This window comes from Ictalurus punctatus, chromosome 3 (genome assembly GCF_001660625.3).
Source record: "Ictalurus punctatus breed USDA103 chromosome 3, Coco_2.0, whole genome shotgun sequence".
Classification (NCBI taxonomy): domain Eukaryota; kingdom Metazoa; phylum Chordata; class Actinopteri; order Siluriformes; family Ictaluridae; genus Ictalurus; species Ictalurus punctatus.
The window spans coordinates 37,431,296-37,503,222 of NC_030418.2; the positions used below are offsets into that span (position 1 = coordinate 37,431,296).

A 71,927-nucleotide genomic window follows, 5' to 3' on the forward strand; every position below is an offset into this window, starting at 1 on the left:
GTTGACAACTACAGACCTGTTTCCCTACTACCTTTTCTTTCGAAAACTCTTGAAAGAGCCGTTTTTAATCAACTCTCAAATTTTCTCACACAGAACAACCTCCTGGACACCAAGCAGTCTGGCTTCAAGAGCAACCACTCCACGGAGACTGCTCTGCTTTCCGTCACTGAAGCCTTACGACTAGCAAGAGCAACCTCTAGATCGTCTGTCCTCATCCTACTAAACCTCTCTGCTGCTTTCAACACTGTGAAACATCAGATCCTCCTGTCATCTCTCTCCAGCCTGGGCATCACTGGAGCGGTTCTGCGCTGGGTGGAATCCTATCTCTCTGACAGATCCTTCAAGGTATCATGGAGGGGAGGTATTTCTGAAACTCAGCAACTCACAACTGGCATTCCACAGGGGTCAGTTCTGGGTCCACTCCTCTTTTCTATCTACACCACATCTCCAGGGCAGGTGATTGAGTCTCATGGCTTCTCATATCATTGCTATGCTGATGACACCCAGCTCCATTTGTCCTTCCAGCCTGACGATCCATCCGTCTCTGCACGCATCTCTGCTTGCCTTTCGGACATCTCAGTCTGGATGAAGGAAAACCATCTTAAACTTAACCTGGCAAAATCTGAGCTTCTCGTCATCCCAGACTGTCCCTCAATCAACCATAACCTCACTGTACAGCTCGGCTCACTCATACTCATGCCAACCAGGAGGGCCAGGAACCTTGGGGTGATTCTTGATGATGGCTTGACCTTTGCAGACCATATCTCAGCAACTGCAAGGTCCTGTAGGTTCATCCTTTACAACATCAAGAAAATCCGACCCTACATCACCAAACAGGCTACACAGATTCTAGTCCAGGCTCTTGTTATCTCTAAACTGGACTACTGCAACTCACTGCTTTCAGGCCTCCCAGCCAACTCCATCAAACCCCTTGAGATGATTCAGAATGCTGCAGCGCGCCTCGTCTTCAACCAGTCCAAGAGTCCTCTTCATCTCCCTCCACTGGCTTCCTGTAGCTGCCCGCATCAAGTTCAAGGCCTTGATGCTCACCTACAAGACCTTGTCAGGAATAGCACCCTCCTACCTCAACTCTCTCCTGAAGGCCTACGTTCCCTCTCCCAATCTGCGATCGATTAGCGACCGACGTTTAGCAGTTCCAACTCAGCGTGGCGCAAATTCCCTTTCCAAAACCTTCACACTAACTGTTCCTCAGTGGTGGAATGCACTTCCAATCTCAATCCGGACCGCAGAATCTCTCACCATCTTCAAAAAACAACTAAAGACCCACCTCTTCTATGAACACCTAAAAACTCATAAAAAATTTTTTTTTTTAAATGCACTTACACCTCTACTCTGCACTTTGCTTCTTCTGGAATTCAATTAATAGATCTCGTATGGTAGCACTTCTTGTATTGTTCTCTGCTTGATATCGCTTTGCTTGTATCGTTCTCATTTGTAAGTCGCTTTGGATAAAAGCGTCTGCTAAGTGAATAAATGTAAATGTAAATGATGCCCTACTTGCTCCCCAGTCTCACCCTGACAGACATCTCAGAACATTATTAATCTTTTTACATTTGTTCTTAATTTTATCAATATGCGGACCCCAGGTCAGCTTCTCATCAAAAAGCATTCCTAAAAATCACACAGCCTTGACCTGTTCAAGATCTAACTCATATAATTTAAGTGGTACTGTTTTATGACGTTTATAAAACCATATACCTTGTAATTTTGAAATTGATAGTTTAAATTCCCATTCATTTGCCCACTGTTCTACTTTCCCTATTGCATGTTGCATTTTCTTTCGTAAGTATTCTATAATTCGGCCCCTAACCCAGAGTGCCCCATCATCCGCATAATGTGACTTACCTATATTTTCTCCGACCTGATCAAATATGCAATTAATCATAATATTAAACAGTATTAGGCTACATACACTGCCTTGTGGGGTACCATTTTCCACGGCATACCTATTTCAGTACTCTGTACCTACTTTAACTTCTATTGATCTTCTGTTCAAGAAGTCTAATATCCAATTATATATCTTACCATTTATTCCTAATTCTTCAAGTTTGATTAGAAGTCCATCCTTCCAAAGCATATCATATGCCTTTTCAACATCAAAAAATACAGCAATTACACTTTCTTTGTTAGTCTGAGCTTTCCTAACTTCTGACTCTAGGCATAATACAAAATCCATTGTCCCCCTTCCTTTACAAAATCCTGACTGATACGGTGAAAGAAGACCTTTACTTTCTATATAGTGATCTAATCTATCTGTTACCATCCTGTCCATAGTTTCGTCTAGCTGTGACGTTAATGCTATGGGTCTATAGCTTGCTGGACCTGACTGGTCTTTGCCAGGTTTGAGTATTGGAACTATAACTGCCTGTTTCCATGTTAGTGGGATTTTTCCTGTATTCCATGCCATATTGAACAGTCTTAATTCTACATCAAGTGTGATGTCCCTCATGTGACCTAACATGCTATAGCATATACCATCTTTCCATGGTGCCATTTGCCGTGCATTTGATATGGCCCTTTTTAATTCAAATAGAGTAAATGGCAAGTCCAACTCTCCACCTGATGTAGTCCTTCTTTCTACTATCCCTGGATTTTGGGTAAGTGTCTGATCTCTACACTGTTTAGCTGTTGAGGATAGGTTTTCAGTACTGTGGATCTTCACAAAAGTTTTTACCAAAAGTTCTGCTTTTTCTGCATTGCTAATCGCATTTATATTATTGCTACTTAAAACTGGTATTTCTACACTGTGCCTTATTCCGCTCATTTTTACTAATTGTTCTCTATATGTCTGATAGCTGGGATTCTCTTCCAATTTTATTGCAGAATTGTCTCCAATATATACGTTTGGCTGATCTAATCGTTTCCCTAACTACTGCTTGTGCCCTTTTATACTTAATCAAAGTTACCAGTGTATGTTGAGCTTTGAGTTGCCTAAAAGCTTTATTTCTCTTTTTAATTACTATACTACAGCTTTCATTCCACCATGGCATGCTCTTTCTTTGTTTACTTCTTGTTTTTTTAGGAATTGTTTCTTCAGCTGTTTGTATAATTGCCATAGTCACTTTTCCGTTCATTTCTTCTACATCTGTAATATCCTTATTCACTAATTCCACACATTTTATTTCAGTCAGCATTTGGAACATCTGCCAATCAGCTTTATCTAACCTCCCCTATGGTGTTCTCACTTCGCTATCCTGGTGTATCTCTATTCCAATCCTGGTTATTATTGGATAGTGATCACTACCTACTGTCGACTGGTCTAAAATCTCCCATGTGCTGATTCCTGCTATTTCAGTCATTATTGTCAGATCAATAGCACTTTCTGTGTTATGTGAACTACTATGCCGTGTGCCCTTCCCATCATTAACACATACCAGGTTCTTATCATCTATAAATTCCTCTATTACTGATCCATTTATATCTGTGTTCTTACTCCCCCATATTGTGCTGTGTGCATTTAAATCCCCACGCCATACTATTTTCCCTTGTCAACCCACATACTGCATTCAGTGTATCAGTGCTCAGTCTGTTACAGGGATTATAATATAGTATAATCTAACTATAATATAGTTGACTATCATTATACTGTCTTTTCCTGTCCATATTTTGATGACCACAGATTCATGTTCTTTCCCTTTATTGATTAGGTTATATTTCACATCATTTCTTACAAAAGTTGCTACCCCTCCACGTGTACCCGTTTCCCTATCGTTTCTGATTGTAGTATATCCATAGATTACAAAGTCTAACTGTGGTTTTCACCATGTCTCTTGTACACATATTACATGAGGTTTATCTAACAGATCAGTCACAAACTTTTTGAATTCTTGTCCATTAGCTATAAGACTCATGGCATTCCACTGCAATAGTACTAGGATCATGAAGAGCTGCCAGCCCATGACTGAGAGTTAGAGATTCCTGCAGTTAACATTTCTTCCACTCCTTCACTGCTGAGTCCTTTAATACCAAGGGAATTTTCAGCTGATTTAACTGTTATTTTGATTTTTTCATTCTTTCTCTCGGTCTGTGCTGAGCAATTTATAACCTCAACCATAAACAACACAAATTCATTCTTGCTCATAATTAGCATATCTTACTTTACTGCAGTCTTTTCACAGCCCCTGCAAGGTCTATCTCTGTTTTCTGGTTTATAGTCCTTCCTTTCACCAGACATTTTCCTTACCTCTTCCGCATACGTTATTCCTTGCAATGTCTTCACTCATTGCACCTCCACTGCCTTCTTGATGGTTTCATTGCCACGGTAAGCTGTGCTGTGCTCTCCTCCGCAATTGCAGCATTTGAGCTTTACTCCTTCTCCACACTTCCCGTACTCATGTTCGCCTGCACACCTACCACATCTCTGTTTGCCCTTACATATTGCTGCTACATAGCCATATTTTTGGCATTTAAAGCATCTCAGTGGTGGAGGAATATATGGCCTGACCTCATAGCTCATATATCCTATGTACACCTTACTTGGCAGCCTAGAGTCATCAAACTTAATCATCACAGCCAAGCTGTCGCATTTCTCCCCATTTCTACTTGATTTAAGATGTTTTTCTTCTAGTACTTTTGTCCCTGAGATATTGTCTTTTATGTGTTCCTCTGTAACACCTGTAGGTATCCCTGAGATGACTCCTCAAACCCATTTTTTATATCCAATCAACGAACAGTGAACTCTTTTATCATCTATTTTATTCAGTTGCATGGCTTTCCCTTTCTACAACTAATCAGTAGATATCCACTTCTCAATATTTTAGCACTTTTGACCTCACCCAGTAGTTTGTCTATCGATTTGGTTAGCTGAACTGGATTCCACTCACCAAACATTCTCCCTTCTTGAGATAATTTTATGATTACTTTGTGCTCCTCTTCCTGTTTTGTTGCTAAGCTAACATTTTGCTCGCTATCTGTTTCCTCTGTGACGTTTTCTTTTCCTTTTTTTCCATTCTCTCGATCGTATTATGTTCCATACACTCCTATCTCTCCCGCCATCTTCTTCAAACCCCATCTTACTTCCTTCTGCCATCTCCTGCCCACCTGGTTACCAACACCAATAAAGCAAAATAACAAAACAAAGCCAAGCAAAATAAAACAGAGTAAAAACAAAGCAAAACAAGGAAACACAAAACAGCCTAAAGCAAAGCAAAATAAAACAGAACAAAACCAAGCAGCCCAAGGCAGCCCAAAGCAGAACAAGCAGAATAAAACAAAATAAAAGCAGCCCAAAGCAAGCAGAACCAAACAGCAACGTGGCTCCGCGAGTGAGGGGGAGGAGCTATACCGAAACGACCACATCTCACTCAGCCTGCCTTAAGGCATGCAAAATCAAGGACCCGTGATCCGATGATATAATACTCACGATGGCACATAAGAAAATCATATGCTGGCTTCTTTAATAGTTATGACAACAACAGCTGGCGCTCTGTCCCAGGCTAAGTTAAACTGTCCTGCTACACAGATGGGAGCCTTGATGGCACACCACCCATGCACACAGTCTCGGCAGCCCAACGTCACACTCTGTAGTCCGTAGCAATGAAAGGAAGTGGGAGGTTTTCGACCATGACGCCTTCCGTGACACAAAAAACAACAGCTTAAATACTGTGGTAGGGAGATAGCCCATTGGCCATGTAGTTAATAAGGGTGACGTTTTAATCACAGCACACACCACACTAAATAAGGATCAGGCGATGGAAGAGATCAGCGTGAGGGCAACATGTTTCAGGTCGATGAGGAAGTCAGAGAAACCCCATAGGTGAGAGTAGGAGGACAGAAAAAAACCCAGCTGAAATCTGAATAAAATGCATGTTTTAAACAGATTTTTTTTTGTGGGTGCCACATCTGTACAAAGACAGGCATAGTCAGTAAAAGGGCTTTTAGTGATAGTTCTAATTACAGTGTATGGGTATGTTTAAATTCTTCATCCACAGGAAAAGTGTGGAAACTCAGTATAGCGTTGAACTTTGAGGAGGTCTCACATAACGGGACACAGCAATTTTCAGGTGAACTACTCTCTTCCTGCCACTGATACTTTAACTTTCTGGAAGCCATTATTAATATATATTACAAATAATACTATTATAATAATAATAATAATAATAATAATAATAATAATAATAATAATAATAATAATATGGTTTAATAGTTGTAAAATGAACTACATTGTCCTATTTTGGTGAGCCACTGATATTGGACATTCTGTAGATTGCGATGAAAGTGTAAATAAATCACATAATTATATCATTAATGTTTCTCATATTTAATAGATAGCTAGACAGCTGGCTAGTCTATAGCTTGTGTGTATGTGTGTGTGTGTGTGTGTGTATATATATATATATATATATATATATATATATATATATATATATATATATATATATATATAGAGAGAGAGAGAGAGAGAGAGAGAGATAGATAGATAGATAGATAGATAGATAGAGTAAATGATCAAAAATATGTGGAGACCTGACCACAGTATATGAACTTGTTGGCATCCCTTTCCAAAACCATGTACATTAATATATGGAGTCGTCCCCCGAACTTTGCAGCTATAACAGCTTCCATTCTTCTGGGAAGGGTTTTTTTTTGGCTTTGTTTGTTTTGTTTTTTTTTTAAATAAAGATTTTGGAGTGCGTTTATAGGAATTTGTGAGATCAGGCAGTTATGTTGGATGAATTCATCCCCTAAGGTGCTCAGTTGGGTTGAGGTCATGGTTCTGTGGATTTCTTCCACACTAAACTCACCAAACCATGTCTTTTATGGCTCTCACTTTCTGCACAGGGACATAGTCATACTGGAACAGGAGAACAGGAAAGGGCATTCCCCAAACTGTTGTCATAAAGTTGGAAGTATACACTTGTCTAAAATGTCTTTGTATGCTGTAGTACGAACATTATACTTCATTGGAACTTAGGGGCCTGAACCCTGAAAAAACAGCTCTAAACTAGCACTTACTCGTGACCAGGGAAGATTTAGCAGGGCATCTCACAAACTGACTTGTGGCAAAGGTGGCATTCTATGACAGCGCCATGTTTAACGTCACATCTGATGAGAATTTGTACAAGAGAGCATGGTAAGAGACGAGATAGGCTGACATTTTAGTCTAAGGTGTTCCAAACTTATATGCTATTATGTTCAAGGAGTGCTTTATAGAATTCCTATTTAGTCAGTGATAATATTAAAATGATATCTATGCTCATATAAACTGAGAACATACCACTGCTTCGATTCAATTTGATTCAAAACAATTACATTTTAATTCTATTGTGCTTTTTTACAATGGTCATTGTCACACATCAGCTTTATAGATATCTGGATATAGGTGAGGATTTAGATTTATCCCTCATGAGCAGTAATATGGTGGTAAGGAGAAAATGTGGAACCAGCCTCAAAAGGGAACCCATCTTCTTTTGGGTGACAGTGAATAGTGAGAGTATTCATTATATAGAATATAGAAAGTCATTATACTGCTACAATTGTAGACTATAGTGTCAAGCAGTGCAGCATGTTCTAAAGATCGTCAGTATAAAAGCAGGGTCATTGTTGAACTCAGTAGAGTTTTTGGTCTATAATATGAAATTATCCAGGTGAAATTATCCACTGTGTAATAAAAGAGACTTGAGCAATGGTTGTTAACAAAAGCGATCATTAGGCTGCTCAAAAGAAAACAGCCAGAATCATCTTTAGGGTATCCATGAGGGGCGAACCTCAGCAGATGTAAGTGCTTCTTAGGTCAAGGTGGCTCCAAAATGAAGTAGAGTATAAATATTTACATTTACAGCATTTGGCAGATGCCTCTTCCAGAGTGACTTCCAATTATCTAATGTTTTTATACATCTGAGCAGTTGAGGGTGAAGCACCCAGCAGTGGTAGTTTGGAAGTGCTGAGATTTGAACTCACAACCAGTCCAATGTCTTATCCACTGATAAGGGTTAGCATTGCCCCTTGATGGTCCCAGCTGCTGCTGAGGATGGATAGATTACAGATCACCGTGGGTTTACCATGGGATGATACCAGGCAGGTACCTTAAAGGATAACATTGTGGTAGTGGGGGTGTGGTCGTGCATCAGCTGTGGATAAATAGGAGGTGGGTTGAACCAGCAGGTAATATGAAAAGGTGGGTAGTAATGGACTACATTTACTTGAGTTACTTTTGAAATAAAATGGACTTGTAAGACTAGAAATGTAGTTTTACTTCAGTACAACCGGTGGCGTTTCTCCGTTACTGTTAAATATTAATGGATATATGTAGTTCAGATAATTAGCTTATCACATATAATGGTAAATGGTCTGCACTTACATAGCGCTTTATAACCTTAGCGGTTCTTCAAAGCACTTTACACTGTTTCTCATTCACCCATTCACATGGGTGACTTACAGTTCTGCATGTAGTCTGAGATTTAAATAGTTTAAGTAATAGAAGTAGTTTTACTTGTACTTGAGTAAAATTATGACTACCCACCTCTCTTAATGTGATAATTCTCACCTGTGTCCACCTATTACCGCCAGTCTTAATATAGTTTCTTTGTGCTTTCAGTAACTGTTATAACTAGAGGGAAAGAGAGAGGTGCAGAGCTGGTAGTTCATGCAACACGTACTCATGCCCACAGAGCATGAACTAGAACCTTGAACTTGAACCAGGCAAAAGCTGGTGAAGGCGGAGCTAGATTGGTTTGCCCTTTTTAGTTGAGTTTTTTTGAAAGTGCACTGAAAAGCACATTAAAAATAAATGAGAGTAGAGCTCTTCTGAAATTCTGCCCAATTCTTCAGCTGCACCCAGAGAATAGTTCAGAGAATAGTTGACAATTTCAGTTAAAAGAGATACAAGAGAACATCCTATACAAGACACTTAAAGTTCAAACTATAATGATGATCATACTGAAGTTCCTTTTAAAATACTTAGTTAACACAAAGCTTCTTGGTGAACATGACACAGGACCTCTCCTGGACTCTCAACACCACCTGCCTGGCCAAGAAGCTCAAGCAGTGCCTCCACTTCCTGAGGGAGCTGAAGGGAACCCTCCCATCCTCACCTCCTACTACAGAGGGTTAAAAGAGAGCATCCTGACCAGCCGTCTCACCGTGTGGTACGGAAGCAGACCAGTCTCTGACCGCAAGACCCTACAGTGAATTGGGAGGACAGCTGGAAAGATCATCGGGGTCTGTCTACCCACCATCAACACTTCCTACAACAACCACTGCATTTGCAAAGCCACTAGTATTGTAGAGGAACCTTCTCACCCTTTAATTGGACTATTCACCCTCCTGCCATCTGGCAGAAGGTACAGGAGCATCCGTGCCACCACCGGCAGACTCTGCAACAGTTTCTTCACTGAGGCAGTGAGATTACTCAACACTCACCTGGACTATTCAAACACCTAACCCAGTAAGACTCAGTACCACTGTATACCTGCACTTTACACAGCTGTATCAGACGATTTTAATTTATTGACTTGATGTGTGGTACTCCTGTACAGGCGCAAGTGTGCTAATTTATTTTAGATAGCTTTGCTGTGTTGTTAATGCTTGTGAAACAGACTGCAAAGAATTTTGTGTTATATTCTAAATGCCCGGTCAGGAAAAAAAAATTAAAACTATAATTATTATTAATTAGAATTGGATTACATTTATTTCCAAGACATTCATTTAAAGAATAAATTAAAATTTAAATTGAAAGTATTATTCACTAGTGCATTCAATATTTCATTCACTTCAACCTAGAAAAGTTTCATATGATATCTGCTAATGAAGACTTTAGAAATGTATTGATTTTGTGGCATAGAAATAATCAATTAAAATGGAAAGTATGAATCAGTTAAATATATAAATTATATTATTTTCTTTAAATCAAACTAGATATTTTTTTTCATTTTTTTTAACATCTTTTGGGAGGAACTGTCTGCTTTCAGTCTGTTTTTAAAAGAGTCCATTTCGTGTTGTGTATTGGACATTGTAGGACCGCCTTCGACTGTAACGTCTCCTTAAACCAGCACAGCAGCCACACAGCAGACACTGAGAGAAACATAAAAAAGAGAAAAAGAAAAGAAGGTGAGATGCCAACTGCCATAAATCTGATGTTTGTTACCTCTTTTAAGTGAAACTAAAAATCTTTATTTGTAAAAGTATACTAAAGATACTAAAATTTAACATTTTGTTGGCACTTACGCAGAGTAGAATCCAGCATGGTATGAGAATAATAGCTATAATGCAGGGGATAATGATGGCCAGTGCCCATCCTGGAAGCTCTTTCTCAGTGAGGGTTGATAACAAACCAAACTCAGAAGTGAGATTAGAAGTGGGAACTGTGGTGTTAGGGGATGGGGAACTCAGACCACTAACTACGAGTATCTGAGAAAGAAATCCACTTGGTTTGAAATTGATATCACCTTCCGAAAAGACATATTCTGAATCAGCCACAATCATGGTAGAGTTACTCCTAAAAGGAATGAGACAAACTTAAATAAACTGTGTTTATATTTTAAAGTTCAGTTTTTTCACATATAAATTTGTTTTAGGAGACATTCGAGTCAGTACTCACATATAGTTTGCTCTTGGGAAGGTAAATGGTGTAGAATTTGGGGCATTCAGAATTCTGTTAAGCTAAATATAAATATAAATGTAAAGATTATATATATATATATATATATATATATATATATATATATATATATATATATATATATATATATTCATAATGTTTCAAATAAATTAGAAATGTTACATTTGATTTTATTTTATTATAAGACCTAGGAGAAAACCACAAGATTGTCCATACTTACCAGATGGTTGATGGTGCTTTGGATTACATCATATGTTTCATTCCGTAGTCCCGTGTTTACAGTAAAGCTTATATTGCTAATTTCAAATCCAAAGCTAATAATGTACGAGTTGATGCCGAATTCTAGAAAGAAAATATGAGGGTTATAAACTTTATATTTATAAATATTTTTTACAGAACTGCATAATCAGGAAAGAGACTCACTCTGGTAGGTGACATTCTGTATGCTGACAGGATTATACACTCTTACTGTTTCAGTATCTCGTGCCAACCTGACACTTGAGTCTAGCAGAGCATTGGCAGCTTTGAGAACATCAGCCTCACTTGGTACATTGGTCAAGTTCTTAAACACTAGACGGATATAAATCAACACAGTCCCCAGTCTGAAACAGGAGAGGAAGTAAGATATGGTTACTCCACTCTATGTGCAGATGAATGAGGAATAAATGTATACTACTAATAATTAAAAAGTCAACTAATTAGAATTTATGTCCAGATAAATTTGAATATATGGTCCATATCCATCAAACTTGCATATGGTCAGATCTGACTGTAAATCTGTGCATATGCAAATTCCACCAGCAGTCTCCTAATTCACCCATTCTTCTTATCTTATCTAATCTTGTACGATTAAACTCACATCTGCTTGTAGTGTGTGTAAATTTGCACTTAAATGATCAAAATCATAGTCAATAACTATAGTTTACTAGAATAGTGTAAATAACAACAATACAACTCTAAGCATAAAAAAAACTATAGCACAAGCAGGTACCTTGTATTAATATATATATAGGTAATGGAGTATAGTATTGATGTAAAGTGTACACATGTGAACCAGAGGTGAAGACGAATCACACACCTGGAATTTTCAAAAGACATCTGAAGATCATTGCATGTTTTTTCAAATGATTATATTTATTTCACATCAGCACTCGGACATACCATATTTGATTTAGTTTTCTTTATTCAATTATGTATTCGTTTATATATTTGTGTTCAATTTATATAGTTCATTTCACCTTTAACCTTTACAAGTACAGTATCATAACACAAAGTAACATAATTTTAGAAAAAAGGCTTGGGTACTTTTTTTAGTACAATTCAAAATGGATTTGTTTGCTGGAAATCTGTGTGATGTAAATAAGTGCCTAGGGTTAGTTTCTGAAAGTGTACATCATTCAGTGTGTTAAAATCTGCACTCGTTTCTGCACAACGTTGATGAATAAGGGCCAGTACTTGCTTTAATGGAAGATACTATTAATGACACAAGGACACATTCATTAATAGCTCACAGTGAAATTATTTTATGAACGAAAGCACTTACATAGATGGAGGTGAAGTGCTCTGCACAGTGGTGGTTGGTGACAAACCTGCAAAAAACAATATCTAACTAATATATATATATATATATATATATATATATATATATATATATATATATATATATATATATATATATATTGCAAGTAAAATATATATATATTTACTGCAATTAAAGGTCATATGTAAGATACACAGTTAGTTCAATGATATAGTTACAATGTTGTACCGTTTAAAATATTGAGCAAGTTGATTAGTTGTGTAATGTTTTCCTTTTGGAAATTGTACAGCATTTCCCCGACAATCTGATTAAATATGTTCCTGTAAATCAGACAATATAGCATTAGATGTGTGTAATTCAGTGTAATATTAGCAACACTGAGTTTAAAAAAGTTACTGGTACATACGTGAAGTTGGAGTTTTGAGGATGGAAAGTAGAATTCACTGGGCCAGCCAGGATTATGGTAAGCTAAAAAAAAACAAATGTATATGATGAAAAACACTGTGGAATTGAGTAGATTATTATTGCGCTGTTAATGGAGATGCAGACAGAATATTTTTATTTGTTTGTTTGTGTTAGGTTAAACTACAACTTCAACTCCATTTACCAGCATGCAGAGCGGCCTACAAACATGGCCGCCCAGTCGCCACTTCCCACAACACACCTACACTCCACGCTCACAGTCACCGGACTTTTAACGACGCACACCCGTTTTCAATCACACATACGTCACTGTGCACCTTTATAAGCCTTTTTTTGGTTTGTTTGTTTCAGCCTCACTGTGAATTAATAGCTCAGTTTCCTGTGTGTTCTGTCAGTACCAAGTGGTTTACACTGCTCTTGTTCTGCTCTTTGCCTTTCCCCATGTTTTATATTACTGTTTAGCTTCTGATTCCCTGTTTGCTGATTGCTCGACTTTGGGCTGTTATTCATACTGATTTTGCCTTACATTTGAATTTGTCTACCATCTTAATAAACTTTGTGCTCACCTGCACTTACATCCTGTTTTGAGTCTGTGTTGTAACAGTTTGTTTTAATGATCAGTAGTTGATTATTTTGTGTGTTCAACATTTACACAACACAATTGTTGATTTGGCCACTTCTACAGTTTCAGTTATCTCTCTGATAGGTCTGGTTTGTTTTTTCAATGTAATGCTACTAAATGCAAATATAATGCTTGGTATCAACTCCAGACCATTTATCTCCTTAATTTGCCATGAAATAACAAGGAAACAGGCCACATTACCAAGGAAACTGCTTATCAGTCCAATTACTTTTGAGCCTGTGACAATGGTCTGTACTTTCTAAATGGTTAATGCAATATTTCTGTTAAACCCAATTAAAGATGAAATTCTACACTCATTCTAGATTCATTACACATAAAGTGAAATATTTTAAGCCTTTTTTGTTTGTTTGTTTTAATCTGAATGATTAAGGCTTACAGCTAATAGAAATCAAAAATCCAGAATCTCAAAACATTAGAATAAAGAATTTATGATACAGAAATGTCGACCTGAGATGACTCTAATCAGATAATTAACTCAAAACACCTGCAAAGGTTTCCTGAGCCTTTAATCTCTCAGTCTGATTCAGTACACACAACCACCTGTAAGCCATAATCATCAAGATTAAAACAAAAAAAATTTGAAATGCTTGAAATGTTTCACTTAATGTGTAATGAATCTAGAATATATGAAAGTTCCACTATATATATCCAGGCTTGGGGAGTAAAGGCATAACAATCAGGGTACAAAAAAATGGTAACTAGTCATTGTAATCTGTTAAAGTTATGTCAGAAGAAAAAGTCATCAGAGTACAAGTACATTTTGTCAGGATTACAATTTTTTTCATTTAAAACCAAAGAAATTAATCTTTTGACATAACACAATATGGACAGCTGCTTGATTATAGTTCTGGTTCTCTCTTGCCAGTCGTGGGTCACCTGAGCAACCTCCTGGTGCATGCACAAATAAATTTTGTGCAAAGTTAATTTGGTAGAAATTAACACAAATTTTCCTCTGAAATGCTTTTGTTAGGGTAACCATACGTCCTCTTTTTTGGACCTTAAGATAAGCGTCCAGACGAGTTTTCTAATTTTGTTAAAATGTCTGTGATTCAACTTTAGTGTTATTATGATGTGCTTATGGTCTAATACATCATAAATGCATCATGTGTGCGCATGTTTGCATTGCTTTAACCCCTCTCTGTAAGTCCCGCCTTCTCGCACACCAATTGGTTGATTATAAAAGGCTCGCAGCAACTACTGGCCAAATTCCTGCCTCTCAGTTGTTGCCTACTCTCAGCGAATGCGTGAAGGTGAAACACTGTTCTGTACAGTGTCAAACAGTTGCCTGACAATATCAGCGAATGCCAACTGTCCTGAGTCGAAATGATGCCCATGACCAAATAAGGTCATTTTTAACTTCATGTTATCACACTGCTTCGTATTACATTCGTATTACACATTCAAATGTGTAAATGAAGGTTCATAAGTGGCATCTGATATTTTATTTTATTCTTGGATATTCAGAAGAAGGTAGGAAAAAATGTAAAACGTGGGCGGAGTGAAACCAATTTATTTATATATATTTATGATGCTAATAGTGTGTCTTTTTCAGAGTATTAAAGACTGCATTCATAGTAACGTTGTTTTGAATGCTATTAAGACCCCCTCACACACACACACCTCCACCCCACCGCTCTCCAAAAAAAAGTATCCTCTTTTTGGAAAACGAATATGGGCACCCTAACTTTTGTGATGTAATGTTATGCTGAGTTTACTACACAATTTAAGGCCCGATTTTCACTTGCCGAGAGTTTTGTCTTGATCGCTGACAAAAGCCTGAAATCACAGGCAAATCAGAACTCGCTCCTGTGAGTGACAAGCATGAATTATCAAAGACGCGATCTGAGAGAATTGCCGATGAGTCGCCAATGTCAGCGAGATATCTAGCATGTTAAATATCTGGACCTGTGTAATATGTTTTGACTGAATATAACTGCAGCATTGACCTACAGCCAATGAGAGCGCAAGAAACGGGGCACGGTCGAGGAAGTTTCAGTGGGAGGAGTCCTGATGTATCTCCAAGTCTCTCCGCAGAACAGAAAATCCTTGCTGCCTGCGTCTCCACAACCATTCTCTCCTCCATAGCCTTTTTTTCTTCTTTTTTGAGTTTTTGCTGCAAATCAGCGCACAAACTAAATGTATCGCAAGCTTTTTGCTATCCGCCATTTTCAGAACCTCGACCGGACAAGCACAAGAATTCGTGATCTTGTGTAATTCTCATATAACTTCTCGCGTGTACTCTGTTGTGAAACATAATTTGGAGTCCAGGCAGGGTCGTCGGGGATTCATCAATAGTGAAATGTTTTGTAATGTGTTCAACCCTGTCACCGATTGCGGTAATTTGAAAACCCTACGACTTCCGTGACAAGACAGAGAGTTGAGTAATATGAACGGTACCACAACCCGACGTCTTTTAAAGTCATCTAGTGTGTAGTAGCCATTACCCACATCAGAGACAGTGATCTTTCATTTATTTATTTATTTATTTATTTATTTATTTATTTTATAAAAACAAATCCAAACATTGAACATGTTTTTAAGCTCTAAATAACAACCTCCTGGACATCAAGCAGTCTGGCTTCAAGAGCAATCACTCCACGGAGACTGCTCTGCTTTCTGAAGCCTTACGACTAAAAAGAGCAACCTCTAGATCATCTGTCCTCATCCTACTTGACCTCTCTGCTGCTTTCGACACCATGAACCGTCAGATCCTGTCAACCCTCTCCAGCCTGGGCATAACCAGAACGGTTTTGCGCTGGGTGGAATCCTATCTCTCTGTCCGATCGTTCAAGGTATCATTGAGGGGAGGTATTTCTGAAACTCAGCAACTCACAACTGGTGTTCCACAGGGGTCAGTTCTGGGTCCACTCTTCTTTTCTATCTACACTACATCTCTAGGGCAGGTGATTGAGTCTCATAGCTTCTCATATCATTGCTATGCTGATGACACCCGGCTCTATTTGTCCTTCCAGCCTGACGACCCATCCGTCTCTGCACGAATCTCTGCTTGCCTGTCGGACATCTCGGTCTGGATGAGGGAACACCATCTTAAGCTCAACCTGGCAAAATCTAAGCCTCTCGTCATCCCAGCCTGTCCCTCAATCAGCCACAACCTCACTGTACAGCTCAGCTCCAGCACACTCAAGCCAACCAGGACGGCCAGGAACCTTGGGGTGATTCTTGATAACAGCTTGACCTTTACAGACCACTGCATGGTCCTGTAAGTTCATCCTGTATAACATCAAGAAAATCCGACCCTACCTCACCGAACAGGCTACACAGATACTAGTCCAGGCTCTTGTTATCTCAAAACTGGACTACTGCAACTCACTACTTTCGGGCCTCCCAGCCAGCTCCATCAAACCCCTTCAGACGATTCAGAAGTCTTCAACCAGCCCAAGAGAACCCATGTCACACCCTTCTTCATCCCCCTCCACTGGCTTCCTGTAGCTGCCCACATCAAATTCAAGGCAATGATGCTCACCTACAAGACCTTGTCTGGAACAGCACCCTCCTACCTCAACTCTCTCCTGAAGGCTTACGTTCATTCACGCAATCTGCGATCGATTAGCGACTGACGTTTAGCAGTTCCCACTCAGCGTGGCGCAAGGTCCCTTTCCAGAACCTTCACACTAACTCTTCCTCAGTGGTGGAATGAACTTCCAACCTCAATCCAGACCGCAGAATCTCTCACCATCTTCAAAAAACAGCTAAAGACCTACCTCTTCCGTGAACACCTAACCAACTCAAATAAATAAATAAATAAATAAATAAATAAATAAAAATTTGCACTTACACCTCTACTCTGTGCACTTTGCTTCTTCAGGAACTCAATTAATGGATCTTGTATGGTAGCACTACTTGTATTGTTCTCTGCTTGATATATCGCTTTGCTTGTATTTTTCTCATTTGTCAGTTGCTTTGGATAAAAGCGTCTGATAAGTGAATAAATGTAATATAAATGTAAATAAAAGTACTTTAGATCATTTTGTTTTACTCTTGACTTTATTTACATATGTTTATTTACATAGAAGAGAGGTTCCATCAGATTGGGAACGCTAATAATCAATATGGATTCTGGATGTACTAAGCTGACCCTGATACAGGAGAGCAGTGTTAAAAAACAGATGATACCCCACCACCAGCCATGACAACTGGAGCCACTGAACTGAGGATGAAAATTATAGCCAGACTAAGCAAAGTCAAGCCTGGGATGCAACTGACAAAATGCCATCACAAGAGATACTTGCAGATGGAAAAAGATCAGACATGATCGTGGCTTCATTTACTACATCAAAAACACTCCAATTTGATCAGGGGTGTGTGCAATTTCATAGCCTCTCTATATCTGTGCTTTCGCTAGGTTTATATTTTTGCCAGCTATATAGTCAGACTATATCAGTCTCTGATTCTACCCCATATCAGTCATTAATTCTGTGATAAAGATTTGTCAACATCACACTGATAACGACTCTGTCAGTCTGTGATTATGCCCTTTAAGAAAGATCTAGAATAACTCTGACAGAAATAATTGTTGTTTTTTTTTACCAGGAGAGTCCATGTCTCACAAATTGAGGTCTGGCATAACTGCAATAAAACAGGTGTCATGAACACTCACAGCATTACTGATAATGTTCTCCACTTGGGTGTAGGTGCCATTCCTTAGGTCGGGGTTCTCTGGAATGCTCATGTTACTGATGCTGAATGTGAAGATGACTGCATAGGATGTCTCTGAAACATCTGTGGAATCAAGAAAGTTGTCCATTAGAATATTTTAGATCTCATACGGATGGAACAATAACGTGAACAGTTGTTGCTGTAATTTGTGATATTTAAAGGAAACATACTCTCGTAGGTGAAGTTCAGCACAGTTAGTGAATCACTGAGGTCTTTGAATCGAGAACTCAACAGAGATGTGATGGCACTGAGGACCAAACTCTCACTGGGAATGGGAGTGAAGGAGTTGAAGGCCAGTCTGGCCTGAACCACAGCTGAACCAGATCTGAAGACAAAAATGTTAGAACTTTTTGTTTCAAACACGATTCATAACAATGAATGGATTCTCCATTTCTTTAACACATGTCTGAAATGACCATACTTTATTATTGGAGTTGCTGCTGAAGACAACAGTGGAACTGTTGTACTTGATCGAGGAACTGATGTATAATTACCTGCAAGAAAACAAGTTTTATTCAAAGGTAACGAAATAAAACATGTATTTATATGCTCAGTCAACAAAAACAGCAAACATTAAGCAAGGTTGTGTAGCACCGCTTACCGCTTTGTTTTTGGAGCTCACTGAGAAAGCTGATTGGTATATTACTATCTCCATATTGGAGAATGTACTCTATTACACCTTCAATCTGTTTTCCTGAACTTCTATTTGGAAAAGCAGAAAATTAGATGTTCTTCGTATCAAGAACTCTGTAGTAAGCATTACAGGATGTCTTCTCAAAACAGAAATCAATGCTGCTTTCAACTTACGTGAAGTTGGAGATTTTGGGTGCGAATGGTTCTGCGCCAGGTGCATTGAGAAGTGTGTTTAGCTGGAGAATGTAAACATTTTTAGGTTTGAATTACAAATGATGTGACAATTCAAGTTCTACATATTTAGATGTTCCAAATTTAGCGATTTTTGTACACTAAGTTTTCTGTGTTGACCAAAAGTGAAGAATTTCCCGAATTATTCCTGATGAAAATGCCTTCAAAATTTGATAAACTGACCTTAATGAAGGACTCTATTTTTAGTGAGATGTCATGGGAGTGTGTTGATCCAGTCTACAAGTGTTTCGTGTATTTAGAGAAGGCCTATGAGCATGCGCCTCAGCACTGGATGTAGGACGGACTACAGGAATATGGGGTGTCTGTGTCACTACTTTGTGATCCAATCTCTGAATGAGTGCAGTGAGAATCATGCCCGCTTTCTTGGTGTTAAGTCAAAATGGTTTGAGGTGGCTATTGGACTCCGTCAGGGGCATTTCTTTTTCCACTCAATTCAATTCAATTCAATTTTATTTGTATAGCGCTTTTTACAATAGACATTGTCTCAAAGCAGCTTTACAGAAATATCAACATGGTATACAGATATTAAAGGTGCGTATTTATCCCAACTGAGCAAGCCACTGAATGGCAACGGTGGCAAGGAAAAACTCCCTAAGATGTTTTAAGAGGAAGAAACCTTGAGAGGAACCCGACTCAGAAGGGAACCCATCCTCATCTGGGTAACAACAGTTAGTGTGAAAAAGTTCATGACTCCTATTTCTTCTTTTCATGGACAGCATATCAAGATGCAGCTGATGTTGGATTGGTGTCCAGTGTATGAGGCTAGAGGTACAGTAACATCCCTGTTATTTGCAGATGATTCTCTCGTGGCACCATGCAAGAAGGATCTCTAAAAATTCCTTGAAGATTTTGCCAAGTGTGAAGAAGCTGCGATGAAAATCTTCACGTCCAAGTCTGAGGCCATTGTTTTAGCCTTGAAAAAGGCGCGCAGCTCCCTGCAGGTAAGCGAAGAGACATTGCCCCCGGCAGAGTTCCGTTGCCCTGGGATATTATTCACAGGTCATGGACAAAGAGGGTGTGAGATTGACAAACAGATGGAGCCACCAGCAGCAGCAGGAGTGTTTACAGCACACTGTACTGTGGTGGTGAGGCAGGAGATCACTTTGCTCAGAGTACAACCACTGCTCCTCCAAATCGAGCATAGCCAGGTGAGATTGTTTTGCCACATTACAAGGATGTCCATTGTTTGGATCCTGCTAGAGCTCTATCAGGCACACCCCACTGAATGGAGAGTCAAGGCAGACCTAGGCCCCACTGGAGAAGGGGTATCTGTATGCCTCACTTGAAAGAAGCACTCAAGATTGTCTATACTGTTATGATATGACATGGTTTCATGGCATTTTATACTGAATCAATGACTGATCAGAAGAATATGCCTTGTTATGCACATTGTCACCTCAAGATAGTTTTACTGCTATATGTTTTCAGAATACAGAGTAAATGAAATCAAACCAGTTCTTCTTCTGCCAAAGTAACATGCTCCTACAGCCAACACAAAGTGCATGTAAAATGAACACTCACAGCATTATTGATGATGTTCTCCACTTGGGTGTAGGTGCCATTCCTTAGGTCGGGGTTCTCTGGAATGCTCATGTTACTGATGCTGAATGTGAAGATGACTGCATAGGATGTCTCTGAAACATCTGTGGAATCAAGAAAGTTGTCCATTAGAATATTTTAGATCTCATACGGATGGAACAATAACGTGAACAGTTGTTGCTGTAATTTGTGATATTTAAAGGAAACATACTCTCGTAGGTGAAGTTCAGCACAGTTAGTGAATCACTGAGGTCTTTGAATCGAGAACTCAACAGAGATGTGATGGCACTGAGGACCAAACTCTCACTGGGAATGGGAGTGAAGGAGTTGAAGGCCAGTCTGGCCTGAACCACAGCTGAACCAGATCTGAAGACAAAAATGTTAGAACTTTTTGTTTCAAACACGATTCATAACAATGAATGGATTCTCCATTTCTTTAACACATGTCTGAAATGACCATACTTTATTATTGGAGTTGCTGCTGAAGACAACAGTGGAACTGTTGTACTTGATCGAGGAACTGATGTATAATTACCTGCAAGAAAACAAGTTTTATTCAAAGGTAACGAAATAAAACATGTATTTATATGCTCAGTCAACAAAAACAGCAAACATTAAGCAAGGTTGTGTAGCACAGCTTACCGCTTTGTTTTTGGAGCTCACTGAGAAAGTTCATTAGTGTATTCGCATCACCATCTTGGAAACTGTACACCATGTAACCTTCAATTTGTTTTCCTGAACTTCTATTTGGAAAAGCAGAAAATTAGATGTTCTTCGTATCAAGAACTCTGTAGTAAGCATTACAGGATGTCTTCTCAAAACAGAAATCAATGCTGCTTTCAACTTACATGAAGTTGGAGATTTTGGGTGCGAATGGTTCTGCGCCAGGTGCATTGAGAAGTGTGTTTAGCTGGAGAATGTAAACATTTTTAGGTTTGAATTACAAATGATGAGACAATTCAAGTTCTACATATTTAGATGTTCCAAATTTAGCGATTTTTGTACACTAAGTTTTCTGTGTTGACCAAAAGTGAAGAATTTCCCGAATTATTCCTGATGAAAATGCCTTCAAAATTTGATAAACTGACTTTAATGATGGACTCTATTTTTAGTGAGATGTCATGGGAGTGTGTTGATCCAGTCTACAAGTGTTTCGTGTATTTAGAGAAGGCCTATGAGCATGCGCCTCAGCACTGGATGTAGGACGGACTACAGGAATATGGGGTGTCTGTGTCACTACTTTGTGATCCAATCTCTGAATGAGTGCAGTGAGAATCATGCCCGCTTTCTTGGTGTTAAGTCAAAATGGTTTGAGGTGGCTATTGGACTCCGTCAGGGGCATTTCTTTTTCCACTCAATTCAATTCAATTCAATTCAATTTTATTTGTATAGCGCTTTTTACAATAGACATTGTCTCAAAGCAGCTTTACAGAAATATCAACATGGTATACAGATATTAAAGGTGCGTATTTATCCCAACTGAGCAAGCCACTGAGTGGCAACGGTGGCAAGGAAAAACTCCCTAAGATGTTTTAAGAGGAAGAAACCTTGAGAGGAACCCGACTCAGAAGGGAACCCATCCTCATCTGGGTAACAACAGTTAGTGTGAAAAAGTTCATGACTCCTATTTCTTCTTTTCATGGACAGCATATCAAGATGCAGCTGATGTTGGATTGGTGTCCAGTGTATGAGGCTAGAGGTACAGTAACATCCCTGTTATTTGCAGATGATTCTCTCGTGGCACCATGCAAGAAGGATCTCTAAAAATTCCTTGAAGATTTTGCCAAGTGTGAAGAAGCTGCGATGAAAATCTTCACGTCCAAGTCTTAGGCCATTGTTTTAGCCTTGAAAAAGGCGCGCAGCTCCCTGCAGGTAAGCGAAGAGACATTGCCCCCGGCAGAGTTCCGTTGCCCTGGGATATTATTCACAGGTCATGGACAAAGAGGGTGTGAGATTGACAAACAGATGGAGCCACCAGCAGCAGCAGGAGTGTTTACAGCACACTGTACTGTGGTGGTGAGGCAGGAGATCACTTTGCTCAGAGTACAACCACTGCTCCTCCAAATCGAGCATAGCCAGGTGAGATTGTTTTGCCACATTACAAGGATGTCCATTGTTTGGATCCTGCTAGAGCTCTATCAGGCACACCCCACTGAATGGAGAGTCAAGGCAGACCTAGGCCCCACTGGAGAAGGGGTATCTGTATGCCTCACTTGAAAGAAGCACTCAAGATTGTCTATACTGTTATGATATGACATGGTTTCATGGCATTTTATACTGAATCAATGACTGATCAGAAGAATATGCCTTGTTATGCACATTGTCACCTCAAGATAGTTTTACTGCTATATGTTTTCAGAATACAGAGTAAATGAAATCAAACCAGTTCTTCTTCTGCCAAAGTAACATGCTCCTACAGCCAACACAAAGTGCATGTAAAATGAACACTCACAGCATTATTGATGATGTTCTCCACTTGGGTGTAGGTGCCATTCCTTAGGTCGGGGTTCTCTGGAATGCTCATGTTACTGATGCTGAATGTGAAGATGACTGCATAGGATGTCTCTGAAACATCTGTGGAATCAAGAAAGTTGTCCATTAGAATATTTTAGATCTCATACGGATGGAACAATAACGTGAACAGTTGTTGCTGTAATTTGTGATATTTAAAGGAAACATACTCTCGTAGGTGAAGTTCAGCACAGTTAGTGAATCACTGAGGTCTTTGAATCGAGAACTCAACAGAGATGTGATGGCACTGAGGACCAAACTCTCACTGGGAATGGGAGTGAAGGAGTTGAAGGCCAGTCTGGCCTGAACCACAGCTGAACCAGATCTGAAGACAAAAATGTTAGAACTTTTTGTTTCAAACACGATTCATAACAATGAATGGATTCTCCATTTCTTTAACACATGTCTGAAATGACCATACTTTATTATTGGAGTTGCTGCTGAAGACAACAGTGGAACTGTTGTACTTGATCGAGGAACTGATGTATAATTACCTGCAAGAAAACAAGTTTTATTCAAAGGTAACGAAATAAAACATGTATTTATATGCTCAGTCAACAAAAACAGCAAACATTAAGCAAGGTTGTGTAGCACCGCTTACCGCTTTGTTTTTGGAGCTCACTGAGAAAGCTGATTGGTATATTACTATCTCCATATTGGAGAATGTACTCTATTACACCTTCAATCTGTTTTCCTGAACTTCTATTTGGAAAAGCAGAAAATTAGATGTTCTTCGTATCAAGAACTCTGTAGTAAGCATTACAGGATGTCTTCTCAAAACAGAAATCAATGCTGCTTTCAACTTACGTGAAGTTGGAGATTTTGGGTGCGAATGGTTCTGCGCCAGGTGCATTGAGAAGTGTGTTTAGCTGGAGAATGTAAACATTTTTAGGTTTGAATTACAAATGATGAGACAATTCAAGTTCTACATATTTAGATGTTCCAAATTTAGCGATTTTTGTACACTAAGTTTTCTGTGTTGACCAAAAGTGAAGAATTTCCCGAATTATTCCTGATGAAAATGCCTTCAAAATTTGATAAACTGACTTTAATGATGGACTCTATTTTTAGTGAGATGTCATGGGAGTGTGTTGATCCAGTCTACAAGTGTTTCGTGTATTTAGAGAAGGCCTATGAGCATGCGCCTCAGCACTGGATGTAGGACGGACTACAGGAATATGGGGTGTCTGTGTCACTACTTTGTGATCCAATCTCTGAATGAGTGCAGTGAGAATCATGCCCGCTTTCTTGGTGTTAAGTCAAAATGGTTTGAGGTGGCTATTGGACTCCGTCAGGGGCATTTCTTTTTCCACTCAATTCAATTCAATTCAATTCAATTTTATTTGTATAGCGCTTTTTACAATAGACATTGTCTCAAAGCAGCTTTACAGAAATATCAACATGGTATACAGATATTAAAGGTGCGTATTTATCCCAACTGAGCAAGCCACTGAGTGGCAACGGTGGCAAGGAAAAACTCCCTAAGATGTTTTAAGAGGAAGAAACCTTGAGAGGAACCCGACTCAGAAGGGAACCCATCCTCATCTGGGTAACAACAGTTAGTGTGAAAAAGTTCATGACTCCTATTTCTTCTTTTCATGGACAGCATATCAAGATGCAGCTGATGTTGGATTGGTGTCCAGTGTATGAGGCTAGAGGTACAGTAACATCCCTGTTATTTGCAGATGATTCTCTCGTGGCACCATGCAAGAAGGATCTCTAAAAATTCCTTGAAGATTTTGCCAAGTGTGAAGAAGCTGCGATGAAAATCTTCACGTCCAAGTCTTAGGCCATTGTTTTAGCCTTGAAAAAGGCGCGCAGCTCCCTGCAGGTAAGCGAAGAGACATTGCCCCCGGCAGAGTTCCGTTGCCCTGGGATATTATTCACAGGTCATGGACAAAGAGGGTGTGAGATTGACAAACAGATGGAGCCACCAGCAGCAGCAGGAGTGTTTACAGCACACTGTACTGTGGTGGTGAGGCAGGAGATCACTTTGCTCAGAGTACAACCACTGCTCCTCCAAATCGAGCATAGCCAGGTGAGATTGTTTTGCCACATTACAAGGATGTCCATTGTTTGGATCCTGCTAGAGCTCTATCAGGCACACCCCACTGAATGGAGAGTCAAGGCAGACCTAGGCCCCACTGGAGAAGGGGTATCTGTATGCCTCACTTGAAAGAAGCACTCAAGATTGTCTATACTGTTATGATATGACATGGTTTCATGGCATTTTATACTGAATCAATGACTGATCAGAAGAATATGCCTTGTTATGCACATTGTCACCTCAAGATAGTTTTACTGCTATATGTTTTCAGAATACAGAGTAAATGAAATCAAACCAGTTCTTCTTCTGCCAAAGTAACATGCTCCTACAGCCAACACAAAGTGCATGTAAAATGAACACTCACAGCATTATTGATGATGTTCTCCACTTGGGTGTAGGTGCCATTCCTTAGGTCGGGGTTCTCTGGAATGCTCATGTTACTGATGCTGAATGTGAAGATGACTGCATAGGATGTCTCTGAAACATCTGTGGAATCAAGAAAGTTGTCCATTAGAATATTTTAGATCTCATACGGATGGAACAATAACGTGAACAGTTGTTGCTGTAATTTGTGATATTTAAAGGAAACATACTCTCGTAGGTGAAGTTCAGCACAGTTAGTGAATCACTGAGGTCTTTGAATCGAGAACTCAACAGAGATGTGATGGCACTGAGGACCAAACTCTCACTGGGAATGGGAGTGAAGGAGTTGAAGGCCAGTCTGGCCTGAACCACAGCTGAACCAGATCTGAAGACAAAAATGTTAGAACTTTTTGTTTCAAACACGATTCATAACAATGAATGGATTCTCCATTTCTTTAACACATGTCTGAAATGACCATACTTTATTATTGGAGTTGCTGCTGAAGACAACAGTGGAACTGTTGTACTTGATCGAGGAACTGATGTATAATTACCTGCAAGAAAACAAGTTTTATTCAAAGGTAACGAAATAAAACATGTATTTATATGCTCAGTCAACAAAAACAGCAAACATTAAGCAAGGTTGTGTAGCACCGCTTACCGCTTTGTTTTTGGAGCTCACTGAGAAAGCTGATTGGTATATTACTATCTCCATATTGGAGAATGTACTCTATTACACCTTCAATCTGTTTTCCTGAACTTCTATTTGGAAAAGCAGAAAATTAGATGTTCTTCGTATCAAGAACTCTGTAGTAAGCATTACAGGATGTCTTCTCAAAACAGAAATCAATGCTGCTTTCAACTTACGTGAAGTTGGAGATTTTGGGTGCGAATGGTTCTGCGCCAGGTGCATTGAGAAGTGTGTTTAGCTGGAGAATGTAAACATTTTTAGGTTTGAATTACAAATGATGAGACAATTCAAGTTCTACATATTTAGATGTTCCAAATTTAGCGATTTTTGTACACTAAGTTTTCTGTGTTGACCAAAAGTGAAGAATTTCCCGAATTATTCCTGATGAAAATGCCTTCAAAATTTGATAAACTGACTTTAATGATGGACTCTATTTTTAGTGAGATGTCATGGGAGTGTGTTGATCCAGTCTACAAGTGTTTCGTGTATTTAGAGAAGGCCTATGAGCATGCGCCTCAGCACTGGATGTAGGACGGACTACAGGAATATGGGGTGTCTGTGTCACTACTTTGTGATCCAATCTCTGAATGAGTGCAGTGAGAATCATACCCGCTTTCTTGGTGTTAAGTCAAAATGGTTTGAGGTGGCTATTGGACTCCGTCAGGGGCATTTCTTTTTCCACTCAATTCAATTCAATTCAATTCAATTTTATTTGTATAGCGCTTTTTACAATAGACATTGTCTCAAAGCAGCTTTACAGAAATATCAACATGGTATACAGATATTAAAGGTGCGTATTTATCCCAACTGAGCAAGCCACTGAGTGGCAACGGTGGCAAGGAAAAACTCCCTAAGATGTTTTAAGAGGAAGAAACCTTGAGAGGAACCCGACTCAGAAGGGAACCCATCCTCATCTGGGTAACAACAGTTAGTGTGAAAAAGTTCATGACTCCTATTTCTTCTTTTCATGGACAGCATATCAAGATGCAGCTGATGTTGGATTGGTGTCCAGTGTATGAGGCTAGAGGTACAGTAACATCCCTGTTATTTGCAGATGATTCTCTCGTGGCACCATGCAAGAAGGATCTCTAAAAATTCCTTGAAGATTTTGCCAAGTGTGAAGAAGCTGCGATGAAAATCTTCACGTCCAAGTCTTAGGCCATTGTTTTAGCCTTGAAAAAGGCGCGCAGCTCCCTGCAGGTAAGCGAAGAGACATTGCCCCCGGCAGAGTTCCGTTGCCCTGGGATATTATTCACAGGTCATGGACAAAGAGGGTGTGAGATTGACAAACAGATGGAGCCACCAGCAGCAGCAGGAGTGTTTACAGCACACTGTACTGTGGTGGTGAGGCAGGAGATCACTTTGCTCAGAGTACAACCACTGCTCCTCCAAATCGAGCATAGCCAGGTGAGATTGTTTTGCCACATTACAAGGATGTCCATTGTTTGGATCCTGCTAGAGCTCTATCAGGCACACCCCACTGAATGGAGAGTCAAGGCAGACCTAGGCCCCACTGGAGAAGGGGTATCTGTATGCCTCACTTGAAAGAAGCACTCAAGATTGTCTATACTGTTATGATATGACATGGTTTCATGGCATTTTATACTGAATCAATGACTGATCAGAAGAATATGCCTTGTTATGCACATTGTCACCTCAAGATAGTTTTACTGCTATATGTTTTCAGAATACAGAGTAAATGAAATCAAACCAGTTCTTCTTCTGCCAAAGTAACATGCTCCTACAGCCAACACAAAGTGCATGTAAAATGAACACTCACAGCATTATTGATGATGTTCTCCACTTGGGTGTAGGTGCCATTCCTTAGGTCGGGGTTCTCTGGAATGCTCATGTTACTGATGCTGAATGTGAAGATGACTGCATAGGATGTCTCTGAAACATCTGTGGAATCAAGAAAGTTGTCCATTAGAATATTTTAGATCTCATACGGATGGAACAATAACGTGAACAGTTGTTGCTGTAATTTGTGATATTTAAAGGAAACATACTCTCGTAGGTGAAGTTCAGCACAGTTAGTGAATCACTGAGGTCTTTGAATCGAGAACTCAACAGAGATGTGATGGCACTGAGGACCAAACTCTCACTGGGAATGGGAGTGAAGGAGTTGAAGGCCAGTCTGGCCTGAACCACAGCTGAACCAGATCTGAAGACAAAAATGTTAGAACTTTTTGTTTCAAACACGATTCATAACAATGAATGGATTCTCCATTTCTTTAACACATGTCTGAAATGACCATACTTTATTATTGGAGTTGCTGCTGAAGACAACAGTGGAACTGTTGTACTTGATCGAGGAACTGATGTATAATTACCTGCAAGAAAACAAGTTTTATTCAAAGGTAACGAAATAAAACATGTATTTATATGCTCAGTCAACAAAAACAGCAAACATTAAGCAAGGTTGTGTAGCACCGCTTACCGCTTTGTTTTTGGAGCTCACTGAGAAAGCTGATTGGTATATTACTATCTCCATATTGGAGAATGTACTCTATTACACCTTCAATCTGTTTTCCTGAACTTCTATTTGGAAAAGCAGAAAATTAGATGTTCTTCGTATCAAGAACTCTGTAGTAAGCATTACAGGATGTCTTCTCAAAACAGAAATCAATGCTGCTTTCAACTTACGTGAAGTTGGAGATTTTGGGTGCGAATGGTTCTGCGCCAGGTGCATTGAGAAGTGTGTTTAGCTGGAGAATGTAAACATTTTTAGGTTTGAATTACAAATGATGAGACAATTCAAGTTCTACATATTTAGATGTTCCAAATTTAGCGATTTTTGTACACTAAGTTTTCTGTGTTGACCAAAAGTGAAGAATTTCCCGAATTATTCCTGATGAAAATGCCTTCAAAATTTGATAAACTGACCTTAATGAAGGACTCTATTTTTAGTGAGATGTCATGGGAGTGTGTTGATCCAGTCTACAAGTGTTTCGTGTATTTAGAGAAGGCCTATGAGCATGCGCCTCAGCACTGGATGTAGGACGGACTACAGGAATATGGGGTGTCTGTGTCACTACTTTGTGATCCAATCTCTGAATGAGTGCAGTGAGAATCATGCCCGCTTTCTTGGTGTTAAGTCAAAATGGTTTGAGGTGGCTATTGGACTCCGTCAGGGGCATTTCTTTTTCCACTCAATTCAATTCAATTCAATTCAATTTTATTTGTATAGCACTTTTTACAATAGACATTGTCTCAAAGCAGCTTTACAGAAATATCAACATGGTATACAGATATTAAAGGTGCGTATTTATCCCAACTGAGCAAGCCACTGAGTGGCAACGGTGGCAAGGAAAAACTCCCTAAGATGTTTTAAGAGGAAGAAACCTTGAGAGGAACCCGACTCAGAAGGGAACCCATCCTCATCTGGGTAACAACAGTTAGTGTGAAAAAGTTCATGACTCCTATTTCTTCTTTTCATGGACAGCATATCAAGATGCAGCTGATGTTGGATTGGTGTCCAGTGTATGAGGCTAGAGGTACAGTAACATCCCTGTTATTTGCAGATGATTCTCTCGTGGCACCATGCAAGAAGGATCTCTAAAAATTCCTTGAAGATTTTGCCAAGTGTGAAGAAGCTGCGATGAAAATCTTCACGTCCAAGTCTGAGGCCATTGTTTTAGCCTTGAAAAAGGCGCGCAGCTCCCTGCAGGTAAGCGAAGAGACATTGCCCCCGGCAGAGTTCCGTTGCCCTGGGATATTATTCACAGGTCATGGACAAAGAGGGTGTGAGATTGACAAACAGATGGAGCCACCAGCAGCAGCAGGAGTGTTTACAGCACACTGTACTGTGGTGGTGAGGCAGGAGATCCCTTTGCTCAGAGTACAACCACTGCTCCTCCAAATCGAGCATAGCCAGGTGAGATTGTTTTGCCACATTACAAGGATGTCCATTGTTTGGATCCTGCTAGAGCTCTATCAGGCACACCCCACTGAATGGAGAGTCAAGGCAGACCTAGGCCCCACTGGAGAAGGGGTATCTGTATGCCTCACTTGAAAGAAGCACTCAAGATTGTCTATACTGTTATGATATGACATGGTTTCATGGCATTTTATACTGAATCAATGACTGATCAGAAGAATATGCCTTGTTATGCACATTGTCACCTCAAGACAGTTTTACTGCTATATGTTTTCAGAATACAGAGTAAATGAAATCAAACCAGTTCTTCTTCTGCCAAAGTAACATGCTCCTACAGCCAACACAAAGTGCATGTAAAATGAACACTCACAGCATTATTGATGATGTTCTCCACTTGGGTGTAGGTGCCATTCCTTAGGTCGGGGTTCTCTGGAATGCTCATGTTACTGATGCTGAATGTGAAGATGACTGCATAGGATGTCTCTGAAACATCTGTGGAATCAAGAAAGTTGTCCATTAGAATATTTTAGATCTCATACGGATGGAACAATAACGTGAACAGTTGTTGCTGTAATTTGTGATATTTAAAGGAAACATACTCTCGTAGGTGAAGTTCAGCACAGTTAGTGAATCACTGAGGTCTTTGAATCGAGAACTCAACAGAGATGTGATGGCACTGAGGACCAAACTCTCACTGGGAATGGGAGTGAAGGAGTTGAAGGCCAGTCTGGCCTGAACCACAGCTGAACCAGATCTGAAGACAAAAATGTTAGAACTTTTTGTTTCAAACACGATTCATAACAATGAATGGATTCTCCATTTCTTTAACACATGTCTGAAATGACCATACTTTATTATTGGAGTTGCTGCTGAAGACAACAGTGGAACTGTTGTACTTGATCGAGGAACTGATGTATAATTACCTGCAAGAAAACAAGTTTTATTCAAAGGTAACGAAATAAAACATGTATTTATATGCTCAGTCAACAAAAACAGCAAACATTAAGCAAGGTTGTGTAGCACCGCTTACCGCTTTGTTTTTGGAGCTCACTGAGAAAGCTGATTGGTATATTACTATCTCCATATTGGAGAATGTACTCTATTACACCTTCAATCTGTTTTCCTGAACTTCTATTTGGAAAAGCAGAAAATTAGATGTTCTTCGTATCAAGAACTCTGTAGTAAGCATTACAGGATGTCTTCTCAAAACAGAAATCAATGCTGCTTTCAACTTACGTGAAGTTGGAGATTTTGGGTGCGAATGGTTCTGCGCCAGGTGCATTGAGAAGTGTGTTTAGCTGGAGAATGTAAACATCTTTAGGTTTGAATTACAAATGATGTGACAATTCAAGTTCTACATATTTAGATGTTCCAAATTTAGCGATTTTTGTACACTAAGTTTTCTGTGTTGACCAAAAGTGAAGAATTTCCCGAATTATTCCTGATGAAAATGCCTTCAAAATTTGATAAACTGACCTTAATGAAGGACTCTATTTTTAGTGAGATGTCATGGGAGTGTGTTGATCCAGTCTACAAGTGTTTCGTGTATTTAGAGAAGGCCTATGAGCATGCGCCTCAGCACTGGATGTAGGACGGACTACAGGAATATGGGGTGTCTGTGTCACTACTTTGTGATCCAATCTCTGAATGAGTGCAGTGAGAATCATGCCCGCTTTCTTGGTGTTAAGTCAAAATGGTTTGAGGTGGCTATTGGACTCCGTCAGGGGCATTTCTTTTTCCACTCAATTCAATTCAATTCAATTCAATTCAATTTTATTTGTATAGCGCTTTTTACAATAGACATTGTCTCAAAGCAGCTTTACAGAAATATCAACATGGTATACAGATATTAAAGGTGCGTATTTATCCCAACTGAGCAAGCCACTGAGTGGCAACGGTGGCAAGGAAAAACTCCCTAAGATGTTTTAAGAGGAAGAAACCTTGAGAGGAACCCGACTCAGAAGGGAACCCATCCTCATCTGGGTAACAACAGTTAGTGTGAAAAAGTTCATGACTCCTATTTCTTCTTTTCATGGACAGCATATCAAGATGCAGCTGATGTTGGATTGGTGTCCAGTGTATGAGGCTAGAGGTACAGTAACATCCCTGTTATTTGCAGATGATTCTCTCGTGGCACCATGCAAGAAGGATCTCTAAAAATTCCTTGAAGATTTTGCCAAGTGTGAAGAAGCTGCGATGAAAATCTTCACGTCCAAGTCTGAGGCCATTGTTTTAGCCTTGAAAAAGGCGCGCAGCTCCCTGCAGGTAAGCGAAGAGACATTGCCCCCGGCAGAGTTCCGTTGCCCTGGGATATTATTCACAGGTCATGGACAAAGAGGGTGTGAGATTGACAAACAGATGGAGCCACCAGCAGCAGCAGGAGTGTTTACAGCACACTGTACTGTGGTGGTGAGGCAGGAGATCACTTTGCTCAGAGTACAACCACTGCTCCTCCAAATCGAGCATAGCCAGGTGAGATTGTTTTGCCACATTACAAGGATGTCCATTGTTTGGATCCTGCTAGAGCTCTATCAGGCACACCCCACTGAATGGAGAGTCAAGGCAGACCTAGGCCCCACTGGAGAAGGGGTATCTGTATGCCTCACTTGAAAGAAGCACTCAAGATTGTCTATACTGTTATGATATGACATGGTTTCATGGCATTTTATACTGAATCAATGACTGATCAGAAGAATATGCCTTGTTATGCACATTGTCACCTCAAGACAGTTTTACTGCTATATGTTTTCAGAATACAGAGTAAATGAAATCAAACCAGTTCTTCTTCTGCCAAAGTAACATGCTCCTACAGCCAACACAAAGTGCATGTAAAATGAACACTCACAGCATTATTGATGATGTTCTCCACTTGGGTGTAGGTGCCATTCCTTAGGTCGGGGTTCTCTGGAATGCTCATGTTACTGATGCTGAATGTGAAGATGACTGCATAGGATGTCTCTGAAACATCTGTGGAATCAAGAAAGTTGTCCATTAGAATATTTTAGATCTCATACGGATGGAACAATAACGTGAACAGTTGTTGCTGTAATTTGTGATATTTAAAGGAAACATACTCTCGTAGGTGAAGTTCAGCACAGTTAGTGAATCACTGAGGTCTTTGAATCGAGAACTCAACAGAGATGTGATGGCACTGAGGACCAAACTCTCACTGGGAATGGGAGTGAAGGAGTTGAAGGCCAGTCTGGCCTGAACCACAGCTGAACCAGATCTGAAGACAAAAATGTTAGAACTTTTTGTTTCAAACACGATTCATAACAATGAATGGATTCTCCATTTCTTTAACACATGTCTGAAATGACCATACTTTATTATTGGAGTTGCTGCTGAAGACAACAGTGGAACTGTTGTACTTGATCGAGGAACTGATGTATAATTACCTGCAAGAAAACAAGTTTTATTCAAAGGTAACGAAATAAAACATGTATTTATATGCTCAGTCAACAAAAACAGCAAACATTAAGCAAGGTTGTGTAGCACCGCTTACCGCTTTGTTTTTGGAGCTCACTGAGAAAGCTGATTGGTATATTACTATCTCCATATTGGAGAATGTACTCTATTACACCTTCAATCTGTTTTCCTGAACTTCTATTTGGAAAAGCAGAAAATTAGATGTTCTTCGTATCAAGAACTCTGTAGTAAGCATTACAGGATGTCTTCTCAAAACAGAAATCAATGCTGCTTTCAACTTACGTGAAGTTGGAGATTTTGGGTGCGAATGGTTCTGCGCCAGGTGCATTGAGAAGTGTGTTTAGCTGGAGAATGTAAACATCTTTAGGTTTGAATTACAAATGATGTGACAATTCAAGTTCTACATATTTAGATGTTCCAAATTTAGCGATTTTTGTACACTAAGTTTTCTGTGTTGACCAAAAGTGAAGAATTTCCCGAATTATTCCTGATGAAAATGCCTTCAAAATTTGATAAACTGACCTTAATGAAGGACTCTATTTTTAGTGAGATGTCATGGGAGTGTGTTGATCCAGTCTACAAGTGTTTCGTGTATTTAGAGAAGGCCTATGAGCATGCGCCTCAGCACTGGATGTAGGACGGACTACAGGAATATGGGGTGTCTGTGTCACTACTTTGTGATCCAATCTCTGAATGAGTGCAGTGAGAATCATGCCCGCTTTCTTGGTGTTAAGTCAAAATGGTTTGAGGTGGCTATTGGACTCCGTCAGGGGCATTTCTTTTTCCACTCAATTCAATTCAATTCAATTCAATTTTATTTGTATAGCACTTTTTACAATAGACATTGTCTCAAAGCAGCTTTACAGAAATATCAACATGGTATACAGATATTAAAGGTGCGTATTTATCCCAACTGAGCAAGCCACTGAGTGGCAACGGTGGCAAGGAAAAACTCCCTAAGATGTTTTAAGAGGAAGAAACCTTGAGAGGAACCCGACTCAGAAGGGAACCCATCCTCATCTGGGTAACAACAGTTAGTGTGAAAAAGTTCATGACTCCTATTTCTTCTTTTCATGGACAGCATATCAAGATGCAGCTGATGTTGGATTGGTGTCCAGTGTATGAGGCTAGAGGTACAGTAACATCCCTGTTATTTGCAGATGATTCTCTCGTGGCACCATGCAAGAAGGATCTCTAAAAATTCCTTGAAGATTTTGCCAAGTGTGAAGAAGCTGCGATGAAAATCTTCACGTCCAAGTCTGAGGCCATTGTTTTAGCCTTGAAAAAGGCGCGCAGCTCCCTGCAGGTAAGCGAAGAGACATTGCCCCCGGCAGAGTTCCGTTGCCCTGGGATATTATTCACAGGTCATGGACAAAGAGGGTGTGAGATTGACAAACAGATGGAGCCACCAGCAGCAGCAGGAGTGTTTACAGCACACTGTACTGTGGTGGTGAGGCAGGAGATCACTTTGCTCAGAGTACAACCACTGCTCCTCCAAATCGAGCATAGCCAGGTGAGATTGTTTTGCCACATTACAAGGATGTCCATTGTTTGGATCCTGCTAGAGCTCTATCAGGCACACCCCACTGAATGGAGAGTCAAGGCAGACCTAGGCCCCACTGGAGAAGGGGTATCTGTATGCCTCACTTGAAAGAAGCACTCAAGATTGTCTATACTGTTATGATATGACATGGTTTCATGGCATTTTATACTGAATCAATGACTGATCAGAAGAATATGCCTTGTTATGCACATTGTCACCTCAAGATAGTTTTACTGCTATATGTTTTCAGAATACAGAGTAAATGAAATCAAACCAGTTCTTCTTCTGCCAAAGTAACATGCTCCTACAGCCAACACAAAGTGCATGTAAAATGAACACTCACAGCATTATTGATGATGTTCTCCACTTGGGTGTAGGTGCCATTCCTTAGGTCGGGGTTCTCTGGAATGCTCATGTTACTGATGCTGAATGTGAAGATGACTGCATAGGATGTCTCTGAAACATCTGTGGAATCAAGAAAGTTGTCCATTAGAATATTTTAGATCTCATACGGATGGAACAATAACGTGAACAGTTGTTGCTGTAATTTGTGATATTTAAAGGAAACATACTCTCGTAGGTGAAGTTCAGCACAGTTAGTGAATCACTGAGGTCTTTGAATCGAGAACTCAACAGAGATGTGATGGCACTGAGGACCAAACTCTCACTGGGAATGGGAGTGAAGGAGTTGAAGGCCAGTCTGGCCTGAACCACAGCTGAACCAGATCTGAAGACAAAAATGTTAGAACTTTTTGTTTCAAACACGATTCATAACAATGAATGGATTCTCCATTTCTTTAACACATGTCTGAAATGACCATACTTTATTATTGGAGTTGCTGCTGAAGACAACAGTGGAACTGTTGTACTTGATCGAGGAACTGATGTATAATTACCTGCAAGAAAACAAGTTTTATTCAAAGGTAACGAAATAAAACATGTATTTATATGCTCAGTCAACAAAAACAGCAAACATTAAGCAAGGTTGTGTAGCACCGCTTACCGCTTTGTTTTTGGAGCTCACTGAGAAAGCTGATTGGTATATTACTATCTCCATATTGGAGAATGTACTCTATTACACCTTCAATCTGTTTTCCTGAACTTCTATTTGGGAAAGCAGAAAATTAGATGTTCTTCGTATCAAGAACTCTGTAGTAAGCATTACAGGATGTCTTCTCAAAACAGAAATCAATGCTGCTTTCAACTTACGTGAAGTTGGAGATTTTGGGTGCGAATGGTTCTGCGCCAGGTGCATTGAGAAGTGTGTTTAGCTGGAGAATGTAAACATCTTTAGGTTTGAATTACAAATGATGTGACAATTCAAGTTCTACATATTTAGATGTTCCAAATTTAGCGATTTTTGTACACTAAGTTTTCTGTGTTGACCAAAAGTGAAGAATTTCCCGAATTATTCCTGATGAAAATGCCTTCAAAATTTGATAAACTGACCTTAATGAAGGACTCTATTTTTAGTGAGATGTCATGGGAGTGTGTTGATCCAGTCTACAAGTGTTTCGTGTATTTAGAGAAGGCCTATGAGCATGCGCCTCAGCACTGGATGTAGGACGGACTACAGGAATATGGGGTGTCTGTGTCACTACTTTGTGATCCAATCTCTGAATGAGTGCAGTGAGAATCATGCCCGCTTTCTTGGTGTTAAGTCAAAATGGTTTGAGGTGGCTATTGGACTCCGTCAGGGGCATTTCTTTTTCCACTCAATTCAATTCAATTCAATTCAATTCAATTTTATTTGTATAGCGCTTTTTACAATAGACATTGTCTCAAAGCAGCTTTACAGAAATATCAACATGGTATACAGATATTAAAGGTGCGTATTTATCCCAACTGAGCAAGCCACTGAGTGGCAACGGTGGCAAGGAAAAACTCCCTAAGATGTTTTAAGAGGAAGAAACCTTGAGAGGAACCCGACTCAGAAGGGAACCCATCCTCATCTGGGTAACAACAGTTAGTGTGAAAAAGTTCATGACTCCTATTTCTTCTTTTCATGGACAGCATATCAAGATGCAGCTGATGTTGGATTGGTGTCCAGTGTATGAGGCTAGAGGTACAGTAACATCCCTGTTATTTGCAGATGATTCTCTCGTGGCACCATGCAAGAAGGATCTCTAAAAATTCCTTGAAGATTTTGCCAAGTGTGAAGAAGCTGCGATGAAAATCTTCACGTCCAAGTCTGAGGCCATTGTTTTAGCCTTGAAAAAGGCGCGCAGCTCCCTGCAGGTAAGCGAAGAGACATTGCCCCCGGCAGAGTTCCGTTGCCCTGGGATATTATTCACAGGTCATGGACAAAGAGGGTGTGAGATTGACAAACAGATGGAGCCACCAGCAGCAGCAGGAGTGTTTACAGCACACTGTACTGTGGTGGTGAGGCAGGAGATCACTTTGCTCAGAGTACAACCACTGCTCCTCCAAATCGAGCATAGCCAGGTGAGATTGTTTTGCCACATTACAAGGATGTCCATTGTTTGGATCCTGCTAGAGCTCTATCAGGCACACCCCACTGAATGGAGAGTCAAGGCAGACCTAGGCCCCACTGGAGAAGGGGTATCTGTATGCCTCACTTGAAAGAAGCACTCAAGATTGTCTATACTGTTATGATATGACATGGTTTCATGGCATTTTATACTGAATCAATGACTGATCAGAAGAATATGCCTTGTTATGCACATTGTCACCTCAAGACAGTTTTACTGCTATATGTTTTCAGAATACAGAGTAAATGAAATCAAACCAGTTCTTCTTCTGCCAAAGTAACATGCTCCTACAGCCAACACAAAGTGCATGTAAAATGAACACTCACAGCATTATTGATGATGTTCTCCACTTGGGTGTAGGTGCCATTCCTTAGGTCGGGGTTCTCTGGAATGCTCATGTTACTGATGCTGAATGTGAAGATGACTGCATAGGATGTCTCTGAAACATCTGTGGAATCAAGAAAGTTGTCCATTAGAATATTTTAGATCTCATACGGATGGAACAATAACGTGAACAGTTGTTGCTGTAATTTGTGATATTTAAAGGAAACATACTCTCGTAGGTGAAGTTCAGCACAGTTAGTGAATCACTGAGGTCTTTGAATCGAGAACTCAACAGAGATGTGATGGCACTGAGGACCAAACTCTCACTGGGAATGGGAGTGAAGGAGTTGAAGGCCAGTCTGGCCTGAACCACAGCTGAACCAGATCTGAAGACAAAAATGTTAGAACTTTTTGTTTCAAACACGATTCATAACAATGAATGGATTCTCCATTTCTTTAACACATGTCTGAAATGACCATACTTTATTATTGGAGTTGCTGCTGAAGACAACAGTGGAACTGTTGTACTTGATCGAGGAACTGATGTATAATTACCTGCAAGAAAACAAGTTTTATTCAAAGGTAACGAAATAAAACATGTATTTATATGCTCAGTCAACAAAAACAGCAAACATTAAGCAAGGTTGTGTAGCACCGCTTACCGCTTTGTTTTTGGAGCTCACTGAGAAAGCTGATTGGTATATTACTATCTCCATATTGGAGAATGTACTCTATTACACCTTCAATCTGTTTTCCTGAACTTCTATTTGGAAAAGCAGAAAATTAGATGTTCTTCGTATCAAGAACTCTGTAGTAAGCATTACAGGATGTCTTCTCAAAACAGAAATCAATGCTGCTTTCAACTTACGTGAAGTTGGAGATTTTGGGTGCGAATGGTTCTGCGCCAGGTGCATTGAGAAGTGTGTTTAGCTGGAGAATGTAAACATCTTTAGGTTTGAATTACAAATGATGTGACAATTCAAGTTCTACATATTTAGATGTTCCAAATTTAGCGATTTTTGTACACTAAGTTTTCTGTGTTGACCAAAAGTGAAGAATTTCCCGAATTATTCCTGATGAAAATGCCTTCAAAATTTGATAAACTGACCTTAATGAAGGACTCTATTTTTAGTGAGATGTCATGGGAGTGTGTTGATCCAGTCTACAAGTGTTTCGTGTATTTAGAGAAGGCCTATGAGCATGCGCCTCAGCACTGGATGTAGGACGGACTACAGGAATATGGGGTGTCTGTGTCACTACTTTGTGATCCAATCTCTGAATGAGTGCAGTGAGAATCATGCCCGCTTTCTTGGTGTTAAGTCAAAATGGTTTGAGGTGGCTATTGGACTCCGTCAGGGGCATTTCTTTTTCCACTCAATTCAATTCAATTCAATTCAATTTTATTTGTATAGCACTTTTTACAATAGACATTGTCTCAAAGCAGCTTTACAGAAATATCAACATGGTATACAGATATTAAAGGTGCGTATTTATCCCAACTGAGCAAGCCACTGAGTGGCAACGGTGGCAAGGAAAAACTCCCTAAGATGTTTTAAGAGGAAGAAACCTTGAGAGGAACCCGACTCAGAAGGGAACCCATCCTCATCTGGGTAACAACAGTTAGTGTGAAAAAGTTCATGACTCCTATTTCTTCTTTTCATGGACAGCATATCAAGATGCAGCTGATGTTGGATTGGTGTCCAGTGTATGAGGCTAGAGGTACAGTAACATCCCTGTTATTTGCAGATGATTCTCTCGTGGCACCATGCAAGAAGGATCTCTAAAAATTCCTTGAAGATTTTGCCAAGTGTGAAGAAGCTGCGATGAAAATCTTCACGTCCAAGTCTGAGGCCATTGTTTTAGCCTTGAAAAAGGCGCGCAGCTCCCTGCAGGTAAGCGAAGAGACATTGCCCCCGGCAGAGTTCCGTTGCCCTGGGATATTATTCACAGGTCATGGACAAAGAGGGTGTGAGATTGACAAACAGATGGAGCCACCAGCAGCAGCAGGAGTGTTTACAGCACACTGTACTGTGGTGGTGAGGCAGGAGATCACTTTGCTCAGAGTACAACCACTGCTCCTCCAAATCGAGCATAGCCAGGTGAGATTGTTTTGCCACATTACAAGGATGTCCATTGTTTGGATCCTGCTAGAGCTCTATCAGGCACACCCCACTGAATGGAGAGTCAAGGCAGACCTAGGCCCCACTGGAGAAGGGGTATCTGTATGCCTCACTTGAAAGAAGCACTCAAGATTGTCTATACTGTTATGATATGACATGGTTTCATGGCATTTTATACTGAATCAATGACTGATCAGAAGAATATGCCTTGTTATGCACATTGTCACCTCAAGATAGTTTTACTGCTATATGTTTTCAGAATACAGAGTAAATGAAATCAAACCAGTTCTTCTTCTGCCAAAGTAACATGCTCCTACAGCCAACACAAAGTGCATGTAAAATGAACACTCACAGCATTATTGATGATGTTCTCCACTTGGGTGTAGGTGCCATTCCTTAGGTCGGGGTTCTCTGGAATGCTCATGTTACTGATGCTGAATGTGAAGATGACTGCATAGGATGTCTCTGAAACATCTGTGGAATCAAGAAAGTTGTCCATTAGAATATTTTAGATCTCATACGGATGGAACAATAACGTGAACAGTTGTTGCTGTAATTTGTGATATTTAAAGGAAACATACTCTCGTAGGTGAAGTTCAGCACAGTTAGTGAATCACTGAGGTCTTTGAATCGAGAACTCAACAGAGATGTGATGGCACTGAGGACCAAACTCTCACTGGGAATGGGAGTGAAGGAGTTGAAGGCCAGTCTGGCCTGAACCACAGCTGAACCAGATCTGAAGACAAAAATGTTAGAACTTTTTGTTTCAAACACGATTCATAACAATGAATGGATTCTCCATTTCTTTAACACATGTCTGAAATGACCATACTTTATTATTGGAGTTGCTGCTGAAGACAACAGTGGAACTGTTGTACTTGATCGAGGAACTGATGTATAATTACCTGCAAGAAAACAAGTTTTATTCAAAGGTAACGAAATAAAACATGTATTTATATGCTCAGTCAACAAATACAGCAAACATTAAGCAAGGTTGTGTAGCACAGCTTACCGCTTTGTTTTTGGAGCTCACTGAGAAAGCTGATTGGTATATTACTATCTCCATATTGGAGAATGTACTCTATTACACCTTCAATCTGTTTTCCTGAACTTCTATTTGGAAAAGCAGAAAATTAGATGTTCTTCGTATCAAGAACTCTGTAGTAAGCATTACAGGATGTCTTCTCAAAACAGAAATCAATGCTGCTTTCAACTTACGTGAAGTTGGAGATTTTGGGTGCGAATGGTTCTGCGCCAGGTGCATTGAGAAGTGTGTTTAGCTGGAGAATGTAAACATCTTTAGGTTTGAATTACAAATGATGTGACAATTCAAGTTCTACATATTTAGATGTTCCAAATTTAGCGATTTTTGTACACTAAGTTTTCTGTGTTGACCAAAAGTGAAGAATTTCCCGAATTATTCCTGATGAAAATGCCTTCAAAATTTGATAAACTGACCTTAATGAAGGACTCTATTTTTAGTGAGATGTCATGGGAGTGTGTTGATCCAGTCTACAAGTGTTTCGTGTATTTAGAGAAGGCCTATGAGCATGCGCCTCAGCACTGGATGTAGGACGGACTACAGGAATATGGGGTGTCTGTGTCACTACTTTGTGATCCAATCTCTGAATGAGTGCAGTGAGAATCATGCCCGCTTTCTTGGTGTTAAGTCAAAATGGTTTGAGGTGGCTATTGGACTCCGTCAGGGGCATTTCTTTTTCCACTCAATTCAATTCAATTCAATTCAATTCAATTTTATTTGTATAGCGCTTTTTACAATAGACATTGTCTCAAAGCAGCTTTACAGAAATATCAACATGGTATACAGATATTAAAGGTGCGTATTTATCCCAACTGAGCAAGCCACTGAGTGGCAACGGTGGCAAGGAAAAACTCCCTAAGATGTTTTAAGAGGAAGAAACCTTGAGAGGAACCCGACTCAGAAGGGAACCCATCCTCATCTGGGTAACAACAGTTAGTGTGAAAAAGTTCATGACTCCTATTTCTTCTTTTCATGGACAGCATATCAAGATGCAGCTGATGTTGGATTGGTGTCCAGTGTATGAGGTTAGAGGTACAGTAACATCCCTGTTATTTGCAGATGATTCTCTCGTGGCACCATGCAAGAAGGATCTCTAAAAATTCCTTGAAGATTTTGCCAAGTGTGAAGAAGCTGCGAAGAAAATCTTCACGTCCAAGTCTGAGGCCATTGTTTTAGCCTTGAAAAGGCGCGCAGCTCCCTGCAGGTAAGCGAAGAGACATTGCCCCCGGCAGAGTTCCGTTGCCCTGGGATATTATTCACAGGTCATGGACAAAGAGGGTGTGAGATTGACAAACAGATGGAGCCACCAGCAGCAGCAGGAGTGTTTACAGCACACTGTACTGTGGTGGTGAGGCAGGAGATCACTTTGCTCAGAGTACAACCACTGCTCCTCCAAATCGAGCATAGCCAGGTGAGATTGTTTTGCCACATTACAAGGATGTCCATTGTTTGGATCCTGCTAGAGCTCTATCAGGCACACCCCACTGAATGGAGAGTCAAGGCAGACCTAGGCCCCACTGGAGAAGGGGTATCTGTATGCCTCACTTGAAAGAAGCACTCAAGATTGTCTATACTGTTATGATATGACATGGTTTCATGGCATTTTATACTGAATCAATGACTGATCAGAAGAATATGCCTTGTTATGCACATTGTCACCTCAAGATAGTTTTACTGCTATATGTTTTCAGAATACAGAGTAAATGAAATCAAACCAGTTCTTCTTCTGCCAAAGTAACATGCTCCTACAGCCAACACAAAGTGCATGTAAAATGAACACTCACAGCATTATTGATGATGTTCTCCACTTGGGTGTAGGTGCCATTCCTTAGGTCGGGGTTCTCTGGAATGCTCATGTTACTGATGCTGAATGTGAAGATGACTGCATAGGATGTCTCTGAAACATCTGTGGAATCAAGAAAGTTGTCCATTAGAATATTTTAGATCTCATACGGATGGAACAATAACGTGAACAGTTGTTGCTGTAATTTGTGATATTTAAAGGAAACATACTCTCGTAGGTGAAGTTCAGCACAGTTAGTGAATCACTGAGGTCTTTGAATCGAGAACTCAACAGAGATGTGATGGCACTGAGGACCAAACTCTCACTGGGAATGGGAGTGAAGGAGTTGAAGGCCAGTCTGGCCTGAACCACAGCTGAACCAGATCTGAAGACAAAAATGTTAGAACTTTTTGTTTCAAACACGATTCATAACAATGAATGGATTCTCCATTTCTTTAACACATGTCTGAAATGACCATACTTTATTATTGGAGTTGCTGCTGAAGACAACAGTGGAACTGTTGTACTTGATCGAGGAACTGATGTATAATTACCTGCAAGAAAACAAGTTTTATTCAAAGGTAACGAAATAAAACATGTATTTATATGCTCAGTCAACAAAAACAGCAAACATTAAGCAAGGTTGTGTAGCACAGCTTACCGCTTTGTTTTTGGAGCTCACTGAGAAAGTTCATTAGTGTATTCGCATCACCATCTTGGAAACTGTACACCATGTAACCTTCAATTTGTTTTCCTGAACTTCTATTTAGAAAACCAAATTGTACTTAAAATCAGGACAGTGAGAAGTATAGGAAGTAATTCTCAGAACAGATATCTGTGCTGTAGTCAACTTACGTGAAGGTAGACAACTTCGGTTCAAATTGATCTTGCCAAGGTTCATTCAAAAGTGTGTTTAGCTGGATGCAATGACAATGTTGTTGTTTTTTTTAAATTATCGAAGTCTTTAGAGGTGAAACATTTCTATTTTTAGATGTTCAAAAATTAACAATTTGACAATTTTGCAGTTTTCTATGTGTCGAATAAAGTCTTACCTACTGTCTATCCAACAGAAATTCATATAATATACTGTAATCAATATACCTGCTGATTTTTAAGGACTAAATTCACAAATTTCGTTTCTATCTTGGCAATGTTTCAACAATTTGGTTTACTGAAACAGCCCTGATTAGAAGAATTATATTTACACTCACAGCATCATTAATGGAATTCTGCACTCGGGTCTCAGTGTTGCTGAGGTCAGGTTTCTCTGGCATGCTGATGTTGCTGAGGCTGAATGTCAAGATGACTACATAGGAATTGTTTGAATTTGCTGGGGAATAAAGCAAATGCCTTTTAGAATGTCTGATAAAAATGTAGATATCATATGGATCAGACCGTGAAGCTGTATTTTGTGTTAGTGAATTATTAGTAAACAAAACATACTCTCATATTTGAAGTTCAGGACTTTTATTGAATCACTGATGTTTGTGAGTCGAGAACTCAACAGGGCAGTGATTGCACTATGGAGCAAAGTCTCGCTGGGAATGGGAACGGACGAGTTGAACATCAGCCTGGTTTGAACCACAGCTATGCCAGCTCTGCAGAGATAAAGCATAGTGCAGATTATTTTTCTTTCAGAATTAATTTGGAATATTTCCTTCTTTATTTATATAGTCATATAAGAATTTAACATACATTGTGGAGAAAGGTACTGTGTGCGTTGCACGGTTAGGAGAACTTGTATAAATTGTTGATTCTGCAGTTGAAGTATTTATTGACGTGGCAGTTATAGTTAATGTAGTTACAGGTGTGGCTGAAATTGCAGTGTCATCAGTTCCATTTGCTTCCGTTGTATTTATTTCAGGTTTTGGTGAAGCAGATGTATTTGTATTTCTTGCAAGTGTGGAAGGTTTTTTCGTGAAATCAGTGGCAGTGGTCAAATCTTCCTTGGCTGTTGTAGATGTTGTTGATATAGGTGTAATTGATAGAGTTGACACTGGAGTTGCTGGTACTAATGTTGTGGAGCTGAAAGCTGCAGTAGTTAGAGTAACATATGTTGTATTTTGTGTTAAATTTATTTTACCTTGATCATCTGTAAAAGGTAAAGGAGTAGATTCTGTATTTGCTGTTTCACTTGAAATACTTGGAGTTACAGGAGTATGTGAAAAATTTGGATATATTGCTGATAGTGCAATTGGCTGAGCAGAGGATAAAACTGCAATAGTCAATTCTGTTTTTGCTGTTAGAGTTGTTTGTGCTATGTATGTGGGAGTAGTTATTAGAGTATACTTTGCAGTTGTGGGTGCTTCACTTGTAGTGTTTGAAGCAAAAGTAGTTGCAGTTGTTCCTGTGGTTATTGGTGTAGATGATGTTTCCTCTGCAGTTGTTGGTAATTCAGCAGTAGTGTTTGGAGCTGGAGTATTAGTTGATTCGGTTGTTTTTGCTTCTATTGCCTCTGTGATTGTTGCAGTCTGTGTTGAAGATTCAGAGCTAGAGTGAGTTTCAGTTGTTGGTATTGTAAATGGTGGTAAAGTTGTAGGTGTAGTTGCTAGTGTTTCTGTTGAAGTGCTTAGATTTGGAAAAATAGTTGTTTTTGCTGTTGTTGGTGATGGCACATTTGAAAATGTGGTTGTTAGTGTCCCCTCTGTAGTTGTTGGTGCTTCAGTTGTAGTCCTTGTATGCACAGAAATTGAAGATTCAGCCGGTTCTTCTGTTGTTGTTTCTGTTGTCGATGTGGGCTCAAGAGTGGACACAGAAATAGTGATCAATTTGGTCATTAGTGTAGTTGAAGGTTGAGTTGTTGGTGGTGCTTCAGTTGTAGTGCTTGGAGCTATACTAATTGTAGATGCAGTTGGTACTGCTGTTGTCAGCTCTGTGGTTGTTGCAACCTGTGTTGTGGGCTCAGTGGTAGGGGTTACTTCTGTTGTTGGTGTTATAATTGCTGGTGGTATGGTTGGATATGTTCTGTGAGTTTCCTTTGTGGTTGTTGGCTCTTCAGTGTTAGTGTTTGGAACCAGAGAAGTTACTGTTTGCTCTGTGGTTGTTGTAGACTGTGTTGTGAATTCAGAGGTAGTGGTTACTTTGGTTGTTGATGTTGCAATTAGTGTTACAGTTGTAGGTGTATTTGCTTGGGTTTCCACTGTAGTTGTTAGTGCTTCCATTATGTTTGTTGGAGTGGGAAAAGTTATAGATACAATGGATTCTGTTGGTTGTGTTGTTTGTGTAGGCTGTGTTGTGAATATAGTGGTCACTGTGTTTGTTGGTGTAGTTGTTGGTGGAATTGTTGGAGTTTCTTTTGCAGTTTGTTCTTTGGTCACAGTGCTAGTGGTTAGGCTACTTGTGGTTGCAGTTGATTCTGTTGTGGATTCAGTCTTACTGCTCACTTCTTTTGTTGTTGTACTTTTTCTTTCTGCTGTTGCAGTCTGTGATGTGGATTCAGTGGTAGTGGTCAGTTCTGTTGTTAGTGTTTTAGTTAGTGGTGCAGTTGCAGGTGTAGTTGATGAAGTTTCCTCTGTAGCTGTTTGTACTTTAATTGTGGTGAATGGAGCTATGATGGTTGTTAATATAGTTGATTCTGCTGTTGTTGGTTCTGTGGTTGTTGTAACCTCCAATGTGTTTAAAGTTGTAGTTGGGAGCATAGTTGTAAATGTAGTTAATTGAGTTTCCTCTGAAGTTGATGATTCAGTTGTGGTACTTGGAGTTATGGTAGTTATTAATCCAGTTGATTCTACTCTTGTAGATTCTCCTGTTGGTGGTTCTGTGGGTGATATTGCTTGTGTTGTGAATTTGGTTGTAGTGGTTGCTTCCATTGTTTGAGTTATTTGTGGCACAGTTGTAGGTGTAGTCACTTCCATTGTCAGTGTTGTAGTTGGTGGTGCCTGTGTTGTAAATTCAGTTGTAAGTTTTGCTTCCATTGTTTGAGTTGTAGTTTCTGACAGAGGTTTTGGTGTGGTTGATGGAATTTCCTCTGTAGTTGTTGATGCTTCATTTGTGTTGCTTGGAGCTAAGGTAGTTAATCGAGTTGATTCTGCTGTTGGGGATACTGTTGTTGATGCTGGAGTTCTGGTCATGTCCATGGTTTTGGTTGAAGTTTGTTGCACAGTTGTAGGTGTAGTTGATGCAGTTTCCTCTGTAGTTTTTGGGGCTTTAGTTGTGCTTAGAGATAAGGTAGTTTTTAATTCAGTTGATTCTGCTATTGTGGATTCAGTTGTAGTGGTCATGTCCAGTATTGGAGTTGGTGGCACAGTTGTAGGTGTAGTTGATGGAGTTTCCTCAGTTGTGTCTGGAGAAATTGTGGTTGTTAATCCAGTTGATTCTGCTATTGTGGATAATGCTGTTGTGGATGCTGTTGCTGTTGATTCTGTGGATGTTGTAGCCTGTGTTGTGGATGCACTCATAGTGGGTACTTCTGTTGTTGGCATTGTTGGTGCCCCCACTGTATTTGATGATGCTTCAGGTGTAGTGCTTGGACTCAAAATAGTCATAGATGCAGCTGATTGTGCTGCTGTTTGTTCCATAGTTATTGTAGCCTGTGATGTGTATTGAGAGATAGTAGTTGCTTCTATTATTTTTGTTGTAGTTTGTGGCACAGTTGTCAGTATAGTTGATTGAGATTCCTTTGTAGTTGTTGATCCAGATGAGGTGCTTGGAACTAAGGTCATTGTTAATCCTGTTGATTCTGTGGTCATTGATTCTACTGTTGTTGATTCTGCTGTTATTGGTTCTGTAGTTGTTGTAGCCTGTGTGGATGAAGTTGTATGAGTCACTTCTGGTGTTAGTAATGTAGTTGGTGGTAGAGTTGTAAGCGTCGCTGCTGGTGTTTCCTTTGTAGTTGTTAATGCTTCCTTGGTGGTGCTTTGAGCTAATGTAGTTGTTAATCCAGATGATTCTGCAGTTGTTGGTTCTGTGGTAACAGTAGCCTGTGTTGTGGATTCAGTGGAAGAGGTCACTTTTGTTGTTAGTATTGTAGTTTGTGGCACATTTGTAGCTGTATTTGTCCCTTCTGTAGCTGTTGTTTCAGATGCTGTACCTGGGACTAGTGTAGTTGTAGATGCACTTGATTCTGCTTTTGTTGGTTCTGTGCTTGTTGTGGCCTGTGTTGAACAAAAAGTAGTAGTGGACAATTCATTTGTGGGTGTGGTAATCTTTGTTGGTACAGTTGTATGTATAGTTGTTGGGCTCCCAGTTGTAGGTGTAGATGTTAGATTTTCTTCTGCAGTTGTTGATTTTTTAGTTGTGCTTGGAGCAAACATAGTTGTTAATCCTGACGATTCTTCTGTTGTGGGTTCTGTGGTTGTTGCAGCCTGTGTTGTGGATTCCTTTGTGGGAACTTCATATATTTGTGTTGTAATTGTTGTTGGGATAGTTGCAGATGTATTTATTGCGGTTTCCTCTGTAGTTGTAGATGCTTCAGTTGATTTGCTTGAAACCGGAGTAGAAGCAATAGTTCCTTCTGTTGTTGTTTCTGTTGTAGCCTGTGTTTTGGATTCAGTGGTAGTGGTTACTTCCGTTGATAGAGTTGTAGTTGGTAACCTATATTTAGGTGTAGTTGATGTAGTTTTTAACGATTCTGCTGTGGTGCTTGTGGCAATATTGATTGTTAATTGATTAGTTGATTCTGCTTTTGATGCTTCAGTTGTAGTGCTTGGAGCTGGAGTAGTTGTAACGGCAGATGTTTCTGTTGTTGGTTCTGTGTTTGTTGTAGCCTGTCTTGTAGATTCAGTAGTGATGGTTGATATTGGTGTCGTAAATGATGGTACAGTTGTACGTGTGGTTGTTTCCTCTGGAGTTGTTTGTGTTTCAATTGTAGTGCTTGGAGCTGGAGTAGTTGTAACTGCAGTTGTTTCTATTGTTGGTTCTGGGCTTGTTGTAGACTGTGTTGTGGATTCAGTAGTGATGGTTGATATTGGTGTTGTAGGTGTGGTTGTTTCCTCTGGAGTTGTTTGTGTTTCAATTGTAGTGCTTGGAGCTGGAGTAGTTGTAACTGCAGTTGTTTCTATTGTTGGTTCTGTGATTGTTGTAGCCTGTCTTGTGGATTCAGTAGTGATGGTTGATATTGGTGTTGATGATAGTATAGTTGTAGGTGTGGTTGGTTCCTCTGTAGTTGTTTGAGCTCCAGTTGTAGTGCATGGAGCTGGAGTAGCTGTAATTGCAGTTTCTATTGTTGGTTCTGTGGTTGTTGTAGCCTGTCTTGTGGATTCAGCAGTGATGGTTGATATTGCTGTTGAAGATGATGGTACAGTTGTAGGTGTGATTGGTTCCTCTGTAGTTGTTTGTGTTTCAGTTGTAGTGCTTAGAGCTGGAGTAGTTGTAATAGCAGTTGTTTCTATTGTTGGTTCTGTGATTGTTGTTGCCTGTCTTGTGGATTCAGTAGTGATGGTTGATATTGCTGTTGATGATAATACAGTTGTAGCTGTTGTTGGTTCCTCTGTATTTGTTTGTGTTTCAGCTTTAGTGCTTGGAGCTGGAGTAGTTGTAACTGTAGTTGTTTCTATTGTTAGTTCTGTGCTTGTTGTAGCCTGTGTTGTGGATTCAGTAGTGATGGTTGACATTGGTGTTGTAGGTGTGGTTGGTTCCTCTGTAGTTGTTTGTGTTTCAGTTGTAGTGCTTGGAGCTGGAGTAGTTGTAACGGCAGTTGCTTCTATTATTGGTTCTGTGATTGTTGTGCTTGGAGCTGGAGTAGTTGTAATTGCAGTTTCTGTTGTTGGTTCTGTGCTTGTTGTAGCCTGTCTTGTGGATTCATTAGTGATGGTTGATATTGGTGTTGTAGGTGTGGTTGGTTCCTCTGTACTTGTTTGTGTTTCAGTTGTAGTGCTTGGAGCTGAAGTAGTTGTAACTGCAGTTGTTTCTATTGTTGGTTCTGTGATTGTTGTGCTTGGAGCTGGAGTAGTTGTAATGCCAGTTGTTTCTGTTGTTGGTTCTGTGCTTGTTGTAGCCTTTGTTGTGGATTCAGTAGTGATGGTTGATATTGGTGTTGTAGATGATGGTACATTTGTAGTTGTGGTTGTTTCCTCTGTAGTTGTTAGTGTTTCAGTTGTAGTGCTTGGACCTGGAGTAGTTGTAAGTGCAGTTGTTTCTGTTGTTGGTTCTGTGCTTGTTATAGCCTGTCTTGTGGTTTCAGTAGTGATGGTTGATATTGCTGTTGTAGATGATAATACAGTTGTAGCTGTTGTTGGTTCCTCTGTATTTGTTTGTGTTTCAGCTTTAGTGCTTGGAGCTGGAGTAGTTGTAACTGTAGTTGTTTCTATTGTTAGTTCTGTGCTTGTTGTAGCCTGTGTTGTGGATTCAGTAGCGATGGTTGACATTGGTGTTGTAGGTGTGGTTGGTTCCTCTGTAGTTGTTTGTGTTTCAGTTGTAGTGCTTGGAGCTGGAGTAGTTTTAGCGGCAGTTGTTTCTATTGTTGGTTCTGTGATTGTTGTGCTTGGAGCTGGAGTAGTTGTAACTGCAGTTGTTTCTGTTGTTGGTTCTGTGCTTGTTGTAACCTGTGTTGTGGATTCAGTAGTGATGGTTGATATTGGTGTTGTAGTTGATGGTACATTTGTAGTTGTGGTTGGTTCCTCTGTAGTTGTTTGTGTTTCAGTAGTAGTGCTTGGAGCTGGAGTAGTTGTAACGGCAGTTGCTTCTATTATTGGTTCTGTGATTGTTGTGCTTGGAGCTGGAGTAGTTGTAATTGCAGTTTCTGTTGTTGGTTCTGTGCTTGTTGTAGCCTGTCTTGTGGATTCATTAGTGATGGTTGATATTGGTGTTGTAGGTGTGGTTGGTTCCTCTGTACTTGTTTGTGTTTCAGTTGTAGTGCTTGGAGCTGAAGTAGTTGTAACTGCAGTTGTTTCTATTGTTGGTTCTGTGATTGTTGTGCTTGGAGCTGGAGTAGTTGTAATGCCAGTTGTTTCTGTTGTTGGTTCTGTGCTTGTTGTAGCCTTTGTTGTGGATTCAGTAGTGATGGTTGATATTGGTGTTGTAGATGATGGTACATTTGTAGTTGTGGTTGTTTCCTCTGTAGTTGTTAGTGTTTCAGTTGTAGTGCTTGGACCTGGAGTAGTTGTAAGTGCAGTTGTTTCTGTTGTTGGTTCTGTGCTTGTTATAGCCTGTCTTGTGGTTTCAGTAGTGATGGTTGATATTGCTGTTGTAGATGATAATACAGTTGTAGCTGTTGTTGGTTCCTCTGTATTTGTTTGTGTTTCAGCTTTAGTGCTTGGAGCTGGAGTAGTTGTAACTGTAGTTGTTTCTATTGTTAGTTCTGTGCTTGTTGTAGCCTGTGTTGTGGATTCAGTAGCGATGGTTGACATTGGTGTTGTAGGTGTGGTTGGTTCCTCTGTAGTTGTTTGTGTTTCAGTTGTAGTGCTTGGAGCTGGAGTAGTTTTAGCGGCAGTTGTTTCTATTGTTGGTTCTGTGATTGTTGTGCTTGGAGCTGGAGTAGTTGTAACTGCAGTTGTTTCTGTTGTTGGTTCTGTGCTTGTTGTAACCTGTGTTGTGGATTCAGTAGTGATGGTTGATATTGGTGTTGTAGTTGATGGTACATTTGTAGTTGTGGTTGGTTCCTCTGTAGTTGTTTGTGTTTCAGTAGTAGTGCTTGGAGCTGGAGTAGTTGTAATTGCAGTTTCTGTTGTTGGTTCTGTGCTTGTTGTAGTCTGTCTTGTGGATTCAGTAGTGATGGTTGATATTGGTGTTGTAGATGATGGTACAGTTGTAGGTGTGGTTGGTTCCTCTGTAGTTGTTTGTGTTTCACTTGTAGTGCTTGGAGCTGGAGTAGTTGTAACGGCAGTTGCTTCTATTATTGGTTCTGTGATTGTTGTGCTTGGAGCTGGAGTAGTTGTAATTGCAGTTTCTGTTGTTGGTTCTGTGCTTGTTGTAGCCTGTCTTGTGGATTCATTAGTGATGGTTGATATTGGTGTTGTAGGTGTGGTTGGTTCCTCTGTAGTTGTTTGTGTTTCAGTTGTAGTGCTTGGAGCTGAAGTAGTTGTAACTGCAGTTGTTTCTATTGTTGGTTCTGTGATTGTTGTGCTTGGAGCTGGAGTAGTTGTAATGGCAGTTGTTTCTGTTGTTGGTTCTGTGCTTGTTGTAGCCTTTGTTGTGGATTCAGTAGTGATGGTTGATATTGGTGTTGTAGATGATGGTACATTTGTAGTTGTGGTTGTTTCCTCTGTAGTTGTTAGTGTTTCAGTTGTAGTGCTTGGACCTGGAGTAGTTGTAAGTGCAGTTGTTTCTGTTGTTGGTTCTGTGCTTGTTATAGCCTGTCTTGTGGTTTCAGTAGTGATGGTTGATATTGCTGTTGTAGATGATAATACAGTTGCAGATGTGGTTTGTTCCTCTGTAGTTGTTTGTGTTTCAGTTGTGGTGCTTGGAGCTGGATTAGTTGTAACTGAAGTTGTTTCTGTTGTTGGTTCTGTGCTTGTTGTAGGCTGTATTGTGGATTCAGTAGTGATGGTTGATATTGGTGTTGATGATAGTACAGTTGTAGGTGTGGTTGGTTCCTCTGTAGTTGTTTGAGCTCCAGTTGTAGTGCTTGGAGCTGGAGTAGTTGTAATTGCAGTTTCTGTTGTTGGTTCTGTGCTTGTTGTAGCCTGTCTTGTGGATTCATTAGTGATGGTTGATATTGGTGTTGTAGGTGTGGTTGGTTCCTCTGTAGTTGTTTGTGTTTCAGTTGTAGTGCTTGGAGCTGAAGTAGTTGTAACTGCAGTTGTTTCTATTGTTGGTTCTGTGATTGTTGTGCTTGGAGCTGGAGTAGTTGTAATGGCAGTTGTTTCTGTTGTTGGTTCTGTGCTTGTTGTAGCCTTTGTTGTGGATTCAGTAGTGATGGTTGATATTGGTGTTGTAGATGATGGTACATTTGTAGTTGTGGTTGTTTCCTCTGTAGTTGTTAGTGTTTCAGTTGTAGTGCTTGGACCTGGAGTAGTTGTAAGTGCAGTTGTTTCTGTTGTTGGTTCTGTGCTTGTTATAGCCTGTCTTGTGGTTTCAGTAGTGATGGTTGATATTGCTGTTGTAGATGATAATACAGTTGCAGATGTGGTTTGTTCCTCTGTAGTTGTTTGTGTTTCAGTTGTGGTGCTTGGAGCTGGATTAGTTGTAACTGTAGTTGTTTCTGTTGTTGGTTCTGTGCTTGTTGTAGGCTGTATTGTGGATTCAGTAGTGATGGTTGATATTGGTGTTGATGATAGTACAGTTGTAGGTGTGGTTGGTTCCTCTGTAGTTGTTTGAGCTCCAGTTGTAGTGCTTGGAGCTGGAGTAGTTCTAACTGCAGTTGTTTCTATTGTTGGTTCTGTACTTGTTGTAGTCTGTGTTGTGGATTCAGTAGTGATGGTTGATGTTGGTGTTGTAGATGATAGTACAGTTGCAGGTGTGGTTGGTTCCTCTGTAGTTGTTTGAGCTCCAGTTGTAGTGCTTGGAGCTGGAGTAGCTGTAATTGCAGTTTCTGTTGTTGGTTCTGTGCTTGTTGTAGCCTGTCTTGTGGATTCAGTAGTGATGGTTGACATTGGTGTTGTAGGTGTGGTTGGTTCCTCTGTAGTTGTTTGTGTTTCAGTTGTAGTGTTTGGAGCTGAAGTAGTTGTAACTGCAGTTGTTTCTATTGTTGGTTCTGTGCTTGTTGTAGTCTGTCTTGTGGTTTCAGTAGTGATGGTTGATATTGGTGTTGTAGACGATGGTACAGTTGTAGGTGTGGTTGGTTCCTCTGTAGTTGTTTGTGTTTCAGTTGTAGTGCTTGGAGCTGAAGTAGTTTTAGCGGCAGTTGTTTCTATTGTTGGTTCTGTGATTGTTGTGCTTGGAGCTGGAGTAGTTGTAATGGCAGTTGTTTCTGTTGTTGGTTCTATGCTTGTTGTAGCCTGTCTTGTGGATTCAGTAGTGATGGTTGATATTGGTGTTGTAGGTGTGGTTGGTTCCTCTGTAGTTGTTTGTGTTTCAGTTGTAGTGCTTGGAGCTGAAGTAGTTGTAACTGCAGTTGTTTCTATTGTTGGTTCTGTGCTTGTTGTAGTCTGTGTTGTGGATTCAGTAGTGATGGTTGATATTGGTGTTGTAGATGATGGTACATTTGTAGATGTGGTTGGTTCCTCTGTAGTTGTTTGAGCTCCAGTTGTAGTGCTTGGAGCTGGAGTAGCTGTAATTGCAGTTTCTATTGTTGGTTCTGTGGTTGTTGTAGCCTGTCTTGTGGATTCAGTAGTGATGGTTGATATTGGTGTTGTAGGTGTGGTTGATTCCTCTGTAGTTGTTTGTGTTTCAGTTGTAGTGCTTGGAGCTGAAGTAGTTGTAACTGCAGTTGTTTCTATTGTTGGTTCTGTGATTATTGTGCTTGGAGCTGGAGTAGTTGTAATGGCAGTTGTTTCAGTTGTTGGTTCTGTGCTTGTTGTAGCCTGTGTTGTGGATTCAGTAGTGATGGTTAATATTGGTATTGTAGATGATGGTACAGTTGTAGGTGTGGTTGGTTCCTCTGTAGTTGTTTGTGTTTCAGTTGTAGTGTTTGGAGCTGGAGTAGTTGTAATTGCAGTTTCTGTTGATGGTTCTGTGCTTGTTGTAGCCTGTCTTGTGGATTCAGTAGTGATGGTTGATATTGGTGTTGATGATAGTACAGTTGTAGGTGTGGTTGGTTCCTCTGTAGTTGTTTGTATTTCAGTTGTAGTGCTTGGAGCTGAAGTAGTTGTAACGGCAGTTGTTTCTATTGTTGGTTCTGTGATTGTTGTGCTTGGAGCTGGAGTAGTTGTAATGGCAGTTGTTTCAGTTGTTGGTTCTGTGCTTGTTGTAGTCTGTGTTGTGGATTCAGTAGTGATGGTTGATATTGGTGTTGTAGATGATAGTACAGTTGTAGGTGTGGTTGGTTCCTCTGTAGTTGTTTGTGTTTCAGTTGTAGTGCTTGGAGCTGAAGTAGTTGTAATTGCAGTTTCTGTTGTTGGTTCTGTGCTTGTTGTAGTCTGTGTTGTGGATTCAGTAGTGATGGTTGATATTGGTGTTGTAGATGATAGTACAGTTGTAGGTGTGGTTGGTTCCTCTGTAGTTGTTTGTGTTTCAGTTGTAGTGTTTGGAGCTGGAGTAGTTGTAATTGCAGTTTCTGTTGTTGGTTCTGTGCTTGTTGTAGCCTGTCTTGTGGATTCAGTAGTGATGGTTGACATTGGTGTTGATGATAGTACAGTTGTAGGTGTGGTTGGTTCCTCTGTAGTTGTTTGAGCTCCAGTTGTAGTGCTTGGAGCTGGAGTACTTGTAATTGCAGTTTCTGTTGTTGGTTCTGTGCTTGTTGTAGCCTGTCTTGTGGATTCAGTAGTAATGGTTGATATTGGTGTTGTAGGTGTGGTTGGTTCCTCTGTAGTTGTTTGTGTTTCAGTTGTAGTGCTTGGAGCTGAAGTAGTTGTAACTGCAGTTGTTTCGTTTGTTGGTTCTGTGCTTGTTGTTGCCTGTGTTGTGGATTCAGTAGTGATGGTTGATATTGGTATTGTAGATGATGGTACAGTTGTAGGTGTGGTTGGTTCCTCTGTAGTTGTTTGTGTTTCAGTTGTAGTGCTTGGAGCTGAAGTAGTTGTAACTGCAGTTGTTTCTATTGTTGGTTCTGTGCTTGTTGTAGTCTGTGTTGTGGATTCAGTAGTGATGGTTGATATTGGTGTTGTAGGTGTGGTTGGTTCCTCTGTAGTTGTTTGTGTTTCAGTTGTAGTGCTTGGAGCTGAAGTAGTTGTAACGGCAGTTGTTTCTATTGTTGGTTCTGTGATTGTTGTGCTTGGAGCTGGAGTAGTTGTAATGGCAGTTGTTTCAGTTGTTGGTTCTGTGCTTGTTGTAGCCTGTGTTGTGGATTCAGTAGTGATGGTTGATATTGGTATTGTAGATGATGGTACAGTTGTAGGTGTGGTTGGTTCCTCTGTAGTTGTTTGTGTTTCAGTTGTAGTGCTTGGAGCTGAAGTAGTTGTAACTGCAGTTGCTTCTATTGTTGGTTCTGTGCTTGTTGTAGTCTGTGTTGTGGATTCAGTAGTGATGGTTGATATTGGTGTTGTAGATGATAGTACAGTTGTAGATGTGGTTGGTTCCTCTGTAGTTGTTTGGGCTCCAGTTGTAGTGCTTGGAGCTGGAGTAGTTGTAATTGCATTTTCTGTTGTTGGTTCTGTGCTTGTTGTAGCCTGTCTTGTGGATTCAGCAGTGGTCGTTGATATTGCTGTTGTAGATGATGGTACAGTTGTAGGTGTGGTTGGCTCCTCTGTAGTTGTTTGTGTTTCAGTTGTAGTGTTTGGAGCTGGAGTAGTTATAACTGCAGTTGTTTCTGTTGTTGGTTCTGTGCTTGTTGTAGCCTGTTTTGTGGATTCAGTAGTGATGGTTGGTGTTGCAGATGATGATACAGTGGTAGCTGTGGTTGGTTCCTCTGTAGTTGTTTGAGCTTCAGTTGTAGTACTTGGAGCTGGAATAGTTGTAATTGCAGTTTCTGTTGGTTCTGTGTTTGTTGTAGCCTGTCTTGTGGATACAGTAGCAGTGGTTGTTTCTGTTGTTGGCTGCATTGTGGATGTTGTCCTGAAGTCAAGGCATCATATATCAAAGATTATTCAAATGTTTTATGGTAAGTACTTAAATAAATTATTTAATATTTTTTCATTTTTTTTTTTTTCTTCCAAATTTCTAAAGTCATCTTACATACAGAATATACTGAAGGGACAAGAATTTTGGCTGCTACTTACTTGTCGCTTCTGGTCCCACTAAATACCAACCATAGACACACTGTTACAAACACAGTATATTGTTATTATTTTAATTTAGTAACATTAAATTACTTTATCATTCAGATAAAAAAAAAGGTCATCAAACATCACAAGTGATAACGTTTATATTATTCAATGATAACATTTGTATAATATGATAAATGACAAATTAAGAACTTTTCTTGTTTCTATTTCAACCCCCTACAAACATGTTTCTGATCATATCAATTCACTCGCTCTTCCCATGCATCATTTTGTTATTTTTCTATGTGAAGCATCTGAATCTGGTGAAAGAAACACATGGATTACACTGGAGAGTACAAAAAATGGCTTGATTCTAATCATAAAAAGATTGTCAGTCAGACTACAGAAGGTCTATCATGCTCAAGTCTGATCTGAACTAAGCAGCATAACCAAAAATTTATTTTAGGGTAGGATGAGGAACTTTACTAAATAAAATCATCATTTGATCCCTAATACTATATTGTGTTACAAGCTCATATACTTTGGATGAATGTCAGACAGTAGATGGCATGGTGAACACAAGTTTCTTATTTTAATACAACCCCAATTCTGATAAAGTTGGGACAGTATGGACAGTAAATGCTAATAAAAACAAAGAGGAGTGATGTGTAAATGTACTTTGACTTGTATTTAAACAAAGAACCAGGTATTTGATGGTTTCCCTAATCAACTACATTGTTTTTTGATGATAAATATTTATTTTGAAATTGATGCATGCAACACGTTGCCCAAGTTGGGACAGGGGCAATTTAGGACTAATAGCGATGTGAGAAGTTAAAATAAGAAGGTGATGTGAAACAGGTGAGGCAATCATCTAATCATAGTCTATAAGGAGCCTCCAAAAAAGGCTGAGACCTTCAAGAGCAAGGACGGGTTCGAGGCTGCTTTTTACTTTGTATATGCTACCTCTGGGTCAAATTATTCGTAAACATGGAATTAGCTTCCACCGTTATGCTGATGATACACAGTTGTATGTTTCAGCGAAGCCAGAGGACAGACAGCAGCTTAGTAAAGTTGAGGATTGTGTAAAGGACATTAGACGTTGGATGTTAATTAACTTCCTTTTACTTAATTCTGGTAAAACAGAAATACTTGTATTAGGACCACGTGTAGCTAGAAATAAGCTTTCTGATCACATGGTTACTCTGGATGGACATTCTGTTTCATCATGTACAGTAGTAAAAGACCTTGGAGTGATTATTGACCCCAGCCTATCATTTGATGCTCATGTAGATAATATTACTAGAATAGCCTTCTTTCATCTCAGAAATATTTCTAAGATAAGAAATATATTGTCACTACATGATGCAGAAATACTAGTTCATGCATTCGTCACCTCTAGATTAGATTACTGTAATGCCTTACTGTATGGATGTTCCAGTAGGAACATAAACAAACTCCAGTTAGTCCAAAATGCAGCTGCTAGAGTCCTAACTTGAACCAGAAGATATGACCATATCACCCCAATCTTATGAACGCTACATTGGCTCCCAATTAAATCTCGCATTGATTATAAAATACTTTTATTAACTTATAAAGCACTAACAGTCTCGCACCACAGTATATAATCGACCTTTTGGTTTTCTATGATCCGCCACGCCTACTTAGATCAAAAGATGCAGGCTATTTGACGGTACCTAGAATAGTGAAGGCTACAGCAGGGGGAAGAGCTTTCTCTTATAGAGCACCACAGTTATGGAACAGTCTTCCAATTAGTGTTCGGGACTCAGACACAGTCTCAGTGTTTAAATCTAGGCTTAAAACGTATTTTTTTTACTCACGCCTACCCTGACTAGTCTCTCTATTATGCTATGCCAGTCTTAATAATCTTTTCTCTCCCACTCTCCTTCTGCCGAGCCACACACGATTTTACAGAGATACTAGAGATCCTGATCCTTTCTGATCTCCGGACCTGCCTGATCCGTTTCGGATGTCCTGCCTCCGGAAGGAGCTCTAATCTACTCCAATTCCAGACTTCTGAGACTACAGCTGCTTCTATGGCCATACAGAATTCATATAAATCAGTAATGAACTTTTTCACATTATCTGTTGTTACCCAGATGAGGATGGGTTATATATATGAGTCTGGTTCCTCTCAAGGTTTCTTCCTCTTAAAACATCTTAGGGAGTTTTTCCTTGACACCTTCGCCACTCAGTGGCTTGCTCAGTTGGGATAAATTCACACCTTTAATATCTGTATACCATGTTGATATTTCTGTAAAGCTGCTTTGAGACAAAGCGCTATACAAATAAAATTGAATTGAATCCAATATTACATATCTGTGAGGTGTAAAAGTATGTGAATCTCTAGGATTAACAGTTAATCTGAAGGTGAAATTAGAGTCAGGTGTTTTCAATCAATGGTATGATGATCAAGTGTGAGTGAGCATCCTGTTTTATTTAAAGAACAGGGATCTTACAATGTCTGAACATTTCTGCCTATCTGCAGTTTACCAAAGATCACATGGACAAGCCAAAAAGTTAATGGAAAAATGTTTTGTGGATGGAGGAGACCAAAAGAAAACAATAAAACAAGACTCTTTGAGAAGAACAATAACCAGAAGTTTATGTAATGCAGGTTTTGTGTCTAGAAGATGTTTTAGAAAGCCATTGCTGTGTGGAGTGATGAATCACAATTTGAGTTGCATGGTGATGTTCCAGAGAGGTGTCATTGAAGATCTGGTGAGAAATACAGTAGTGAATGCTTCTCTACTATAGTTAAGCATGGAGGAAAGGTGTCATGGGGTGTGAAGCCTTTACAGCTACTGGTACTTGTGAGCTGTTTCAGTGGGAAAAGTCAGTTTATGCTGTGGAATACAGGAGAATATTACCAAAAAAAAAAAAAAGGCTTACTTCCCAAAATTCAAAAGTTGTTTTCTATAGTGGAAAGATCAAATGTTATTTTTCACCATGACAAGGCTCCTGCCCACACTGCGAAGACCACTAAAAAGTGGTTGCGCACAAGTCCATCAGGCTCATTATTTGGCCTGGTCAGATTTGAACCCTATAGAGAATATTTGGTCTCACATTAAACACAAACTAACCGGGAAACATTTTAATCTACTCATCAACTGTTTGAAGCCATCACCATTGAATGGAACAACACTGGCTCTTCTTTCTGTAAAAAGCTGTCCACAAATTTACCCACAACATTAAACATTCTCCTTAAACATTGAAAGATACGAAGTAAACATTTATTTGTTTCATTCTTACTAATTTTGTGACCAATGATCTGTTAAGACCATTAAAAGTTTACTAATTTGCCATTTTGGACTTTTTTTTTGCCCAGCAGTATGTGTGTGTGTGTATATATACCAATAAGCTATAACATTAAGCTACTGACAGGTTAAGTGAATAATATTGATTATCTAATTTTAATGCCACCTTTAATGTCAAGGGATAGGATATATTAGGTAGCAAATCACCAGTCAGTTCTCAAGGTTGATGTGTTTGGAAGCAGGAAAAATGGGCATGTGTAAGGATCTGAGCGATTTTAAGAAGAGCCGTATTGTCAACCGTGGCTAGACAACTGGGTCAGAGCATCTTTAAAATGGTGGGGTGTTCCCGGTATGCAGTGGTTAGTACCTACCAAAAGTGGTCCAAGAAAGGACAACCACTGATCCGGAGACAGGATTATGGGCTCCCAAGGCTCATTGATGCAGGTAGGGAGTGAAGGCTAGCCCGTCTGGTCCGATCCGAATAGCTACTGTAGCACAAACTGCTGAAAAAGTTCATGCTGGTTCTGATAGAAACAGAGTATCACGGCTTGCTGCATATGGAGCTGAATAGCTGCAGACCGGTCAGAGCGCCCATGCTGACCCCCTGTACACCACCGAAACACCTACAATGGGCACGTGAGCATCAGATCTGGACCATGGAGCAATGGAAGAAGGCCTGGTCTGATGAAATAAGTTTTCTTTTACATTATGTGGAGGACGTGTGTGTGGGGGTCGCTTACATGGGGAAGAGACGGCACCAGGATGCACTATGGGAAGAAATTGAGCCAGTGGAGGCAGTGTGATGCTCTGGGCAATATTCTGCTTGGAAACCTTGGGTCCTGGCATTCAGGTGGATGTCACTTTGACACGAACCACCTACCTAAACACTGCTGCAGACCAAGTACACTCCTTCCTGGCCATGGTATTCCGTAATGGCACTGGTCTCTTTCAGCAGGATAATTGCTCCCTGACACACTGCAAATATAGTTCAGGAACAGTTTGAGGAATGTATCAATGAGTTCAAGGTGTTGACTTGGCCTCCAAATTGTCCAGATCTCAATCTGATTGAGCATCTGTGGGATGTGCCAGACAAACAAGTCCAATCCACCTCACTATTAACAGGACTTAAAGTATCTGCTGATAACATCTTGGTGCCAGATACCACAGCACAACTTCAGAGGTCTTGTGGAGTCCATGCCTCGACGTGTCACAAGGGGACCTTCATAATGGTTTTTATATTATGGCAGATCTGTGTCCCAAAAGTCTCCATATATAGGGGGAATTAACACTTTTTTACAAAATGTCTTAGTTTATATCATTTATTTTTTTAGATAACCTTTAAGAATTTGACAAAAGAAAAACTTGAAATCATTCTCATGGCTGGATCGAGATGTTGTTGCAATGGACTTTAACCGGAAACATGGCAAGTACATCACACACACACTTGCCAATGTTATTAAAAAATGCAAAAAGAACTGACTAAGAAGTCGACATCCACAAACATTCACTAACAAAGGCACAACCAGCATGGTGCTGGCAAACATAGTCCCCTATGCATGATGTATGGAGACAGTTATGTCAAAAAACAAAGTACTCTGATTACAGGTGCATTTTGTACAAAAAAAGGGAATTCTATTACTTTTTTTCATTTAAAACCAAAAAAATTTCTTTTGACATGACTCAATATAGACAGCTGCTTGATTATAGTTCTGGTTCTCTCTTTCCTAGTCGTGGCTCACCTGAGCAACCTCCAAAACTAATAGGTAAAGCAAAATGATCTTTGGCTCCCTTTCGTGGTCATTACCAGCAGATGAAACCATTAATGAGACTATGAGACAAGTGTTATCTGCTTTAAATTTTAAATAATAAAATTAAAAAACTATACCTAATTAATTGCATTAATTAGATATTTTACCAGGCAAACACAACACATCTTTTATAAGAGAAAAAATGTCAAAATAAAAGCATGATATACATGTAATATAAGTATTTTCCTCTTATGACATTAAATATGGGATAAACACACAGTCCATCTTAAAGTGAAAAAATTAAAAGTTTACTTACATATTGTGAGATGAGTTCTGTTATTGGTGCCATTATTTTGAGAAAAAGCAAACCTGTTGACATTCCATAAAATCAAACCTGAGTTTACTTTTTTTGTTAATGTGCTGAATTTTTTGCTACTATTTACTACTAATATTGTTACTATTATCTATCAACACAACAACAACAACACCAATAATAATAACAATAAAAATATGCTTAAATGACTTTTTTCTCTACTGTGACATTTATAATAAATTCAACAGCTTTTTCTACATCCTTAATCGACACAATATTATTCCCTCACATTTTCACTGTGCCACAATTTTACAAAAATAATGCATTAAAATTAAAAATAATTTAAAAATGCAACCATTTAATTATTTTCTGAAATATATTTTCCAAATGGAGAAATGATGCAGAATAATGCAGAAACTTTCACATTTTTCTGTGTATAATCAGTATCGTTGCAATACATATGAGCAAATAAATGGCAAATGAATTAATAAAGAATAAAGAATATTTAATTACCGTATTTTATTCTTCAAAGTCATAACCAGATGATTTCAAATGATAATCTATTCCCTGTAATTCCCTCAGCGATTTGAAGTCTATATGCCAACAGGCTCTGTTGTGGAAGATTATTTCGCCAAAAAGTAAACTGAAATCATAAGGAGTGGTTATAGGTGTAACTTTAGTGACGTACCCCCCTCTTGCTTGTGCATGCTGTGACAAAAGGCTATTTTTACTCACCTAAACAATAACGGGTGTTCAATCAGACAGAGAGGATTATCATGAAAAGAATTGTGTAAAGCAGTCTTTCATCAGTTTACCACATAAGCAGTCACATTAAGAGAACATGATGCTTCACCTGTGAAATTAAATAAGTAGTCCGGAGTGCAGCGCATTACTTGACTTGTTCTTGATAAAGAAATAAACTCAGATTAACAATGATATGATTTATGTACAATATATTGAACTGTTCATTAATGTACATGTTATACTGCATTATTCATACTCTCAGATCCAATAGTATTATTCAATATAATTCAATATTTCCATTACGCCATATAAAATACAACAGAAATATATCATATATAAAATATACAATCTAAAAATACTGTCACAGATGTGTGCAGCATTGGAATAACGTGATATTGTTGAAATAGTGGCAGAAATATACCTAGTGACCTGTAAATATTAAGAAACCCAATACATTTTTTTATTTTCCTCCTGATATACCATCTCAGTTCATACCATTAAGTACATATGAGATTTATGTAACACTACATAGCCATCAATTCATTTTACACAATCTGTAAAAAGTCTGTCATTGTACTATTTTTGTAGATATTATCTACTTTATAGACAACCTCTCACCTTGTACCTTCTTTCTATCATGTTATTAGGATTGTTCATGTTATATTCTATATGCTATTGATAGACTATATGATATAATAACCATCAGTGTAGATTTCTTGTACCTTCTTTCTATCATGTTATTAGGATTGTTCATGTTATATTCTATACGCTATTGATAGACTATATGATATAATAACCATCAGAGTGTAGATTTCTTACAACACACATAAGAAACTCAGTAAAATGTTATTTGAAGACTAGTCGTGTTGTCAAAATATATTTTATTTCCTCACACAGCTGAAGAAGTACAGTTGTGCAAGCAGCTGCTAACACAGTTCTACTCAGTATTTATTGAAGGTGTTCTGTCCATCTGGTAGAGCAACACAGTCTCTCTGATGAAAAAACTTCAATAGATTCTAAGCAATGCCTTAAACATCTTCCTTCTGTTCATTACATGTACTTCAGGGAAAGAGGTACAAAAATCCACTCCAAACCCTGTCCACGTCATATTCAACCACTTCTCTCTGGTAAACAATACAGAACAGTCTCCCAATCACTAAAGCAAACCACATTGATAACCCTCTCCTGACTCAGGTCAAATCTGATTGATCATTATCAGTTTGTAGATGTAAATTGTAACTTCTATTTGCCTACTAAAGTAAAGCTTGGTGTTCCACAAGGCTCTGTTCTACCCTCCACTTCTCTTTTCTCTATATATGCTAACTTTGGGTACAATTATTCATAAACATGGTATTAGCTTCCACTGTTGTGCTAATGACGTGCACGGTTCATGCTTCCGTCACCTCTAGACTAGATTACTGTAATGCTGTACTGTCTGGATGTTCCAGTAGGTGCATAAACAAACTCCAATTAGTCCAGAATGCAGCTGCTAGAGTCCTAACTAGAACCAGAAGATACAACCACATCACTCCGATCTTATCCACACTGCATTGGCTCCCAGTGAAATTTCACATTGATTATAAAATACTACTACTGACCTATAAAGCACTGAATGGTCTCACACCACAGTACCTGAATGATCAAAGCCCGAATATCCATTAATGTCCGTTAATGACTGCCATCTGTTTGTTCAGCCCCGTTGCCTTTCATGCAACCTCTGTCTACTTCAACCCACCTCTATTCTTTACAATCCCATATATAGCCAAATGCATAATTTCACATTTCCAAATATGTTTGAGAAGAGAGAATTCTGAAAAAATTTCTCCAACCCTTACTCCATACCACTTTGTATGGAGAAAAAAATGTCTGAGGTAAAATTCTAGATGACGGTGTGTCAAAGAAAAGAAGAATATCCCTTTGTCTCTCTCAGTATTTCTCTCTCTCTCTCACTCACACACACACACACACACACACACACACACACACACACACACACACACACACACACACACACACACTATTCAAGTAGTACAAATGACCAAATTACTAAGTATACAATTGCATGATTTTAAATGATAATTAATGGTTAATTATATTACATAGTCATTGTGCTTTAACATGCTGAGAAGTTATCCATTATTATTGAGCATGTACTCACATGGATGTGACAATTTATCATAGAAATCTGTTTTTTTTTTTACCAACTAAATGCAAGCATAGCATTAATTTAATACTGTAATGCAGACTTTAGTGAAATTGTGTTTGTATGAATGTCTGTGCACACCAGAGGAAAACAATTCATTAATCTGTACATTCAAGCTGGGTTTATGACAACAGCTTTTGCATGTACTGCATGTCCACAACTTCTAACATGTAGTAAAGGTAGAGGCTGAGACTGTGGGGAGAAGTGTGGAGAATCCACATGGCCTGGGCTATCAGCATAACTGGCATTAGGTAACAACTGTTGATTAATTTTAAAAACACAATAACATTAAATGCAAAAAATATTTTTAAAAATGATCTTATTAAGAAAACCAACTTGTAAATTGGTTAGAGTATGTAACATAGAACTTTTATAATTATCAGAATTTTATTCCCAGCTCATAACTAAGATTTATTCTTAGGTCTTAAGTAGACCTGTGCGACTATTTTAAAGATTAATTCTCAGAATTAATTTTTATACACACCATCTTAGCTGATCATATCTGAATGACTGCTTTTAGTTGGTGAAGTTCAGTTTGTAAATGTTATTGGTGAGTTCCTTATTCATAGGCCTGCCATAATCAGGTGACATGGCAATTAAGCGCATCGCATGATATAAATATGGCACCTGTGAACCGTGCCATCAGCCTTTATTATCTTCAGCGAAAGATTGCATGTCAGTTGTTTATGTAAAGAAACAAAAAGACGCTTCATTTCCTCACTATCGTTTCTCAAAATCTCAGAACATTTCTATCCCTTTAAAAAAAAAAAAAAAAAAAAGGAACGAGCAAGAGAGAAGAATATGAGTGAGGGAATTCAGGAGGTATGTTACGGCTTGCTCCCGTTTCATCACGGGGAATAGTGCACACTTTCTGGGTGAAGTGTTTAGGAATGTAGCATGCGATGGCAGCCTCGAGAGTCTGCGCATAGTAATGCCTACATTAAGCAGCTCGGCTCGCGACTCGCCCTCTTCTTGGAAGCCGAAGTGAGTTGGGTTTCAGAGACTAGCGGATCGGGCTGGCCGCTGTATTTTGGAACTCGTGTTACGACTCCTCCTTCTGCTATGGAAAGCCAAAAGGGGGAAAAAAAGTTTAAAAAAATAAAACACACACACAAAAAAAATAGTAATAATTCCTCTCTGACTCCGAGGAGCCAGAAGGATGTGCTAAAAACTGACAGCAGAATATAAAGAGCTGCTTGAAGTGATTACTAAGGTTGGATGACCCTTTTTCTCCTCAGTGAAAGTAAATCCCTCACACTGCAAAAACTCCCCTTTCTTCCAGAAGTGCATGACAAATATCAGGCTTCTGGGGGAAAACCATGCATAAGCTGTATGTATAACCCCACGATGTTGGATTATTCGGCCAATATGGGGAATGAACGGCATGGCTATTTAGCTATGCTGAAGGTGGAGGAGGCACTTGCGAGCTACCTCTCTCCATCGACGGCAGGTAATTAGGGGGGCCGGCTTTGCCATCCAAACCACTGTGTAAGGCCACCGTGTCATTGGTGGGCAAGGCCTATGCAGTAGTCTTGCTTGTGGGTCACTTCAGACAATGACAGTGTTGCAGGCCTACCAAGCAGACCTGCTGAGTGAGCTCGACATATGGCGGCATTCAGCCAGTTCCTTCCCTGTTGTCTCGAGGGCCAGAACTAGTGAGAGGGAGACCCATAAGGCGAGTATGGCAGCCCGTCAACCCCCGCAGACAGCCAGGGGAACCGGGCGGCCACAGTCGCGGCCTGCTACTAGGCCTGATCTGAGAATGGTCATAAAGGCCAGACAGGCTAAGAAGAGCAGTCCTGAGGGGCCATGGACGGACGTATCGGGGACATGAGGTTGTTAGAGTAGGTAGCCCCCAGTGCTACTGTATGGCCTCCCCTAGGCAAGACTGTCCCAAGTTTTCAGTGTTCTCTGGTCACAGGGCAACGAAAATCTGATGCTTTCCCTCCAATAGAATGTGGAATAGTTAACGTCAACAAAAGACCATCGGACAGTGTGGAAACTACTGCCAAATCTGTCTCCATGGGTTCTGTCTACCGTAGAAAAGGGTTACTGGGTCCAGTTTATAGCTCAACCCCCCGGTTCAGATGTGTGCTCACCACATTAGTCAGCACAGACCAGAGCCCGACGTTAGTGCAGGAAGTAAGATCCATCTTGGACAAAGGGGCCATAGAACATGTACCTCGTTCCCTGAGGGAGGGAGGTTTTTACGGCCAATTTTAGATCTGCGTCATCTGAACTGTACTCTTCGGACATACGGGTTCAAGATGCTAACGCCCAAACTTATAGTTCCACAGATTCAGTTTGAGGACTGGTTTGTGACGATAGATCTAAAAGGTGCATATTTCCACACAGAAATATCGGTAGCTTTATCCCCTCGCACCTACACAAAGTGCATGGATGTCACTCTGGCTCCATTGTGACTCCAGGGCATCCGTGTACTAAACTACCTGGACGAATGTTTAATTCTAGCACGATCCAGGGAACTGGCGGTTCAACATCGAGATGTTGTTCTCGCCCACATGAAGAGCTTGGGGCTCAGGTTGAATCTCAGAACTTTTCTAGGGGTTGTAAGGATTCTACTACGATGAGGGCATTTCTATCCCCAACATGCGTAGGGTCAATCCTACCAACACTGAGCAAGATAAAGATGGATCTTGGGAGACTATTGGCGCTCATGGGCCTATTGCACAGAAGACAGTTCAGTGGTGGCTGAGAAGTTGGGGGTTTCGTCCAAGGACAAACCTCGGAGAATAATCAGGGTCACGCAGCGATGCCTACATGCTCTGAGAATTTGAGTGTCCCCAGTTTCTAGCCTTGGGTCAAACTCTAGAGGTGTCTCCTTAGTGCAAGACGGCAATGACTTCCCTCACAGGCTGGAGCGTGGTCTTAGAGAGCTGTCCAGCTCACGGTGTCCATATGGCGAGGTTTGGCCAAGCAGGATTGCATGTATTCGCCTCCGAGGAGACAACACATGGCCCGCTGTGGTTCGCCCTCACTCTTCCCACACAATTAGGGCTGGACGCCATGGTGCACATGTGACTGTGGTCACATCTGTATGCTGTTCCCCACATCACTCTGCTCGGACAAGTTCTAGCGAGAGTTCGCCAAGACAGTCTATGTCTGCTGCTAGTAGCACCTTATTGGCCAGCTCAAATATGGTTCTGAGAGATAATATTCCTGCGAGATGGCAGTCCCTGGGAGATTCCCATCCGCAGGGATCCACTGTAGACCCAGTGAACTGCGCAATAGCTACAGTCCTGGAGTTCTTACAAGAACATTTCTCAGCGGGGTGGGCTCCTTCTACAATCATGGTTTACTTGGCCACCATTTCGGCCAGACACGCCCCTGTTGATGAAGCCTCTGTCGGGCAGCCTCCTCTAACTTCGAGGTTTATGCGTGATGTAAGGCGGCTGAGGCCCATCTGCAGGCTGCACATACTTTCCTGGGACCTTTCTGTGGTCCTGGAAGGTCTGTCAGGGACCCCATTTGAGCCCTTAGGGTCAGCCTTCTGACTCTAAAGGTAGCTCTTCTGCTGGCCCTGGCATTTCTCAAGCGAGTAGGAGACCTACAAGCTCTCTCTGTTGCCCCTTACTGCCTTGACTTTGCCCTTGGATTAGCCAAGGCCTTCCTGTATCCTATGCCGGATTATATTCCTAAAGTGTCTACATCGGCTGCCCACCATGTGGTGTTGCAGGCTTTCTGCCCTCCTCTGTTCCTCACACCGGAACAAGAAAGAATGCACCTGCTGTGTCTAGTAAGGACTCTCTGTACTTATGTCAACCGCTCTGGCCAGTGGCTTAAGTTGGAGCAGCCGCTGGTCTGCTTTGGCGGCAACAGTAGAGGTGATGCTGTGTCAAAGCAGCGCATCTCTGATTGGATAGGAAGCAATCTTGATTGCTTATGAGGTGCGCGGTCTTGCTACGCCTCTGGGCATAAGGGCTCTTTCCACTAGGGCGGTCACCTCCGCAAAGGCTTTGTCCAAAGGGGTGTCCTTATAGGATGTGTGTGCTGCTGCAGAGTGGTCTACACCACACATATTCATTCATTATTACAGCCTGGATTTTCATTCCACCCTGGGCTTGAGTGTCTTGCAGTGACCCTCGGGCTTGGGTCTTTTTGAACAGGCTGTACCCTCGGTATGATGGAGTGGGTATTTTCTTTCCTATATCGCAATAATACTCAACAAACAACATAACACTCTTAGGCAAACCACACAGATAATTTTGCAAATTATTCTACAGATATAAAATACAATATTAGGCAGGCATGACATTGCAGAGGATCATAGACCAGATACAGATTATCGACAAAACAGAGATAATCACTCTCAATTATATAAATAAAATAAATAAATAAATAAATAAATAAATAAATAAATAAAATCTCAATTATAATTGTAAATTATACCCCAACGGGTTCGGGAATACACCGCATCAGGGAAGAATGAAAAACACTTACCCTGATTTGGAGTACTCACACTTCTGACACCAAATTGTTAGATTTCCATGTATCTCAGGAATCTCCAAATCTCAGATTATGTCTTCCAGACCTCCATCAGCCCTTTCAGCCTGTTCTATCATTACTTCTATTAACTTTTAGTTCTGTGCTGCTATGAGCTAGAAAGTGTGGTTTACCGCAGAGTTCAGGCACCTGGAGAGTCCGAATGAGCACATACACTGACACATATGAATGTTCACAGAGACTTCCAGTTTATTCATTCAAAACAGAAGTATTTCTGTTTCTACTGGTGCAGGTGCCAGCCAGATAGACAAAACGAAACACAGTACACTATGAAAATAAGTCTTTTCAAGAGACAGAAAATACATGTGCCAGCTATAACAAAGATGGCAGTTGATCAGCTTATTTAAAGAGGTAATTAAATGATATAAGGTAATTAAATGAATACATTCATCATAGGTATTTGATAGCAGTTCATAATATAAGAGAGTACATGATATAAGAGAATTTCCTTTCAGTTATGCTTAACACAATGTCGAAATTCCCTTTGAAAGGGAACATCTGGGTTATGCATGTAACCCTGTTCCCTGAGAAGGGAACGAGACGTTGCGTAGCTTTGTCATACCAGGGCAGGCCTGTGAATTGCGTCTTCGCTTCAGATAATAGAGGCAGATGGCGCGGTTCACAGGTGCCATATTTATATCACGCGACACGCTTAATTGCCACGTCACCTGATCATGGCAGGCCTATAAATAGGCATGATTTTACATAAGCTTCAGATACCGTTCACGCGCAAGAGGCGCTTCCCATAGTGTTATGCTAAACGCAATGTCTCGTTCCCTTCTCAGGGAACAGGGTTACAGGCATAACCCAGATGTTTGTCAACTTCTATAGGAAACTCATCAAGGGATTTAGCGGGGGGTACCTTACCCCTCACCTCCTTGTTAAAGAAGGAACACAATAAGACGAATTGGAACACCTCAGCAAACCAAGCAACTGAGTGCCTCAAGTAGGCTTTTACCTTGGTCCCCATAGCCCTCCAAGCACTTCATAGATGTGGACACCTCTGAAACAGGAGTGAGGGCCATCCTGTCACAGAGATCCACCCATGGCCTTCTTCTTCAAGAAAATTTCCCAAACTACGACATTGGGAACAGGGAGCTCATGGCTATGAAGCCAGGCTTGGTTGAATAGGTTAGGGTTACAGACCAAAAGAACCTAGATTAAAGTCAGCTAAAAGATTGAACTCTTACCAAGCATGCTAGGCCCTGTATTAAACAAGGTTCCAATGTACCATATCCTACCGACAAGGTTCCAAGATCACAAATTCTGACTCTCTCTCCCATTTCTATTGACCCCCTCCTAGAGAAACCACAGAGAAGTGTATCAGGAGATAGATCAGGCGATTGAGAACAGACCTGAGGAGATTTCCCACACAATGCCCAGACAGTATAAAATACAAGCCTGATCACCTCAGAGACAAACTGATCAAGTGGGTTCAAACCAGTTACTGGAACTTCTCCAGGGCAAATACTGCTGGCCCCATATGTTCCAAGACATCCTTAAGTTCATTTCGTCATTCTCCTCATGTGCCTAAGACAAAGCACCCCAAACCTTGCCCGTGGGCAAGCTACTCAATTCAATTCAGTTTTATTTGTACAGCGTGTTTAACAGTGGACATTGTCCCAAAGCAGCTTTACAGAAATATATAAGGATTCAGGATATAGATTTTAAATGTATGAATTTATCCCTAATGAGCAGCCAGAGCCGACGGTGGTGAGGAAAAACTCCCTGAGACAATATGAGGAAGAAACCTTGAGAAGAACCAGACTCAAAAGGGAACCCATCTGACACCAGTTAGTGCGATTACAAGTAATTCCGTTATATAAATGTGTACTACATAGTCAAATAGCGCAATTGTGTAACCAGGAAATTCATTATAGTTTTCACATTAAATCTGTTTTGTTGAACTTATCCACTGTTCACTGAGAATTTTGTTCATAGCAATTGTAGTCCTAAGCAATAGTAACATAATTGTTCAAATGAATTGAGGTCCAAAGCCATCTTCATGGTTTTTAAGTGGTACCATCCTCAGTAATCCTAATTATCTTCAGGCTGTCCATGTGGGGCCACAAGGGGTCAGGATCACTGGTATCTCAGGAATAGCATGTGTAGCTTCCAAACACCCCAGATCTGTCACGTTTCATGACGCAACGGAGATAAGGACGGATGCAATCGCAGGTTAACAGTTTTATTGAAGATAGACACAGGCAGGTAAATCCAAATCATGAACAGAAAACTAATCCAGAAACATGCAAAGGTCAGGCGATCGGCAAACAGGCATAAGGGGGTGAGGCAGGAATCAAGGTCGCGGTCACGAAAATACAGGGTCGAGACACAAAACAAGAAACATGAACAATAGCGTGGGACTGAGAGCGGAGAAACCAGCGTGACTTAAACAGACAAATCTAAACATGAAACATGACATGGACTATGACTAAGACTATGGTTAACTATGGAAAGTACTCTAAACTACTCTACTCTAATACATCCTCTCTATCTAATATTCTGCGCTATGTGCTGGGAGGCACACGGTGTATATATACAAACCTAATCAGCCTCGTAATGGCTGAGGGCAATTCAGACACACGTGAAACCATAGCCAATGACAGAACAGGGAGGAGACATAACAAAACATAACAAATGCACGTGTCCCAATGTCACGATTGTCAACAAGGGGAAAGTGTGCACGAGCGCTCACATGCTCCACAGCAAGCTGCTTAAAGGGGAACTCGTGACAAGTTCACCACAACACTTTATGCCCGTGAGTGCTCCAGATTTGCTTCTTTACCTCAGAAATAAAAACAAATATGTTTTCAGCCTGGACATAAACACTGAGACTGTGTTTGAGTACCAAACACTAATTGGAAGGCTGTTCCATAACTGTGGGGCTTTTGTAAGAGAAAGTCTCTTTCCCCTGCTGTAGCCTTCACTATTCCAGGTACCAACAAATAGCCTGCACCTTTTGATGGAAGTAGGTGTGGCAGATCATA

At 40.0% G+C, this 71,927-nt stretch overlaps 2 protein-coding genes across 12 annotated transcripts; both read right to left on the reverse strand.

Annotated features, from left to right (window-relative positions):
- Positions 1-7,269: 7,269 nt before the first annotated feature.
- Positions 7,270-49,564, reverse strand: LOC108261646 (uncharacterized). 11 transcript variants are annotated; one of them, XM_053679948.1, is made up of 66 exons: positions 44,207-49,564; positions 43,955-44,109; positions 43,723-43,841; positions 43,367-43,428; positions 43,173-43,273; positions 42,993-43,065; positions 42,742-42,896; positions 42,513-42,634; positions 40,905-40,966; positions 40,699-40,796; positions 40,519-40,591; positions 40,268-40,422; positions 40,039-40,160; positions 38,435-38,496; positions 38,229-38,329; positions 38,049-38,121; positions 37,798-37,952; positions 37,569-37,690; positions 35,960-36,021; positions 35,754-35,854; positions 35,574-35,646; positions 35,323-35,477; positions 35,094-35,215; positions 33,490-33,551; positions 33,284-33,384; positions 33,104-33,176; positions 32,853-33,007; positions 32,624-32,745; positions 31,015-31,076; positions 30,809-30,909; positions 30,629-30,701; positions 30,378-30,532; positions 30,149-30,270; positions 28,545-28,606; positions 28,339-28,439; positions 28,159-28,231; positions 27,908-28,062; positions 27,679-27,800; positions 26,075-26,136; positions 25,869-25,969; positions 25,689-25,761; positions 25,438-25,592; positions 25,209-25,330; positions 23,605-23,666; positions 23,399-23,499; positions 23,219-23,291; positions 22,968-23,122; positions 22,739-22,860; positions 21,135-21,196; positions 20,929-21,029; positions 20,749-20,821; positions 20,498-20,652; positions 20,269-20,390; positions 18,670-18,731; positions 18,464-18,564; positions 18,284-18,356; positions 18,033-18,187; positions 17,804-17,925; positions 12,526-12,587; positions 12,348-12,439; positions 12,123-12,168; positions 11,003-11,181; positions 10,800-10,921; positions 10,559-10,620; positions 10,186-10,456; positions 7,270-10,032 (listed from the first exon to the last, which is right to left on the reverse strand). In XM_053679948.1, exons 1-66 carry the CDS (start codon positions 49,060-49,062, stop codon positions 9,937-9,939), a joined length of 11,700 nt encoding a protein of 3,899 aa, XP_053535923.1. In that variant the 5' UTR covers positions 49,063-49,564; the 3' UTR covers positions 7,270-9,936. The 11 variants fall into 11 exon arrangements, with proteins under 11 accessions (XP_053535923.1, XP_053535927.1, XP_053535930.1 ...); XM_053679952.1 differs by having other exon boundaries at positions 38,229-38,326; positions 40,699-40,799; XM_053679955.1 differs by having other exon boundaries at positions 35,754-35,851; positions 40,699-40,799.
- Positions 49,565-50,086: 522 nt separating this feature from the next.
- Positions 50,087-56,473, reverse strand: LOC128632783 (mucin-2). Its single transcript, XM_053679991.1, has 2 exons — positions 50,650-56,473; positions 50,087-50,221 (listed from the first exon to the last, which is right to left on the reverse strand). Exons 1-2 carry the CDS (start codon positions 55,963-55,965, stop codon positions 50,087-50,089), a joined length of 5,451 nt encoding a protein of 1,816 aa, XP_053535966.1. The 5' UTR covers positions 55,966-56,473.
- Positions 56,474-71,927: the final 15,454 nt, after the last annotated feature.

Coding starts and splice junctions, on each gene's coding strand:
- LOC128632783 (XM_053679991.1), bottom strand. CDS start 55,965: ATGCAGCCAACAACAGAAACAACCACTGCTACTGTATCCACAAGACAG. Junction 50,222..50,649: donor AACCAACAACAGCTACAACT/GTATTATCATCT, acceptor TGAATCCACAAG/ACAGGCTACAACAAGCACAG.
- LOC108261646 (XM_053679946.1), bottom strand. CDS start 49,062: ATGTCAACCATCACTACTGAATCCACAACACAGGCTACAACAAGCACA. Junction 40,423..40,518: donor GCAGCAACTCCAATAATAAA/GTATGGTCATTT, acceptor TTTTGTCTTCAG/ATCTGGTTCAGCTGTGGTTC. Junction 25,762..25,868: donor TGAGCTCCAAAAACAAAGCG/GTAAGCGGTGCT, acceptor GTTTTCTTGCAG/GTAATTATACATCAGTTCCT.